This window comes from Sphaerodactylus townsendi, linkage group LG09 (genome assembly GCF_021028975.2).
Source record: "Sphaerodactylus townsendi isolate TG3544 linkage group LG09, MPM_Stown_v2.3, whole genome shotgun sequence".
NCBI lineage: Eukaryota > Metazoa > Chordata > Lepidosauria > Squamata > Sphaerodactylidae > Sphaerodactylus > Sphaerodactylus townsendi.
Genome location: NC_059433.1, coordinates 47,823,032 through 47,895,120, shown reverse-complemented (window position 1 = coordinate 47,895,120; position 72,089 = coordinate 47,823,032). Strand labels below are relative to the sequence as shown.

Below are 72,089 nucleotides of genomic sequence, written 5' to 3'. Positions count from 1 at the left end.
GAGACGTTCGGCTGAAACCGTGTGTCGAGCCATCAGTGGGGCTTCCTCCATCTGCTCTTGTAGTTGGAGAAAGGCTATGCTTCGGCTGAGCCGAGGCCTGGAGAGGGTCACCAGGGAAACTGGTTCCGTTTCCTCCTCCACGGGGACCGTCGAGTGGATGGTAGAGAGGGAGCCCTCTATGGGGGCTACCGCAATCTCTTCGTACTCATCGTTCAACGGACCCTTGAATGGCAATCTCTGCATGTTGAAGGACACCAGAGATTCACAGAGTGGTTGAGTATGGAGGCTCAAACTCATACCAAACTTAGGTGGTGATTAGTGAGTTCTCGCATAATGTAAGGAACTTCAGAAGGACTTGAAACAAAGCAACTTAAATCAGTTCATTTATTCCATAAACTTCAACGGTCTCAATACACGCAATGCGAGAACTGACCCCCCTCGGCTAGAGCTGTCGTTTTTACAGACAAAGTCACTGCCCCTCCCCCTTGCACAGACCCAAGCAAAGGTTCACACAGGAAAGCAAAAGTAAGCTTCAAACATATATGATAAGCATAGCAAGGTCAGTACTCCGGGCAGTAAGCCCAGTACGAGGAATCTGCCAAGGTCGAGACGGCTGGGTGAGCGCACTAGCCCCCACCCTTACACTGCCATTACATGATTTTTCCCTTTTTTGGAGGTCTGTGTTGAATCAATGCTTCACAGTGCCAAATATCCGATGCTTCAAAGATTGGTCCCCCAAAAATAAAACAGAGAAATGCTGCAAATAAACAGAAGAGGGGGAACTGGGTGAGCTAAAAAAATAGTGCTGAGGAGGAAGTTCACAGAAGCAGAGAAATGTGGGAAACGTAGTCAATAGCTAGATCACACAACAACTGAAAATGTTTTCAACGTTTCAGAGAATTGTTCTAAAAAGAGATCCATTTAAAATGTTTTGAGACTGGAAATAAAACATTCGGGGATAAAAACAGTTTGGAACTTTATGGAGGAAACATTTTATTTCCTGCCTCAAAATGTTTTTAAAGGTTTGTGTGAAAAGGGCCACTCCCAATCTTTTGTTAAAAATATTTTTTATTGTTTTTTAGCAACTAGAGTTACATCAACCATAACAAAGACAAAAGTTATCCAGTCACTTTGATCTACTTACAAGGGGAAAGGACAACATAGGACCTACATACAACTATATGACTTCCTGCCCAATCCTTTTTATATTTATACCCTTTTTACATTGGGTTTTTTAAAAAAACATCAAGCCCGACATTGTTTCTTCTTTACTTCTAAACATTTGTCATTATATAATGTATAAACATGAACCAATATAAAAAAGGGGGTAAAACTATCTTTCTAACAGTTTCCCAAAGCTTAAGACATCTGTCAGAAATTTCACCCTCCAGCCCTTATCCCCCTTTCTTGATCTTGTATCAAACTTTCATCATCCTCTCTTTAATTATCATTAACCTATCTTAGAACAGTTAATTAAAAATCCTTAGCTGTGCTAACTGCCCATTTTTAAGTAAGCTCTTTCTTCATCTCCTTGAAGATCTCTTTGGTACTTGCTGCAGAAGTAATTCTTTGCTGTTGTCCGTTGTAGGTAAAAAAAAGATCCCTTCCCATTTCATCAAAGAAAATTTTACCTGGTTTTTCTTTAAAACGTCTACCACAAATGCATATTCTTTTATTTCCTGTTGAACTCTTAAAGGGGATCTCTTTCATCCCAATCATGTCTGTGTCTTCTGTCTTGATTGTTGACTTCCTGATTATTTCCAGAATTTGTTCTGTCATTTCTTTGGAATAAAAAAAATATGATAATGCACTCTTAGATAATCTTAGGGGGATTTTTAGTTTTTATTTATTTAAAAGATCTGTACTCCATTTCTCTCATAATTTCAGCTTTCAATAAATGATGTACATACTGAATTTCTGATATAAATTGCTGCTTTAATACTCTCATTGTTTGCTATGGATACTGACTTGTATCTTTTTGCTTATGCAGCTGTTCTTAGTTTTATTTGCTTTTATTTTAATGCCACCAGAGATTCACAGTGCAGTCCTGGGAGGTGGGGTGGGGGTAGTAGGGTAGTTGCAACACAACTAAGGATGGCACAACCATGTCACCTTTTAGGAGGCTTGCTGTGCCACAGCCAGCAAATGAACAAGAATGCTGCTCCTTTCCTTGTGCAAGCGATATATGCAGCTCAATGGGCTGTAGCACTGATTTTGCTGGCCTAAGCTGGCACCAGCAAATGGGGGCATTCCTGGCCCAAAAGGTACAGGAAGCTTAAATGCATAGCACCAGCATTTATGCCAGAGCCAGGATCACTCCCGAAGGGAGGTGGAGCATTTATGCCAGAGTCTAGTTGTATCATTTTGATTGATGTCAGGAATCATAATTAATCGCAATATAATTCTTCATATGGTTTCCCAAATGACCAATGCCTGAATACAGCATCTCACAAAGCACTGCTCTTTTTTATGGCCTTCTTCTGGCTCACTGAAAGTTTGGTAGAATCAGGTGAGAAGAGACCTACAATAGGTGGACAGATTCAGGCCAGTCTTTGCCCTTCTTCCACCACAAGCACGCACGCACACATGCCCCCATATGGAATTAGTTCCTAGCTTGATTTTTCTTTGCAATGTGAAAAGGAAGGCAGAGAGGATGATAATGTTGTAAATCTTCACGCAAGATTTCTGGTGTTCCAAATGCTGATGCTACTCCCTGATAAATCATGTACCTCTTATGACTTAAGTGTTTCTCTGACAGGCTGAGCACAGCTGCAAAAGATCTGTTGAACTGAGTTCAATAGTTCCAGTAAGCGTACACAATCTTATAAGTAGCTCATTAAAATATGCATAGAATCAGAATCAGTTAAGAGTTAGGAGTTGCTTTTAATGTTTTAACTACCTCTGATACACATACTGCCACTATGATGATAAGTAGAAAGATGCTATGATGAAATAGCTATCCTTCCTCACTGATAAGACACTACAGTCTTGGAATGCTCTGTCTGTCCCAAGCTAATCTCTCTCTGCCATTAAAATCTTTGTTCACAGTCAGGATTGGCTGCTGGTGTTGAGTCATTTCCAGCCTCCCCACCTTCTTAAAAAAGCCTTTTAATTACTTCTTATGTATTAGAAAAATGATAAAATCTTGCTGAAGTGTACTGCCATATTTTTACACAGCAGAAATAGTGACATTAACAGTTGCTACAAGTTTATGCAGTTTCCCAAATTAAGAGACAGAAGCTGAGCCATGCCTGAACCAAACAAGCTAGAGTCCTACCTTCCTCCTGGAGAGACAAAAATACATCAAGACATCTGTGTTGCCAGCAAAAGTGCTTAGCTTTTGTGTCTTTAACAGCAAGCGAAACGACAAGCTCATTTAGCCGTTCTGTCTGTAGGTCCTCTTCAAAATTGCAGGTAAAGCTGTCCAGGATTGAACCTCAAACTTTTTACATGCCATAGAACCTTTCTGGATGGCAAATATAGTGATGGAAACACCTACTGAATGTCTTAATCTCATTATGCTGTTACTGCACCACAAGAGCTCTGCCAGAAAAAGTTTTGCAACTCTAGTGTGTGTTGCAATATGATGCAGCCTTCTGCATGGCTAGAAGCAGAGGTGGGATCCAGCAGGTTCTCACAGGTTCCCGAGAGTAGGTTACTAATTATTTGTGGGTGCCGAGAGGGGGTTACTAATTGGTGATTTTGCCACGTGATTTTTGCCTTAGTTGCGCCCCTCCTCCGCTCCTCAGCAGTAGCGCGCAGAACTTGAAGCAGTCTAGCAGGAGGTGCACCGGCATGTGTGGCAGCCTGTGCCTGCGTGCATTCATTTCCCACCCAAGGACCGGCGCAGCGGCTGCATCCTTGCCACAGCCCCGCCCAGGAATGCCCCACCCCCGGAATGCCTGGCCACGCCCCCATCGTGCCCCGCCCAGCCCCATTGGCACTATGCCACAGTTTGAATCCCACCACCATGGGAACCTGTTACTAAAATTTTTGGATCCCACCACTGGCTAGAAGGACATACTGTTGGAATCCCTTTGGGTGGAAAGCTGCTCACAATCTATAAAAACAAAACTTTTTAACTTTTTAAGACAAGCTTGCATAACAACGCCACTCTGTGCCCCCCATATTACATGTTTAGTACTGATTGAAATATAGTACCGCTGAGCAATAGGCTGCATTGCATAGCTTATTTGCATGTTCTGTAAATTTGCCATTAAGCCTCATGCAGCCTCCTCTGCCAGCTTATTCTGTTTCACTTCCTACCTCCTGGTCTGGTCACAACACACCTGTGGGAGGCCAGCGTGACTCACTTTTGGGACCTGACTGACTTAGTGAGAACCACTGGACTCAATGCCTGTGATGGCTCAAAGAAAAGCTTGTCTGTGACCATTGTGTGCACTTGGTATTATTTAGCTAAGCTTATCTGTAAGTATTCCTTGAAAGATCAATTAGACTCATGTGTGGTCTGCTGTAATTTATACAGTGCTTTGTGCATCTGTGCCAACTTGGACTCTGTAGCTAATGCAGACAGGTGCTAGATGTTTCCTTAGAACCATAACATTTCTTTGGCTTGAAATAATATCAATTGTTGTAACTCAAGGATGAGGACAGCATATTTGCAAAGATCAGATTTCCCCAAATTATATGGATGATCTTTGACCCTTGTAACTGATTACATCTAGCCAAGGGTGAGTAGACATGCAAGTCCATGAAATACTAAATACATTAATACAAAAGGCACATTTGGCCATCCTAAAAGAAGAAGTCTTTCTTCAACCCTTACAGTATGTCTGAGTATCAACTTGTGGCCAATATCCTCTGTTTAGTCAAGATAACTGAAGGGGCAGTGGCGGTGGTATTTTTGCTTGATAGTGATTTTCTAGATCCAATTCAATCAGGCTTCTGGTCTGACAATCTTGGATTCTTTTAGTGGGTTTTAATACCATTCAACATGAAATCTTTCTTAATCTCATGGTGGGATTGAAAATGAGAGGCACAACACTCCAGCACTTCCACTTTTACTCGATAGATTCTATTGAACATCTACATGGATCTCCAGGAGAGGTCATCAGAAGTGTCACAAATATACAGATAGTTTCAGGTTCAGTAATACTGCAGAGACCAACAAGATATCTGATGAAGGGAGCTTTGTTGCTCACAAACTCATACCTGAAAATCTTGTTCTTTTGTAAGATGCTACTGTAGTTGGTTGGTTGTTCCACTGCACAGCAACGTGGCTACCCTTTGAAAATATATAGATGACACACAACATTGTTTCTTCTTCCCACCCAATCCAGGTATGTCTATGAATAGAATCACAAAATCATAGAATTGGAACAGACCACCCAATCAAAGCACTCCTGACAGATGGCCATCCAGCCTCTGTTTAAAAACTTCTTTGGAGGAGACTCCACCACTCTCCAAGGCAGCAAAAGCCACTGTGGAACAGTCCTTACCATCAGGAAGTTCTTCCTAATGTTTAGGTGGAATTTCTTTTCCTGTTCTCATTAGTCAGTCAGTAATGGGCTAGTAACAGTTTATAATAATACAGATAAGGGTGTGTGTGATTGAAACAGATGGTACTCAACTGGTTCTAGAGGAGATTGCACTCCTACTTAAATAGCAGGTTTATGGCTTGGGGATGCTTTCGGATCTGGTTTTGCATATGGATGCTTAAGTCATCTGATCTGCTAGAAGTATCTTTCATCAGCTTCAGTAGGTGAATCAGTTGCTGCCCTTTCTGAGCAAAGGCTGGCCACGGATTAGCCACATCTAGGCTTGATTACCTGGATGTATTATTCATGGGCGGCGCTTCGTTTTTTAAAAAAATTCCAACTGATCCCAGAGTGCAGAGATAAGCTTGTTTACCAGGACAGGAGGCAGTGCTGATACTGAAATACCCTTATGCTAGAAAAAATTCCGTCTAAATGGTCTGAGGCCAGCTTCCATAGGATGCTTCCTTCCATATGAATCTGATTGGAAACTGAGATTTTCAGCGTCTCTTTGCTATGTGTCTGGCCTTCTGGTGTTAGGCAAGGGAATTTGGCTGAAATGACTTACTTTGTGGTGACTCTTGTCTCCTGTACACACTCTGACCTTTATCTTTGCTGTCATTTAGATGCCCAGCTTTGTCTGGACTTTTTTTGCCCAAGCTATTGGATACAGCCTTCTACTGCTGAGATGTTTGCTAGTTATTATGTTGTTTTTCTTTCTTATTGCTTTATTGTTGCATACTTAAGTTTTAACTTCTATAAAAACCATGCTGAGGACTACTGATGACACCCAACTCTACTTCTCTTTTTCATCTGATCCAGGTGAGGTGGTCAAGATTTTGAACCATTGCCTGGAAGCTGTGATGGACTAGATGAGGGGGGATAAACTGAAATTCAGCCCAAGTAATGATGAATTGATTATAAAGAGTGACTCAACAGACAGGCTGGCTGGGGGAAAATGTCGTTGTATATGGAACTGTGTTTTCATTGAAAGATCAGTTTTGGCACTTGTTGAGCCAGCCTTGCATCTGGATGCCCAGTTAGCACCAAGACCAGGAGTGCCTTTTATCAGATTTGTCTGATTCATCAACTCCCCCATATACTGTTAGAACATAAGAGAGCCACTTGTCACCCAGGTTTTCTTCCAGATAAGACTATTGCAATAAATTATATATGGAATCGTCCTATAAGTGTATCTGGAAATTTGGATTGATCCAAAAGGCTGCCATCTTTTGATGGTTATGGGCAGAAAGGAGTACATTTAATCAATACTTGAATGTCATTTTTGATTACCAATCATTCTCACACATATCATTCTGCCTTTAAGATCTCCCAGTGAGATCTTGCTCTGAGTACCATCATAGGTAGATGGAAAACTGGCATCTGCTAGAAGCAAGGCATTATGGGTTATCACTGCAGCACCATACAACTACAATTGTGTTTTTTTAAGACAAGTGAAGATGTGATTCTTCTACAAGGCTTTTAATTACACATTTTATTTTGATTGATTTTATTGATGTCTGTTACAGTGCAACCTTAAACATTGTTAAGCCCTTCTAGGACTATTGTCTTCAATTCGATGGGCTGTTTTGTGATTATATGGATCTGCATCGTGTCTGTGAATTATGATTAATTTAAATTGGTGATTTTGTTTTATTTTTATACAACTTATTTTAAATACAAAATCAGCCTAGAAAACTAGCCTATAAACATCGTAATAATTACCTTTGAACTCTGGTGCCAGCAGTATTACCACAGGTCTCTCTTCCACTTAGGAAAGGAACTAAATCTAATGAAAATGATGACCCTTGAGCATTTTACTGGCTATATTAATATGCTATAAAGTATTACAGTATTACAAATGCTAGGATGAAGTGTTCCTCAATGGGTTAATTCTTTCTGTGGGTTGGAATAAACCACTTGACATAAACTGACACCTCCCAGGATGTGTTAATGGAGCACATGTGTACCTGCAAATTTTAATTGCAACACTGTGTTTTTCCAAGACTGAAATAGTGATAATTGTTTGCTTGTTTAACGATGTGCTTGCAACTCCTATGAACTCAAAAGTTGCAATCAAATAATTCTGTTACAGTTTCAGTCTAGGCATTTGTGAACCGATAGCAGTGAAGCAGACAAAATTAATTCTATGCAGCATGGTTACCAGATGATAATTTTTAAATGGACGATGATCAAAGAATGATGATGAGAGGATAAAATGGATAATGAATAATTTTGTTTTTTAAAAAATCATGATGAGCTTAACAGTGCAATCCTAAGAGGGCAGTAGTTGCACTGGGGGCGGCGCAGCAATGCCGCCTCTACAAAGGCTTGCTGCGCCGCAGCCAGTGAGCCAACAGGGACACTCCTTCAAACCCCCAGGGAACTGCTGTATTAGCTGCACCTACCTTTTTACTGAAGTATGTCTACACCAGCAAATGGGGTGTTCCCTGGCCAGAAAGACTAAGGAAGCCAACTATAGCTGGCCCCACCACCAGGAATGTCCCATTTGGCACCGGTGTGGACTCCTGCACTGGAGGAGTGCTGGTGTCATGGCACTATTGGTGTGTCACACTGCTGTGCAATTCCCCAGCACTGGTGTGAATGGACCTTACACTGGTGCAAATGGCATTGACACTGGCATCACACTGAGAGGTTTTGGCCACTCTGTCAGGTTCACACTGTAAATAATACAGGATTGCCAACATTTTCCTGGCCTCTTGAACTTTCAAGAATTGGGCTCAGGAATAGATCAATTGCTAGCAGTCTAGCCAAAGCGTTCTGCTCCGACCACTCTTCAAGTGTAGCCCCAAGTAGAGTGTATAGAAGTCGTTCAGTTTAAATGTAGCTATGGCATAGATCACTGTGGCTAGATCTGTCCCAAGAATGGACACATTTGATGCACCAGTCAAAGATGATCAAAAGCACTCTCAAGTTGTCAGGAGTGCATCTTTCCAATTTAGGTTGGTTCATCCACTGCAGCCTTTTCTAGAAAAGACCAACCTGCCTGCAACCACACCTTCCCGGGCAACATTTTGTGTGGACCACTGTAATGTACTCTGTGTGACCCTACTTTTAAAGATGGTTTGAACGTTTCAGTTGGTCCAGAAGGTGGCAGCCAGGATTCTTACAGGGACTGGGCTTGGTGAGCAAATAATTCCCATCTTGTGCTAGTATGCTTCCAGGTGCCAATATGAGAATCTCTAAATTGCTTGGCTGCAAGGTAGCTGGTGGACTGCCTGCCCTAGGATTGGGGGGGCGGGGTGTCCCATCCTATTAATAGAGGCTTATTATGCTATTGTTTACCAAGTAATATTACTTATCACCAAGCCATTACAAGATTCAGCTGCCCGTTTTTATACATTAAGCCTGTCTTAAAGGGACAGAATCTTTTTTTCAGGCATGTGGGTACCCCTACCTCCATTCATTCCTAGCAGTCCCCTGTGTTGTTTGGCACTCACTGTCCCTTGACCTGTGAATGGTTTCTTCTTAGAGGCCGTCAGCAATAGCTGAAAAGATTTTTTCCCCTCTATAATAAACAATGGCTTTATCATGGTTTTCCTGTTTTACAGGATTAGTGTCCCACGCCTCTCACTGGAGTGACCTTTCTAAGAACTCAGGACAGTCTTGTTAGACACGTGGACTCCTTAATAAGGGCTCTATAGTTAATGGAGAATTTCACTTTATGGGCAGGAGGGACTAGTCCACAGCACTGTAACGACAACGTTCCATTTTACCACCTTTGCTTCTCACAGCCTCATGAAGCTACTGGGAGAGGCGGTCTAGGTATCAGGAATTATCATCAGGAATTATGACCAGCCTTGCCTTTCCATCTAATTCTAGGAAGGCAGTGCAGACACCAAATCTATGTCTGTTTGCATGTTATGAACTGATTGGGATTATGTTCTGAATTTTCAGAACTGTGCATATAGGAAATATAGTGTCAGGGTTTTAATGTGAGAATCCTTTTTTCAAAATGTTATCCAAATCCCATTGAACCTCCTAGGAATTCTGAGGAAACATGAACCAATCTTAGGCATGTTTCACTGTAACGTATAGGGTTCTCCCCTGCCTCCTGCCAGCATATTTAGTATAATTGTGTTTCATTTCTTTTAGCATTAAAAGTTTGTTCCCAGAGATAGATTTCAGCTCTTTTGCCTTCATGGCATTACAAAAGTTATGGTGCTAATTTGACTTTAGAATATTACTGTTGGGTAATTTATTTGGACTTTTGAAGACTTCTGACATGAAGTTCTCTTTTTGAGCTGTCATATGGTTTTCCCAAAATGTCTCACATACTACCGTATGAGTTGTTGTCGGGGTTTTTTTAAAGGACATTTCTTTGATGTTAACCTCTCAACCATTTTAGGGATCAGGCCTGCAATAAACTATCATCTCTGGCCTTATCTGTGAATCATATCTGGGGTGTTGTGATTGCTAGTTAAGACTTGTCAGTAGCTTAACAGGATTTCCCCAGAATTTTGTTCCAGGTAAAAGTATAGTACTAAAGGGGGGGGGGGGGAGGTGTTGAGTGAACACTTATTTGTTCACTTAATATGAACTACAATGCAAAGAAATTGCTAGTTTAGCTTAACCAAATAGGAGAGGCAACTGCGTTTGGTGGATGGGGGTAAATTCACAGAAAATTCCCCAGTCAGGGGTTCTACTGCTGGGAATATGCACGGCTTGCTTCTGTTAACATCAATCTGCTTTTGTTGTGAATGGAATTGCCCCAGTACCCTATCCTCCTCTTGAAATAAAGGTGATAAAGCACTGGGAAGTGTTAAAAAGGAGCCGGTTGAAAGAACCAGTGTCTCAGCAGTAGCTTAAAGTTAAGGAAGCATTTGTGGCATCTGGAAATGTTTGTGGAAATGAACTTCAAAGGAGGGGGGGAGAGAGGAGGAAAATTGGTGATTCCAGTGGGTACTAACTTCAGGGCGGTTTTCAGCAGTGTGAGGGCTTGCAGAGTTCCGTATAGCCTAAGGGGGAGATGCTGTTTGAAAACCTAGAAATTGGTTTGAGACTGGGGAGAGGGTAAATGAGCCTGTGTATGTAAGAGAAAGACACACAGTGTGTGTGTGAGAGAGAATGTTGATGGCTGTGTTCTGCAGGGCTAGGGCTGTGCCTTGTGTGTGCCTGTGTGTGTGTGTGTGCGCGCGCGTTGCAGCTGCTTGTCCCCGCAGGCTGGGAATAGCTCCAGATTTGCCTGTTGGCTGCGGACTGTGTGGGTTTTACTAGCCCTAGCGGCTTCCAATGCTACTTGCTGCTATCTTCCTACGGTTTATTAACGCCAGACAGAAAACAAGCTGGCTTCCTTCTTTCGTACACAGTCTGCCTGGAGTACTCTAAGGCTCAGAATACTCCCATCGGAAGGGACAGCAAAGGAAACCTCTTTGGGGCACTGCTTTTCATCTCCTACTCTCGGAGGAGTCAGCTTGCAGTCTGGCCAGATTCGCTGCCTCTCGGTTCCAGCGACATCCCAGCGTGTCTGTCTTCCTTAAGGCTGCTCGATGCCTTTACCGTGAAGCCAAGGAGAAGCTCAATCGATGCGCCTGGTATGCAACCAGTGTGGCTTTTTTAAGGGGGGTGGTAGGTGGGACGGCCGGGTACTAAGAGACAAGGGAGGGGGCAATGAGTGAGCCACTCAAAAGTGCTGATAATCCAAGAAGTTTCTCCCCTGCCGGAGCGAACTAAGCATGGTGCCAGCTGCTGAGCGGGGCTGCGATGCTGCCTTTCCGCTTTCCGCTGCCAGAAGTCAGTGGGGAGGAGCTGCCTTGTGTGATAAACCGTCTGCCCCCTCACTCTCCCGGTGGATGTCTCCTGCTGCTGCTGTTACAGCTGCTGTCCCCCTAGTTCTCCTCCCCTATCCCGCTCCTTTTCCTTCAGTGGCCATCACCAGCGAGGGAGCAGAATCTCCCTTCCCTTCATTCCTTGAGCAATGAAAGATTGGGGGCTGGCGGGTCGCTCTTCGGGCATCACTTAGCGGACGGCAGCTGGCACCAAACTGGGGCTGGGTAAGTGAATCTGTCATGCTGAGCTGCCCTTTCTACCGGGTAGCATGCACGGGCCAATATAAACTAACCCATTGCATTGCATTAGCCTTGTGAGTAGTATTGCAACGGGAGGGGAAGTCTTCCAAGCTGCCGTGCCAGTCTGTGGTTCCGTATCTCCCCCCCCCCCCCGTTCATTGCACAGCAGCCACAGCCACTGGGAGCGCGGCCCCTTTAAGAGCCCAGCTTTGCCTCCCGGTAGCTGAAGGTCATTAAACACAAAAGCTCTCCAGCGCTGCGGTCCAATATAGCGCATGCGCCCTGCCCGAGGACTGGCAGGGAGACGGCAATATGGCGAGAATGCCTGGCAGCGGCGGCGGCGGAGAGTGGAGTACCGGGGGCGCAGGAAGCGGCGGCGGCGGCGGCGAGAACAATGCGGGGGACCGGCAGACCAGCCGGGGTGGCCCCCACCGGCCCCTCCACTATTGCAGTGCAGGGGAGGAAGAGGACGGGGAGGAGGAGGATGAGATCCAGGAGGTGCAGATAACGGGGGACGAGGGCGCAGCCGAGGGGGGGATCCTGTTGCTGGACGACGAGGAGCAGATGATGATGGGGCTGGAGTGGGACGAGCAGCCGGGCCATATGATCCGTATGGACCAGGGCGCCGGAGCGTTGCTGGACTCTTCCCCGGCCACCGGCTGCGGCGCCAGGGGCCGCCGCGGAGTCGTCAGGGGTGTCGGCGGCACGGGCGCCAGCCGCGGCGTCGGGGCTCCCACGGGTGGCGCCCCTTCGGGGCCCGCGAACGCCCGCGGCTCCGTGGCGGGCAACGTGGCGGCCGAGGACTCGGACCCGGAGGCGGAACTGCTGCTGCAGCGTCCCGAGCGGGCCCGGCTGAGCGAGAACACACGCTTGGCCACTCGCTACGCGGTGCGCATCTTCCGCGAGTACCTGAGCGAGAAGGCGCACAGCCCGGACTTCGAGACCATGGACAAGGGCGCTCTGTGCCGGGTGCTGCGTTCCTTTTACGCTGAAGCGCGCTCCAAGAGCGGCCAGCTCTACTCCAAATCGTCGCTCATCAGCATCCGCAGCTCCCTCAACCGCTACCTCAACGAGCCTCCCTACAGCCGCACCCTGGACCTCACCAAGGACCCGGAGCTTCGCGCTGCCAACCTCACGCTGGCCGCCGTCATCCGCAAGCTGGAGGAGCAAGGAGCCGGCCCCGTGGTGCAGAAGCAGGCCATCACGCGCGCAGACCTGCGCAAGCTCTACACCTGCAGCGTCTTCAGCGCGCAGAGCCCCTTCGGGCTGCTCAACAAGGTCTGGTTCGAGACGTGCATGTACTTCTGCACGCGGGGCCGCGAGAACCAGCGCGAGCTGGAGGAGGACTCCTTCGGGCTGGCCATGGACGAGGACGGGCGCAAGTTCGTCTACTTCAAGGCGCTGGGGCCCTACCACAAGTCGCGCTCGTCGGCGTGGAGCAAGAAGCGCGCCGAGAGCAGCGACGAGGAGAACCTGCCGCGCATGTACGAGACCGGCACCGAGTTCTGCCCTTACGCCAGCTTCGTCAAGTACCTGGCTAAGCGCAACCCGCTCTGCAAGGCCTTCTTCCAGCGCCCGCGGGACCACTGCAGCGAGGGCGACGTCACCTGGTACGAGAACAAGGCCATCGGCAAGAACCTGCTGGGCACCCGCATGCAGATGCTCTCCAAAGCCGCCAAGCTCTCCAAGACCTACACCAACCACTGCATCGGCGCCGTCTCCATCGCCACCCTCAACAGCATCGCCGGCATCGGCACCAAGTTGCCCGCCGGCGGAGGAGGCTGCTGCGCCCTCAACGGCAGGGCCCGCCCCTCGCCCCTGCCCGCCAACTCCTACGGCCTGCCCAAAGGCGGCGGCGGCGGCGGCAGCCCTTCGCGCGTCAAGGCCGAGGCAGCCGCCGCCGTCGTGCCGGTCAAGCGCTCCCTGTATGAGGCCCTGCACGCGGCCGGGGGAGACGCCTGCGGCCCCTCCTCGTCCCCCAAAAGACTTTGCCTGAGGCCCGCCGAGCCTTTGGACGCCGCTGCCTCTGTGGTGGTGGTCTCAGTGAAACACGACCCCTTGCCTCTCCTCCTCCCTGAAGCTAATGGCCACAGAAGCACCAGCTCTCCCACAGTCATTTCACCTGCTATTGTTTCCCCCACACAGGTAAAAAAAAAACCCTCCAACCCTTACTCCCTCCCCCTTTCTCTACACATAATTGTTTACCTTTTCCAGTTGCTCCACTCAACTAATGGAATCACCTACCTAAAAAAGGTTGATGCATGTTGCTGTCCTGACAAGCAAACAGCTGCTGATGCTGAGCCCTCAGTGGAGCTCAGATCAACTTTGGCTGCTCAGCAGGCATGAAGCTATCCTGATGCAGGCTTGGACACTGTTCTGGTTTCTCCCGCCCCTTCAGACAACAACTTCCTGCTTTCTGGTTTTAGTCTTGGGCTTTCTAGGAGAAAGTAAAATTTTGTCACAATCACCATCCCACCCCATGCAATTTGCAGAATTCCAGATGTCTGCTAGAGTGAGGCATGCACTTGTGTGTGTTTGCACATACTGGATTAATAGCTGTTGGAGAATGCTGGTTGCTTGCTTTCTTCAAGAAAGAGGCACTAATAATTTAAAAGTTGCTTAGATGAATATTTCAAGAGTCATATTATTGAGCTAGTGAGTTGTCAAATCTCAAAAAGTGCAGGAAACCAATCAGATCCACGTTAGCAATTTTAGCCCTTGAAAAAGTGCAGGTGTGTTTCTTTTTTGTTAAATGGTCCTGTTGTTTCCAGAGCTGTTTCAAGTTACTTGATTTTAATCACACACTGCCCTTGTCTAGCATGTCAACATCTACAGCAAGATGGGGTGCTTGCTGTGTCAATTCCCCAAAGTCTTAGGACTGTGGGGCAACAATTTTCATTTAAGCTACTTGCAGTTGACTCTGAAACCTGGTGTTCTGGTCTTCAGCATTAACAATGATTTCAGTCTAAACTCTGAAAGAGCTCTATTCTTTGAATACAAGTATATGACATGCCTGAGCAGTTTCCAAAGTGGAAATACGAGTTTTGTACAAACTGACCCTTTCGAAGGAGTTTGCCAGCTAATCAGCCAGCCTGAAGGCTATCTGAAGAAGTAGTCTTTTTGTGAATGACTGCATAAGCATCTGTCTTCTCTAAAATACTTATGACCTCTCTTTTACTGTTTGGAGTTTGAGGCCACTGGAGTAGAGAGAGTATTGTACTTTGGTCCCCTGCTGGTGTGTAGATAATGTCTTTATTCTGACTTGTTGACGACATTAACTATCCCTCAGTATATTTTTAGCATGAAATTCCCAAAGTTACGATGGGTGGTTAAAAACATATTTCAGAGTAGTGTGGACTTGCATTGCATGTCTGTGAGCAATATGAAATAGTCAGTCTACCTTAAATTGGTATGCATGCTTGGTTTGTTCGTGCCAGCAAGCAAGAAAATCTGCTCTTTCAACTGAGGATAATCTAATGTTTTCCCCAATAACCAATTAAACCCAATAATTTATCATTATATTCCCTGTACTGCATGGGAAGCTTACCTAAGATGAACTTCACTGACAAATGTTAATGACTGTTAAGTCAGACACTTCAGATAGGGGGGAAACAGACAGCTGATAAAATTACATATGCAGTAGATAGAATAAAGACATCTGTTGTTTCTTGCTGTTGACTATTTTTCCCTCCCTAAAATGAGCAGTCAGTGGCAGACTAGTAGATATTAAAGGTAGTTTAATACTAATGTATTTCAGTTGTAATATGGTTCTTGATTAGATGATATAATTTGACTATCAACTTATGCCGGGGAGAGAAAAAGTGTTCTTTGGTTGGGTATAAAAGTGTACATGTTTTTATTTAGAAGAAGAAACATTTTTCTCCTTTGACCAGCAATCTAAACAGCAATTAATTTTACTCCATTATGTGCAACATTCTTTATTCACAGACAGTATTGTGTAAATTACAATAAAGTTTTTTAAAGTGGGGAAAATATTGGGCATGTATTTAAAAAGAGTATCATAAGAATGATAAAATTTCAGCATATTCAGAAAAATGAATGATTGTTCTGCTTAATAGCAAAAAAGTGTTGACTTGGGCAATATACTCTTACAGCTGTTCACTAATTCTTAGGAAGTGACCTGACCCACAATAGTTACTGCTTAATTATAAGCATAGACTTTCAAGACCTTGTTACCCAGTAGACTTCATGAAGTGATACGTCCTTGAATTCTGTGGTTGACAAATACTGCTGCTTTCAAGATTATTTTGAGATCTTGAAGGTCACACAATCTACACTGAGTTGTATTGGCTGCTGGTGTTAACAAGGATGTACATGATGTTCCCCATAAATATCTAAAAATAAGTAGTGCATTCAGGTTTTTGGTAAAGATCAAGAATGAAATATTAACCTCACCTCAGATTAGGAAGATTGCTTACTGAATCTATTCTGTCTCACCTTATATTGTAACATTGGCATCTTATGTTTATGGTGTTTTAAAATGGGCCCCACAATGATCCCAAATACAATGGTCACAATCCCAATATTTCCTGCATGAAATTTAAATGAATTATGTCTGCATTTCCAATGGCTTGCATAGTACATTCTTCTGCTCAAGAAAAATAATTTGTTTCCATTAACATGCATACTGGTCATTCTAGCAAAGCTTTCAAAGTAGCATGTTTTGTTTCCGAAATAATTTCCCATCCATGTTCTGCCCAGGTTCAGACCTGTTTAGCTTTTGCAATGAAACTACATTGTGCATGTTTAGCTCATTCTCTGAGAACAGAAACCATTGGAGATCAGCTACTGCATGTAAGCAAGGGCACTTCCATACTATATACAACAGCCTACTTGCTATAGGGATAGCAGTGCTAACACTAGTATTCTCCACAACAACCATTCAAATATATTATCCCTATTTCACAGCTTTAAAAGATCTTTATACATATGGTGTTATAGCTGGATGAAAGAAATACTGACACAACACCAGGCTATGTTCTGTTGCCCTTCATAGTAAGAAGTTGTCTTAAGCAAGATATCCTTGGAATTTATGGTTTATTTTTTGGAGCTTATGTTTTCTAGAATTGAGGTACTATTATGCATAGTGGGAGATGGAAGTGTATAGTTAGAATATTTTAAGCATTTTGGAATTTCAGGAATGCTGCGTTGTGGATCTCTGTTGCTGTTACTGTGTCCATCTTTTTTTCTTTTCTTTTGTTTAAAGATATATACTGTAAGAGAGTAGGAATGAGATAAGGTATATTAAATGTTTATTTGATTCAGGTATTGCTTTAGGTAGCAGATCCTGGAGGCACAACAGTATTTTAATCATACAGTGATGACCCTGCATGACCTTGACTTCAGTTCTTATGACTGGTTTTCTTGCAGTGGTATAGTGGTTACTGCTGAGGCTAAAGAGGGAGATATGGGCTGGCTATTTGTCCCTTGTACTGTTTTAATGTATTTATTAAAATATTGTACCCCACTTTGTCTGCCATCCACAGTGGCTCAAAACAGCTCGTGTATTAATTTCCTAAAAATATTCAGGATCAAATATGGCAGTGTAGTAACTTGGCATGATTTCTAAAATCATTTTTTGAGACTGCACACTCTGGCCCTAAATTATAAAATGGACTTAACATGGACTTAAAATTAATGTACTTCTATGGGTCTTTTGTTAACTTTTATGTTCTTGTAATAGTCTGTTTTTTCTAGCTCTTAAAAATAGGCATTTAATAGCCCAGAGAAGTCCAGAATTATTTGCTGAAAACTGTGAAACAGGCTATAAATAAGATGGTGCTATAGTTGCTCGAAGGATCCTGAAAGACTGATACTCTTGTTTGGAATTGTATTATGTAATTTTGTTTAATATCACAGCTGCCAGTGCTTTAGCTAGTTGTTAGCTTTTCATTACAATTCGAGCCTCACCCAGAGGCTTAGGATGATGATGTTATTGTTGTTGTTATTATTAAATTTTGTTCACTATCACAGCTGTCACTTCTTTAGCTGGTTGTTGGTCTTTCACTACAATTCGAACCCCACCCAGAGGTCTAGGACATTGTAATGTGTCGTCATAGTGTTTGTACAGAACCCAGCAGGGCTGCCTTTTGAATCTGACAGATGTTGGCTTTGTCAATTTGAAGGTGTTTCAAGTGTGGCAGTTGTGTTTTTGGAATGGTGCCCATGGTGCCGATTACCACCGGGGCGACCTCAACTGGTTTGTGCCATAGTCGCTGAATTTCTATCTTCAAATCATAATATTTAGTGATCTTCTCAGGTTGTTGTTGTTTTGAATTGCGAACGTTGTATTGATGGGTTGAACCTGGCCTCTGGCTGGGATAGGGCAGGGTAGAATTCAAATAAAGGAAAAGTCAAGTTATTATTATGATTTGAATGTATAGGCCTCCCATTTCCATTAATATTTCAGCATACAAATACAAATATAAAAACAATATATATGATTTACAAATTTAAAAGTACAATTCCATTCCTGGCACCATAAATCAACAGAGGGGGGATAAAAATGAAAGCAGAAAAAGGGAGGGGGGGAGGGGGAAGGACAGACAAAATGGATAATTGTTGCTACCCTCAACCATAGGCCTGGTGAAACAACTCAGATTTGCAGGTCCTGCGGAATTGATGCAGATACAACAGCACCCTGGTATTAGTTGAAAGAGTGTGCCACCGGGCCAGCGGCAGAGCTGGAAAGGCTCTGTTTCTAGTTGAGGACAACTGGACACTTTTCGGACCAGGGACCACCAGTAGGTTGTTCTTTGCTGAGTGAAATGCTCTTTAGGGGTTCTAGTGGAAGAGGAGGTCGGCATTCCCATTATAAAGTGGTACAGTAGCATCCCAGCACCTAGTAGGTTATGGACAGGCCAGCTGTGGGATTGAATTTGTATTGATTTGTTTGTTAAACTTTTCCAGATTGTCTATGAAGGTGTTTTAGATATGTCTATGAGTTTTAGAAAGTGACAAAGTACAGCAAGAACAGCCATTTTGTTATTACTATCCCTTGGCCCTGTATTACCTTGTTTTCCATAATATATCTCAACTTCTTCCCAGTAAAATAATGGATTTGCTACTCATTACCTGTTGGAATTGGGGTGGGGATATGGTGTGCAAAGATAAGGGAAAGATTTGCACACCACCCTGTTTACATCATTTATAGGAGAAGGCGTATGTTTCAAGATTCTCATCCACAAATTGTACGTTAATTGAAAGTAGGAAGCCACCAGATTGTTGGTGGCAATGACGCTGAAATATAAAATCTGCTACCTAATTAATCTTTTGCCTTCTTTCATTGGTGTGATCCTTTTCTTAAGCCCATTTCTTACTGATTTCCAATGCATCATTTCATCTGTAACACTTTCTTCTGTCTTCAATGGTCCTTTTAAGAAGAAGGAGAGGAAGTTTAAATTTTTTTCTGTCTATCAGAATTGAGTGAACTTTATGTTACCATCAGGAAAGGAAATTATGAGTGCTGAAGCGACACCTCACAAATCCCCTCTCTTCAAATAGTTAAATAATTCACTGTCCTTAGTATATGAACATCAAAGCCCTAATGCACAGACTAGAGTGGTAGGTGCCTGAAAGCATTTTCTTTATTAAATGAAGCTTTTTCTATGAAAAAGGCTTCTCTTTGCTTACTGTTCTTCTTGCAGAGACCCAGAGACCAGAAAATACTCAGTTTTAATTGATGAATCTATATGACAGTGAGATGTCTTATTTTATGTATGGTCTAGAAATAAATGAGCGGTTAAACCCTTTGAAATACACCACTGCTGCAAAAGCCATGGGCTGTAATTAAATTGAATGTAGGGTTGTATTGTCTGCCGCCTTTAGCTATAAACTTGATAATAGACCTTAGTGTACCAACTATTGTGTTAGAAGTTGGGTCCTAATTAGTTACATTGGAGATTTTTCATCCATGTTGGTACACTCCTCCTTTTCCTTTTTGTTGTGTTAGAAGCATGTGTAATTTTTTTTCCTTTTCAAAAGTAGTAAGAAAGGGGTGTGGTTTTGAAATCTCAGTGTGCCAGTTACCACTTATGTGCCATAAGCTGTAGATTCTACAGGGGTGATTTCAGAACGTTTTGGATTCAGCATCATTTGCAAAACCCTGTAAAGTATCTGCCTGAAGGAAGGCTGTTATAAGTTCTGACTTTGGGGCACAAATTTTCTAAAAGAAAAGGGTAGCTGTTCATCATACTTAATGTTGCCCAGTTGTAACCTTGTAGGTTTTAGTAAAAGTATAATAAAAAAACAAAGCTTAAATATGAGCTTCTTTCTTCAGCCACTACATTTATATTTTGAAAAGGAAGGTCAAATTAATATTTTGAAAGAAGTACCAGTCATTGGAATTCTGGCATTGGAATTAAATGAACACGTCTGTTAATTTAATTTTTATTTAATTCTAATTCATGCAGAGATGACACTCTGGATTTAGAAGAATGCAGATGGTCATTTACCACCTGGTGACTTACCGGTACCACTGGAGCATATGAGAGCAGTTTTCTGAAGTATCTGCTAAAAATTAAAGCTTTCAAGCAAGCCTTTATTGGGATAGACAACAGTACAACAATAGTAAAAAAATTGATTAAAAAACATATACAGTACAGGAAATAAATGTTAAGTGGAGGGAAATCTACTGGCATTTAGTAATTTCCAGGAGAAAGTCTGCCACTATCATACAGAGAGAAGGATCAGGATTGTCCAGCAAGTAGTGTCATCTAAATAAATCAGGGAGATCGGGTAAATGTAAAGGAGTAAGATTCACATACTTGGATCTGATTTCCTTAAATCTGAAACAGAGTAGTAACTGGTGGGCCAGAGAGTCAACTGAGCCATCATGGGCACAATCTTTTAGCCTTTTCTTGCTTGTTAAATCTACCATGTAACAAGGCAGAAGGCATAACATTAAACCTGGCGAGCATTATGGCTCTCCTTTGAGCAGGGTTTATTAAGCAATACAGGTAGTGTCCAAGTGGCCCTGTTCAAATGGGAGAGAAAAATACAGGGGGGAGCACGTTTTCTTGGCTGCGATGATTAGGGTAGAGAACTCTCTATCCAATAATTGACCTTTTAATTTTCTATAGGCTTCTGAATAGGACAAAGGGCAAAGTGAATCAACTGACAGTCCAATAGAAGCCATTTTTTCTTTGATTATAAAAAACCAGACCAGGGGTTGGAATGGGTGTCAGAGAGCAGACGGTGGACCAGGGAATTACAGTCTGAGAGAAAATGGATTCACAGCCAGAATCTAAAAGCCCTCGGCCAAGCGGCTGATTCCAAGGAGTTTTGACCTAACTCCAGACAAAGGGCTGCATAGGGCATGCAATTTGGGAGTCCAGTTATCTTATGAAAAAATTTGGATTGAAGGGAATTCAAGGAGTGGTTAATAGCTTGAATCCAAATTGGGAGTGCTAAAAATTGAACAGAATTTTTAAGCACTATGTTCCCACATCCCAGGGAACCAAGGGAGTGGTAAATTTGGTAGTGTAAGAGGATGCTTAAAGGTGACCAACTTCCCATGAAACCTTATGTTTACTTTGATAAGTAATTGCTACACACACAAAAAATCACCATCAGATTGTGAAGTTATGTGATGATTTTGAAAGAGTTAACATTTGGCCTTATGCTGTGCTGAGATTTTATGATACACTGTTTCTTCAGTTCATTAAAAAAACCAAGTACACTATGCAGCACTGGGACCAAGATCCCATACTAGCACAACTGCACAAAATAGGACAAGCTTTGACTAATAGTGCAAATAGCAAGTAGTGCGACACTGTTAATAAATTGGCCTCATTAGCCTTTGAGTACCTGACCTTTGTTTCAGTTGCAAGCCAAATATTAATAAGATTGCTCGTTTCTCAAGAATTAACTAACAGTACAAACTGGGGGGAAGGAATCCCATAGAAGGCAATGTGGCCCCAATGCCAGTGTAAATGCTACTTGTGCTGCTATAAGGGACATTTATGTCAGTGCAGAAACACTTACTCTGGTACTGGGAAACCATGCAGCAGTGCAGTACTTGGACACCAGCACTGCTGCAGCATCAGCACTCCTTTAATGCAGAAACCCACACGGATTGAGTGGGGCATTCCCAGGGATGGGATACGCTTTAATCGACTTCCTGAGCTCTTGTGGTTTAGGAATGCCCCCACTTGCCGGTACAGACTTACACTGGCGAAAAGCTAATGGAGCTACAAAGAGAAGTTCTACGGGGTTTCGAGGAGCGTCCCTTTTAGCTTTCTTGCCACAGTGTAGCAAGCTTATTTGAAGGCAGCATGGCTGCACCATCCCTGGCCGCACCCCAGCCCCCCCTCCAGGATTGCACTCCAGCAATTTAAAATAGTGCAGTGACACCTAAAATTTATTTCCACATAATAAGTTGTTGTGAGTTAGAACTCACATCGTCATAAATTGTTTGCATGTGATACAGTGATATAGGGATCTCTGACTAATAAAATATTATGTTGGAATAAATATTTTTAGTCTTTTAGGAGCTACTGAACACTTGTCATATTTTGCAGCTATAGACTAATTTTACATCAATACATTAAAAAGATTTACCCCTTTGATTTGAAATTCCTGTTTTTGTTGTACATAATTTCAAATGGGTAATCCTATTAGTTATCCATATGAAATTAAATACAACAAAAACAGGAAATTCCAATTTAGGGAGAATTCTTTAAAATATATTAGTTTGAAGGTAGGGTGTAGCGCTAGAGATTAACCTTTTTGTAATAGTTGGTAATTAACTGGTAAGCCATTTTTACTCTACTCCAAGCTTCTTTTCATCTGTCTCTTCTGAGAAGCCTCTGGCTTTTAGCCTTTAATCGATTAAATCCTCCATTGTAATCATGCTAACATTAAATCTAATATAGCCAGCTAAGAAATATTCTGAAGATCCATTATGCCATATTATGTTTCATTATGCAAGTGTAATTGAGACAAGGTTTTTATTTATTGTTTACAGTAAATTATACAGTGCATATTAGGTAGTAGCTAGCTATGAATGATCTGAATGATTTTGTAAAAATAACACCACTATGTTCTAGGAAGGAACAAGATTGTCAATAGGGAAAAGATTCTACTTGGTCTCCATTGAAAACAAGTTCTATTTAATGCAATCCAGAACAGAGTTATTCCAGTCTAAGTCCATTATGGGTTTAGACTGGAGTAACTCCATTCTGGATTGTACTGTAACACATTTGGAAAAACTGGAAACTAAAAGCAAGATGGCGACAGGCAGATTTCATCTGGCTCTGGCTACCTTATTTCCAGCCTCCACTTTTTGGCAAAATGTCCGGATAGTCTGCATGTACGATATTTTGAGCTGTAAACTTCTCACATTATCAAATGGGCCAGAACCGCTGTACATATGCACCATTAAAATATTGTCAGATGACCAGATTCTTAAATGAGAGGAGGGTGACAGGCATGATTTCCCACCCGACTTCTGGATGCAGACTGGGCCTAAGTTTCTCAAATATGTTGAGCATTCAAAAGAAAATAGGGCAATTTTGTACACTAGTTCATATTTCCATGTTCTTCTGGTGCAAGCCCACTGTGTGAGAATAAAAGCATTAGTTTTAATTATTATGCATCACATAACATTCCTTGAGGCAATGGGCCACTCCCTGAGCTCTTCTGTAATCCTCAGGACAATTTTTATCATCTCCAAAGCTGATGTGCAGGTTAGGAGCTGTAAGGATTTGCCCCGCTTTCCTTTCTATTTTAACAGGGGCTCTTTCATGCATTAGTGGGAGGGTTCATACTGTTCTCAGAACATAGGTCAGTCCACCATTTTTGTTGAGATGGTCTGTGAAATCATTTGCTTGACATTATTGAATGGAGCAGAGGTGCCCCCGTATAACGTTATTACTGCAGCTCTTAGGATCTGATTAGCAATAAGCCAGCTGAATAACTTATCTGCCTTCAAACAAATATTGTCTGTTTGCTGTCTATTTTATTGCAAAATTAGTCTAAATTCATACCACGATCCACGAAATAACTGTTGTTAGTCTTTACATTGTTGGAGAGTATTCTACATGCCAACTTTTTGGAGAGGACCCATCATGTATGTAGTGCAGAGGCGTAGCTGGGCCATACTGCCCCGGTGCCCACTCTGTGTTTTCTGCCCTCCCTCCATGGTGCTTTGCCCCCCCAACCCCACACTTACCTTAATGAAACAGTGCAGGCTGGAGAAGCAGCCTGTTCCCTTCAGGCTGAAAACGGCCTGGTGGGAACTACACTTCCCACAAGGCCTTGGGGCTCACAAAGTCTCCTGGGAAGTGTAGTTCCCACCAGGCCGTTTTCAGCCTGAAGGGAACAGGCTGTTTCTCCAGCCTGCACTGTTTCATTAAGGTAAGTGGGGGGGAGGTGCCGCGGGAGGCAATTTCCCTCTCCCGCCTTCTGTCCCCTGGTAGCTCCACCTCTAATGTTAATTATGGAGCCACTAAAGTATTCTTTTAGTCTTGTGGATCTCTCATGGAGTAGACTAGCTTTAAAAGATAGCATAGCTTGATATTGTTTAAATGTTGCGCTGTTGCACTATTTAAACTATTTGTGTATGTGTGTGCGTGCACAACACCTTCAGTAAAGCTTTACTTATAACACTTTTCTAGCAGGATAAATTAAACTTGTTTAATTGCTTAGGCAAAAATAGTTGGTTTTGAAACTCTGTTCCATTATTGCAGATTAGCTACATTCACAATTCTCTGAAGCAAGGAAACTCCACTAATATCTTCACAAGTCTTTGTGCCTTGTTTTATGTCTGATTAATATTTCAAATTTTACAATATCTTAACTCACCCTCTGAACATCTCAAAATACCGCTTTGTATTTAGGTGAAAGCTATGAAGCAGGCTGGCACAAGTTGGATCCATCAAGTCCAATACAGCCTATTAGCTAAGTAAAGTGGATGTACATTTTTTGTTGTCCGCCTGGACTGCAGAAATAGGGAGGCTGTCAAGCTGATAGCTCAGAGCATGGCTGATGGGCAGTTCCAGCTTGGTAAGACGCAAAAGCCCTTCTATAAATCCGGTTCCCTGTCTTTAGAGCTATCTTAAGAAATATTAAACCATCCCTTGTAAAGCGTTTTTGGCTTACTTGTGTTAGTCATCTGGAGTCATTTGCTGTGCATAAAGTCCCAAGGGTACTTGTAAAATACCTTTAATATAAGTTGTCTTTAAATGTTCAGTGTATTTCAAGCGCTCATAGGCTTCCTCAGGGAATTCCAAAAATGCTACAAGGGTTGCTAGTATACTGTTTCTTTTAAACCTCTAAATGGCGCTGCATGTTTACAAAACACCTCTGAGGTTTTCCTGTTTGCCTTTTGTAAGATATGGGTGCATCTTTCCTTGTCTTTGTGTTGTTTGCTAGGTAAGCAACTTTGGTGCTCTTGTAGCCTATAGGATAATATAACTGGAGGGTCCTTTCTTTGATGGGGACAGTTCTAGAAGAACTCTTGACTTGTCTCAATTTTGTGAGTCTTCATGAAATGATTTCATGTTAACTAAAATATGATGGTGAATCCTTGTGCTGTGCCACAACAGTTGGTGCAGCAGGACATTTGTAGTCAGAGGAAGATGTATTATTGAGACAAAAATCAGGTATTTCAAAGTAATGGATCTTCAGGCTGGCTGCCAACGATTAGTACTGCTGCTTTACCTAGGAATTTCTTTTTCTGAGGTTAGGACTGATACACACGAATTTTATAGTAAAGTATTTGCAAAGCATTGTTTTAAATAATGGTTATAGGACTGTTAATATTTCCCTGTATAAAGGTATTTATGCATAATTTTTTTCTTCCATGCAGAATTTACTAGACTAAGATGACAGAGATAGATTAGTCATCTGAACATCTACTAAATATAAACACTCCTTTGTACTAGAGATGTGTGCCTAACTGCAAGATAGGAACTATTTTTAAAGTAAAGAAAACTGAGAAAAATTGCAAATATACACCATCCTTGAAAAACATTTGCAGACCGCTGCACCATATGTTAACATAGCACATTTATCTCCCTATATGATATCTGAGAAGTAAGGAAAAAATAACAGTGGAAGGTAGAAAACAAATGCTATAGTAAACAAAATAAACTATTATTTGAAAGAAACACTCTTAAGTAGGATTACTAGTATATTGGGATATCCAATAAAACTTTGTAACCTTGAAATCACTGAACTCTTTAAAATGTATTATTATTAAACATGCTATATAGCATATTAATTGTTGCCAGATTATTCACATTATAACAATAAACCTTCTTGAAAATATATGTATGATATACATAGAAATTATCTTACATTCTAGTAGCAAATTTAGCCAAACCTTTGGATACTTACATCTGGTGATAGGGGCTGTGAATGGGCTAGGCAGATTTTTTCCACAAACCAGTGTGAAATCTAAAAAACAAAAAAACATTGGCCATTTTTAAAAACCCAAAAATGATAAAAGGAGCTTCTGTAGATTTAAGCAACAATTTCCCTCTGTGGCTCTTGCTGAGCAACCACAGCTTTCCAAGACTCAGGGAGGAGACAGAGCCTCTTCCAGACCTGTTTTGGTTTTTGTGGGAGGACTGATTGGGACCAGGCCTTTCTAGGATTGGTGGTGGAGTCTGCGGAGGGCAGTATTTGGGGAGAGAAGCACCCTCAGCAGGACATAGTGTCATAGAATTCTCCCTCCAAACCAACCCTTTTCTCCAGGTGGACAAATATCTGTTGTCTGGAGTTCAGTTGTAATTCTAAAGGATCTCTATGTCTCACCTGGAGATCAGCAAACCTAAGCCGGCCAGCAGCCTCTGGGAATTTTGATACCACCTGACTTGCCTGACTCAACGAGGCCTTGCTGCTTGTTACTGTTCAACCACAGCCATCCTATGAAAGCCAGTGGGGTGCAGCAGTTAGAGATTTTGAATTGGGTCTGGGAGGTTCGCATTTGTTATGGAATCTCACTGGGTAATTATGGATTGGTCACACATTTTCACCTTGACCTACCTCACAGGGTTGTTGTGCAGATAAATATGAGGAGAGGAAACTAATGTAAGCTGCTTTGACTCCCACTGTGGAGGAAGCCTACAGTTTTTAAAGGTAGAGACTGCAAGTGGGGAGGAGACAGTAAAGTAGTCAGAAGAGTAGATAAGACAGAGTAGTAGATAAAGTAGGTTGGCTGTCGGGTGGAAAGGAAATAAGGTTACCAACTTCAAGTTGGAAAATTCCTGGAGATTTGAGGAGTTGGGCCTGGGGAGGGCAGGTTTAAAGAGGGGAGGGATCTCAGATCGTTATAATGCCATAGACCAGGGGTGGCCAATGTATGGCACTCCAGATGTTCATGGACTACAATTCCCATTAGTCCCTGCCAGCATGGCCAATTGGATATGCCGGCAGGGGATGATGGGAATTGTAGTCCATGAGCATCTGGAGTGCCATTAGTTGGCCACCTCTGCCGTAGACTCTGACCTCCAAAGAAGCCATTTCTTCCAGGGTAACTGCCGTAGTGTTGCTGATCTACCAATTAGGGCTAGAGATCACCCACTCTTATAACTGATCTCCAGGTGACAGAGATCAGTTCTGCCAAATCTCCAGTAATTTCCAATTCTGAAGTTGGCAAACCTAAGAGGAACTGATCTCTGTAGTTGGGAGATCCACTTTGATTCTGGGAGAGCTGCCGCCACCACTGCTACTGTGGGGGAGAGGGTGAAGAAGCAGATTTTCATATGATATATTGAGTAAAATCTTCTCTTTGAAGCATTTTACTCATTCTGAAGAGAAATATTTCATAGGGGTTTTTTAGTTCCCTCAAAATTTACCAAGTTTCCCATTGTAAAAATTGAAAATTCCCTCATAGATTTTCATGCTATATATTTTGAGTGTGAAAACATTATCTTTCATTCCAAAGGAGGATATATGTCATAGGAATTTTCATTGAAGTTTTTTCCCAGTTCTCCCAAATTTTCCATTCCCCCCCCCCCCCCCGGTTTTTACATCACTAGAGTGACAGCAAAATCAGGGCCTATCTGACATGATTTAATTTATAGCCCATATTTTCTTATTGAAACTTAAGGCAGATTACACAGTGCAAAGACAACGCAGTCTGAATAGGATCTTTAAAATTGACAAAAATTAAAAGCCCCAGAGTACCATGGATAAGCCAGCTTGACAATATTCACTTGACAATATTTCTGGACCCAATATAAGGTTTCTTGAATGTTTGTTTTTTACCATTAAAACCTTCAATTGCCTAGGCCCAGAATACGTGAAGGACTGCCTCCACCTGTAGTGGAGTCAGTGTGGGGAAGAGAATGTCAGCAAGATCTGTGCCTTTAAGGCTATTGATGGGCAGAATTATGAGAAGCAGCAAAAGGAGAGGCTGGTTGAGACTTCTGTGGGGTAGGCACTGGGCTGCCTCCTTGTGTGTAAACAGAAATTCAAGGAGAGTCCTCTGCAAGCCCACTGCCCAGAGAAGAGTCCTGAGGTAAGCATTCCCTGCGTAATCAGCCCTGCTGTTGTTTAATATTCATACATTAACTAGCATGCAATGTGATACAGTTTTTACATGACACAGGTCTTCAATCTGCTAAATTAAAAAAAAACCTCAGTGCTTCTGAAATGCCCTTTAATATGGACACACAAATATACTTCTGTTATAATGGGGGCTCAGGAATTCAGCTGGAGGTCACTGTTTGGTAGTATTGAGTTCACTGACTAAATTTTGCTTCAGGCAGTCCCAGCTGTGGCCCCTTTACGCAGGTCATTCCCATGCCAATTCCACTCATTACCATTCCTCAGTTAGTTTAACATAGTTCAAAATGAGAACCCAAACCAAAAAATATCTAATTATTAGAGCATCAACAAACCTCAGAGCAAAGCTCATTTGAAAAAGATTGGTTTTAAAAAGTGCCCCCAAATTTCAGATTAATGTACTCATGTGTTGTGAGTACTTCTTCATATATCAAGTAAGGTAGTAACTTTATAAGGTGTGCTATATTCTGTGGGGCACAATCTATTTGGAAGTGTTTCTGGTTAAGCCTTATTGAAAGTTTTCATCTCATTGGGATTTGTGCACAAAAGTGTTTAGGATGAGTTGGGCTCTGGGCCTTCTTAGTTTCAAACTGAAGAAGCTTACATGTGCATTGTATTATTTACTGTAGGCTCAGAACAATGCCATTGGTTATTGCACTTAAGGATAATTTATTTTCTACTTTTAAAATTTGTGTGTTTTTATTGATAAATGCTGAAGTTACCCTTTCAGAATAGCTTGTAATGCCAGATTGTTCTCATAGATGGAACTCTAACAAGATTTAAAGGGTTGAAAGTAAAGAAATTATTCAGACTTGAATTTCTGGGAGTTGGCAACCTTCTTGTCAGGCATAAATGAACTCTGCCTCCATTGCCTACTTACCAGTGATTGATGGAATACAGCAGGCTGGTTTGGATAGGTGGAAGGCTTATGACAGTGCAACACTGCCTCTTATTCTTTGCTGGAGAAGGACAATGGGGCTATGGCAGTTGTGGGAAGGAAGAGGACTGAGCTCCTTCTCTCCAGCATAACTGTTGCTTCTTTCATCTTGCAGTGTAGTTTGCCAAGGAATAGCTGTGTGCCAGTGGTGATGATTTCTGGAGCAGACCATGGCTACTCTGTACCCTTTTCTCCTGATTCTAGCAGAAGCTGAGGGATCTTCTGCTTGCTCTCCTTGTGGCCTTGTTATTAGTTATCTCCTTGCTGTCCTGGGTGTGTGCTGCCCTCTTGCTATTGTGGCTTTACATTTTGAGGGAAGAAAGGGCCTTTCTGCCCCTCCTGTTTTTATGCACAGGTAAGTTGGGTAAATCTCTCTGGTTTTCTTCTTTGCATCTCTTTGTGTGCTTTTAAAACTATATAATGATGTTGAAAAAATAATTTACTTTTAGTAGTGTTTGTGGACGATAAAAAGAGATTATTTCTGTACCATTGTATGCAAGGTTCTGACACCTTTATGTATGCACTTAGCAGAATTATTTTAAAATATTTTAAATACATGTTTAGTACTCTATCACTACTATCCTAAACAGAGGTGTACCCTTCTAAGCCCATTAACTGCAATGGACCTAGAAGGGGTGTAATTCTGCTTAACCTTGCCATTTTCTACTTGTATGCTTTTTTCTATTGTTTGGGAAAGTACATGTGAAGCATATAATAATGCATTACTGTATGTACGAGATCGCTAGTAGGAAGCACTTGCAGTGGGCGTCAGAAATGTAGTTGCTTGCCAAATCCAATCTTTATTTACTAGTACTTGGTACTATGTGTATGCTGTGCATGTCATTTCAGAAAGCTGCTGCTAAACAATATTTTTGCTGTTGAGAACATGTAAATTAGTAAGAGCCAAGAAAAGAAGAGTCTGGTTGTATCAAAGGAACAGGCTTAAAAAAATACTCTTTTCATGTCTGTGATTTAAAAGAGCCAGTGAATTGCAAAGGCAAGGCCTCTGTCACCCAGAAGCTTCCAAATCAGCAACTTTCTCAAGATGAAATTATCTCTTGATGCTTTCTCAGCAGAGATGGCAACAGGCAATGTTTGTTCCACTTCTGAGGGTGAAATTGCCGGGAGGGAAATAAACATCTAATATGCCTCTGGAAGTTTTATGTTGGGTGTTAACTTTTTTGCTATTAGGTAGATTATCTGGAACAATCTCAACGGGTTGTGCTTATGAAGATCCCAAATGAATCATCTTGGGTATTCATACTTGTAGACAGATAACACTTTTTTGACAGTTTGGGAGTGTTAGCTGCTTGTTACAAGACAACAGGTAGGCCTCTTGTCATAAGGCCCACCTGTATTTTCTAGAGCAGAGCAAGAGGGACTCAAGATTCACAAACAGATAATTTATTTTTCGCCTCTTGAAAAGTACTCCCTATTTTCACAGAGTTTGTGGCACGTTCAAAAGAACATGAAAGTGTTCTGGGGAAAAGGTAGATGTTCACCAGTTGCGATAACTGGGAGGAAACTTCTTGTGTTTGTCATTTGACATCAATAAAAACTTTTGCAACTTTGTTAAATAGGAATATTGACCAAGAGCCATAGCAGAATGCACACTCAAGCCTCATATTATTCCTCTTCATTGAGTGCGTACTTAGAATGTACATTCCGGAATGACATATTGAGTTATGGCTCAGAGTGAGTATGATGATGCTTTGACCTTACTGATGTTGATGTATAGGACAAGCTGTGAAAGATAAAGTAAGCACTTTTTTTTAAAGCAAGCTCAATAATATTTATGTGTGGACATATAAGCACAATTTTGTTTTCAGCAGCAGCATTTTCTAAGGTTATTACTAATTTCTATCTGACTAGTTCCACATGACATGTGTTAAGGTTTGCACTATTTATTTATGTCAAGTATGTTCCATTGATGATAGCAGTTAAACTTTATTTTGCCATCAAATCACAGCTGACTTATGGGGCCCCCCATATTGTTTTCAAGGCAAGGGATATTCAGAAGTGGTTTGCCAGTGCCTGATTCTATGTCAAGCCACCTGTATTCATTGGAGATCTCCCATCCAAATACTTGCCAGGGTTGAGACTGAAAATGTGTGATTGACCCAAGGTCATCCAGGAAGTTTCCATGGCATAGTGGGGATTCAAACCTGGGTTTCTCAGATCCTAGTCGGTTACCTTAACCACTATACCATGCTGGCTCTCAAGTTAAATTTACTTCCATACAAATCAAAAGACTGATTACAACTTAGTTCATATGTCTAGGACATTGAATAGAAGAAGAGGCAGCACTAGACATAAAGGCAAAGGCTCAGAATTTGCGCTTCTGGGGGTAGTCATTTTTGCCTTCCCCCTAGTAGCCTCTTGTGCTAATTGAAAAGGGGATGAAAAAGAGGGACCCTCATGCCAGAATGCCATACAACACTGGACGGCTGCATCAAGGAGGGAGAGTCTAGAAAACTGTGCCCTTCTCTTCTACCATTGGAGACATTGGAGAAAGGCCTATTCTACTGCAACATGGAAAGGAACAATTATGCCCAATTCCTACACTTTACTACAGAGCGCCCCCACCCTGGTGCTGCATGGCACTTGTCTGTAAGAGTTTCCTGGAGCTGCTGGGTGAAGGGAAAGTAGCACTGGGGACTGGGATCCATCCAGGCATTCACACTTCCTAGCATCCAATTTGTATTTCTTTGGTGAATTCTTGGTGAAATATTGTAATTATATTGTTATATTCTAGGCCAGGGGTTTGTAACCTGCGGCTCTCCAGATGTTCATGGACTACAAATCCCATCGGGTTGATGGGAATTGTAGTCCATGAAGATCTGGAGAGCAGCAGGTTGCAGATCCCTGTTCTAGGCTGAGGTTTGGTATTGAAACTACTATGGTTGCCCTGACTCAGAATCTCAATCAGAAAATAGACAGGAGGTGTCCTGATTATTCTACTTCTTTTGATTCTGCTTGATCTTTCAGCAAATTTTTTTTACCTTGGTACCCCATGGGTAAAACATCTATTTAGTAATTAGATTCAGTGTGTTAATGGTGGTTCCTTTCCTATCATTGCAAGGTCTATAAGTACATTTGTGGGAATATTAGTCCTCCAGAGGAAAGCTCACTTTTGAAGACTTTTGAAGAGATTGTTATTCTCCCATGACTTATAACATCTGCTCAGATCTGCTGAGTGTGGTCATCACAACTGATGTTTTGAAATAGACTGTGTCTGTCACGCAGATAATAGCTTTATTTCTGTTTTGTGTTGAAACCAAGTGAGGTTTATAGTGGCTCAGAAAAACTGTTTGAAGGCATTAATGGACTAGATGAGGGTAAAAAGACGTTTAATTCAAACCACGCAGAGTTGCCTGTATTAAGTAGTGCTAGTTTGGCAAGATAGTTTAGAATGTCTATTGTAAGTTTAGCCATATTTCCCATAGCATAGAAGATCTAGTTCAAAGTTTCAACATGTTCTTGTATTTGGGTCATCCGCTAGATTTCAGGGTCAAGGCCATGACCATTCAATATTCATCTGAATTATCAATTATGCCCTTTTTTAGAACAGAAGGATTTATCCACTTAGGCATGCATTAATAATTTCCTGGTTGGAATACTGTAATGTACTGTATACAGGGATACCCTTTGAGGGCTGTTTGGAAGTTGTAGTTCTTATAAAGTGTTCTTGCCATTGTGATATCTGGTAGGAGTTGCAGGACATAACACTGGTTTTATGTAAAGCAATGTTATATTATTGCCTCTGTAGTTAATATTGAAACAAGTTTGATTTTCATCATAAAATTTTAAGCTTAGCACTTTGTAAATAATTCTCAGAATTTAGGAAGCAATTCCTGATTTTGTAGAGATTCAGAATTATATGGGAAGTTGCTCTGGAATTTCATTTCAGGGGATGTGTTTATGTACTCATTTGTTTGAATCTATGTGTTTTTCCAGATATGTGTATTCCTCCTTTCTCTCTAACTTGTATCTGTGGTTTTCTTTCTCCTCTATGCTAGCCTTGTTGCATGGTTGTACAGTGATTAAAATTTCTACTGGCATGCATGTTAGAGAATTCAGCTGCTAGAATGCTAGTGGTATCACATACTACAATTTTATTATCAATATGCTCAGTTTGTGTTTCAGTTTTATCTCTTCCGGGAAAAACCTTACACTAAACAAAAGCACATTGAATGTATAAGAGATGAAGACTGAGTAGGCAGCATTATTGTGCAATGGGAGTCTAATAATAATTGTGAAAGTATGTAGAACGTCCCATATGAAGTTTGGATCCTAAACTTTGGGTTGGATCTCACAGTGTGCAAGCAGAAAAAAGAAATCTACTGAACATCATTCCACTTGTCAAAGGTTGAAGCACAAGCAAAACCAAGGTATAGGATCCTAGCCAGAGGTGGGATCCAACCACTTCTCACCACTTCTCTAGAAGTGGTTACTAATTTTTTCTGAGTTCCGAGAAGGGGTTACTAAAGCAATCTCCCTGCCCAATAGGGACTGGAGGTGCGTGTGTGCGGTGGCGCCACTGTTTGAATCCCACCACCATCGGAACCTGTTATTAAAATTTTTGGATCCCACCACTGATCCTAGCCCAAGGAAACAACAAAATGGTTTTGAGCACCATATTATACCTGCAGCATTGAGTTGAACTGGAGGAAGAAGCATGTTAACAGTTGAGAAATTGTGCTGAAATTTTGTGAGGTACGGGCAGGGAGCCTTAAAGATTAAATTGGAAACTATAGAATCTGTAACAAAATAATTGTATTTCTTATATGGTGTACCAGATAAGTTCGTTAAAAACATAGGGCCTGGAATACAGGCTACATATTACAGAGAACTCAAAGTTGATGATACATACATTACAAATGACCAATGCTGGACCATGAGAGGGATCCACTCAGTTCACAAGACCTGAGCAAGGCTGTTAACAATAAAATGTTATGGAGGTCGTTAATTCATATAATCCATAATTTGATGCCCCCGCACCACTTGTTATGCCATCTCCAGCACTGCTAATGTAATCTTATCTGGCACTGCCAGCCCCCTCCCGGCCTTGGGATCGGGCGTGGTCAACAAAATTGGGGTCAATTAATGGAGGTTATGTTAATGCTGCTGTGTTTTAAGGGTTTTAATATCACGAGTACTTTTTGTCTTATTTATTATGTATTGTAGTTTTATTCACTGTTTTTTATACACTGCCCAGAGCCCTCCAGGAGTGGGCAGTTTATTTAATGTAGTAGTAGTAGTAGTAGTAGTAGTAATAATTGTTATTATTAATATTATTATTTGCAAGGGACTTTTCAGCACTTCGCACACATGCATTGGTTAATTTATTTATTGGTTTAATGACATGACATGACACCAGCATTCAGGCTTAATGACTGCATCAGGGTTTGATGAAACCATGGTTCATCTTAATGTTGTATACTGACTTCCTTGAAGTTTTTCCTCTCTCCTTTATAGCTGAAGTGATTGTAAGTAGATTTTTTCCCTCATGGGAATCATAGACGGATTCCGCATGGGCCAAAAGCAGCGATGTGAAAATGGTGTAAACCCTTGTACACTGTTTCAACCCCTTTTACACTGTTTTCACACCACTGTTTTTGGCCCATGCGGAATCCGCCATAGTGAAATTCACTTAGAAATGGTACATCAAATTGATTAAAAAATAATCCTTTGGTTAGACCAATGATTCTGCCTTCTTTTGTGTGTGGAAAAAAACCCTTCTCATTCAGGAATAGGAACAGAATTTCCCACTGTGGTTGTAAAATTAGTTCATTTTTATATTCTTGCATTTTTTTTCTTATTTTGATATCAAGGTATGGTTGCATTCAGGGTCTTCATTTATAGTTTGTGAAATAATCCGTATTATTTGTACCAATGTAGTGAAGTAGCTTTGGCAATTGCTTTGCCTTCTAAGATCATGTAAATCCAGAAATTTCTATTAAGTATTATATTAAATATTATCTATTAATATAAACCATGAACATCTTAATAATCAACCTGCTTGTTTTTGTAAAAACTATTTGAATATAGAAATTGAATTGTCCAGTTAATAGTTTTCATTCCTCCTGTGGATTTTTGAAGCGTTGGGGGCTTTTGTACTAGTTATACCATAAAAAATATATCTGTCAATAATTTTATGTCAGGTAATAGTATATTTGGTTTTACCAGAAGGATGATAGTAATTAAAAAAAATTCTCCAAAGAAAGCAAGTTTAAAAAAAAAATTGAGGTGGTGATCTTATCTTAACTCTACACTGAAAGAAGTATTTATATGTTCTCTTTTAAAATGACAGCAGCAAAAGGGACTCTTTTAAGAATATCCAACCCTATTTTTAAATGAATGTCTTCAGATATAATAAATTACAGACTGTTTTCAATGTAATTTGAGATCAGAATCTTGGTTTGGGTCCCAGTCATATACACAATACACCATTGTTTGAACTACCTACCTCCTTTTCTACCTCCTCTTCATATGCCATCCTATTCTGCTAAAACATGCTCCTCCTTTTCACATTGTCTGTGTTCTCCCAGTAAAGGTTTTTGAGGATTTTCTTAACATGAAGGATGAAACATGCATGCTATTGCAGGTTACTGATCAAATCTTCATTAGTCGGGTAGGATACAAGTGTGTAGCCAGGCTGAAGTTAGTAGAGAAATTTTTTTAGAAACTAATAATGGTTTCATTTTCTGTTTGTTCTAAACTATCTTCTCTGTGGTTAAACATCTTCAAAGGATGGAACAATATATCAAATCATTCTTTGATTTAGTTGTAACAAAAAACACAGTTGGTCCATTTTTTTGATAATTGTTGACAAACCCCAATTTGTCCAACCTGTGGTTTGCAAACTATCATTAGACCAAATTTAAAACATAGTCTGACAGTGATAAAATATGATCAGTACCATGGCTTTCAAATAATGGTTTGTTCTCAAATTTGAGCCAAGCCATAGTTACAAGTACAAACATATGTTATTGTATCTTATATTTATCCTTTTTCCTCCATTTAACCTGCCTGCCCTTTTAATCTTTTTGAAAATTGTGAAGTAGGTTCAGCTGAGAAAGGATTTGGACCTTAGTTTTACTGATCTTAAATCTATCACTTTGCCTGCTGTACCATATTTTTAAATTAAACCAGGGGTAGGGAACCTGCGACTCTCCAGATGTTCAGGAACTACAATTCCCATCAGCCCCTACCAGCATGGCCAATTGGCCATGCTGACAGAGGCTGATGGGAATTGTAGTTCCTGAACATCTGGAGAGCCGCAGGTTCCCTACCCCTGAATTAAACCAAGTGTCCAGGTAATTGATACTGTAAATTCCAAGGTTAACAATGAATCAGGAGTTAGTGTTGTAGTTAAGCTGTGAGCCTCAGCATTTCTCCACACTTGAATTCAATGGAAAGTCTTTATGAAGTCCCTATGCCAGGAAATACCCTCCCCATCTAAGTAACATAGAAGGCAAACCCCAGAAATGTTGTTGGCATTAATGAGAATTTATAATATGTATTTAGGGAAAGTGACAAGTACAACATAAAGTATTACATGAGGAATTGGAAAGTCCATGACAAGATTTTAAATACTAAAATAGAAGCATGGTAGATGTCTAGAAACTAGTTTCTGCCGAGAAAAAAACTAGTTTCTGCCAAGAAAGAAATATTAGGCTACACTTGCACATGAGAGTGAATGGTTACTTCCTGGGTGGTAGGTACTTATCCTTGTTAGAGCAGCAGAGACTTCACACTGTTTCAAAACTCTTCTGATAAAATCATTTAATCCATTCACTCAGCAATGAACAGATTTCTCTGAGATTCAGCAAAGTGATGAAATTCATCAGAACTTGTCTACATTACATAATATTTGCATGTAGTCACTAGAACATGTGTATATGTGGATATTTGCCTGAGGGTGCAGAACAGCAAGGGATTTGTCATACTTTAAGAGGCGGAGACATAGTTTTTAAGCTGTTCAAATCATTGTTGCATAGAGACATGTAATAAGGAATCTGGAAATAGAATTGATATGGTTTGGCAAGGAGAATGTGTTGGAGAAAGAATAGACAAGTGTGTAGAATCAAACAGAAGGAAACTCCATGTATCTGAATGAAAAGTGAGCTTGGTGATACAGCCCAGTAAACTCTTTGTCTTTAAAGAAGTGGAATAATCAGAACATCTCAGTAATCCACCTTAATTTTGCTACCTGTGAATTTTGGCTTAAGCACCAGTTTTGTGTTAGGAGCTTTTTAAAAATGCAGCTAGTTCCATATAGAATGATTTTGCACTTGAGAATTGACATAAGATTGACTTATCAGGCTGAAAGAGTCAACCTATGTCAATCCCCTCATAACTTCCCACAGCAGCCAAGGTTGTCCTGCCGGAGCCAAGTTCAGAGGGCGGGATCACCTCGGTGCATCATTTACTCGTCGTGCCTGATTGGCTGCTGCATTCGGGCATGAATGCGAACGTGAGTCCCTTTTTTCCCAATTTTTTTTAGTTACAGCTACGTAGCGTTGACGTTGCAACGTAATTTGCGTAGATTCTTACGCTCGTAGCTTTCATTTCCATTTCGCGTGGGAAATGCATCTTTTGATCCTCTTGTCAGAATTGTCTGTTATGGATCCCGAAGTGGAGCAACTGCTGGCCATGACTCAGCTGTGCTCAGCTGTCAGCAGTCAGATCAAAATGGCAACTTTCCCTCCAAAATGACAAACGTTTATAACATGCCACCTGAAAGGAGGGAGGGATGAGGTGCGATTGATTGGGCGAAACAGTGCTGTGAAGGAAAAATGTTGATGTTTCGTTGCTATGAGCGGCATGCAATCTGCCTTTCGTTACTGCGCATGGTCATCAGTGTTATACGGAAGCGGGGGGGAAAGGCGTGCTTTGTGCCTGCGCGAGTCTTCCGTTCTGTGATTGGCTGAACGGGTGAATCAACCCGACGAAGATTCCCCACTCCCGTCAGCTTCGCTTGAGTTCAACCTAGCTTTGCCGGTTTACCCCACCTCAGAGGTGGAGTTGAAAATTTAATGGCAGAACAGAGCAGAGCAGGACGAACCCATGTCGGATTCACCGGATGTGGGGAGCACTTGGGTTGAACATAGGTCGAACTTGAGTTCACACGGTGAGTGCGAAATCACCCATACAGAAAGCCAGGTACAGTTTTTAGATTCCACTGACTTCTGACCATTCAGACGTGACAATTATGTTTCTCTTTGTAAATGGTGTATCACTTGTATGGTGCACTACTTTATAAGATTTCTAACATGAGGAGATACTTGTACATCTCAAAAATTCTATAAAGATGGGTTGCCACTAATGTGCACGTTCAAGTAAAATTGTCATTATTTGGGGGAAAACATCTCCTGTTGCTGTTGTATATGTTTGTAAACTTCTCTTTTGATGGTAGTGGAAGCAGGAGTTACAAGGTACATAAATGTGGATTGTGTATCTCAAAAGAAGGCATTCATGCTTTTTGCCCAGCTGCACTTATGGGAGATGGAATTTTTGTTTGGCTTTGACTGGGCTATCATAGCTAAAGCAGGACGTCCAATATATTAACATAGGCAACCATCTAGATACTGCCCTCTTTAATATGCACCATCTCATATGCACCATCTAGATACTGCCCTCTTTAATCAGAGTGATGCTGCTGAGGTGGCATCCCATAGTATTTATAGTATTGTTGCTGAGTGTAGTTATAATCTTATGGTTGTTTTAAAGTTGTGGGGATGAAATGGGCAAGGTCTTTTGTGTGTTTGGAGAATGATTGTTTGCTTGTGAGAGATATCTCCACCTGGGTCTATGGATATCAACAGCATCAGAATAGTAAAAGAGCATATGAAGTATGATAGTAGGAAGAAAGTTAGTAGAGGGAGACACGCAAAAAAGTATACTTGCTCACTGCTAATCCAGTCTCCATTCCATCTCTGAGACGAGGGAGTGGTAACTGCCTAAGATTCCCACACTTCAGCCTGGATGTTATGTAATGCCATGTCTGTAAGGAATAAGATCTCATTTGCATATAATCTCCTACAGGTAAACGGCATAGGCTTTGCATGATTACTAGAGACCTGCTGAATGAGATGATAATGTGATTTTAATTCAGTTAACTCCAGCAGTGTATGCTATCCATCAATCCCAAATTATGGAACTACAGTGGGGTTGTCATAGTCCTTTGAGTTTCTTTGCCTTCTGCAGAATCCCAATACAATGTATTACCAGGCTTGATTGTGCATACTTTTAGCCGTGTTCCAGAGACAGATTGGGTATCATGCTGGTGTACCACTTGAATAAACTCCTCAATTTGTTCTTTGTCTGAAGTTGTAAAGGCTATGTCTTCTATGGTGGTTGGAGACTACAGGAATGGAATGGTGGCTCTTGAGTACTTCAGTTATCCATGTGGAAACAGCCTTGTCAGAGCAAGCTCTGGACTTTTGGCCATCATGGCTGAGGAGGTTCTGAGATGCAAATAACAGTGGTCATTGGATCTTCTTTTGTAGTGGACTGGTATTAGATAGCATAGACAGGTGATTGTACAACCGGTGTCATGGTCTGACCATTTTCTGCTAAGAGCACATGTGACTCTTGTTGAATTAGTTAAGTTGATCCATTGCTGGACAACTGGATCAGGTTGGCTTCCAGAATGTTCTGGGGGTTTGGAATATCTACCTCAAGACTTGCTTGATGTCTTTATGTGGGCTTGGATAGATGTTTCCAGTGCAGATTATAGGAGCATGGCTGATAACAAGAGTTAGCCACCTTGGTTACATAACCTTAAGTTTGAAATATTTACTTTGAAATATTTACAGTTTGCTTCTGTGTTTTGTTCAAGACATTGGTATTAACCTGTGGTATTAACTTCATGACCTAGGACCCTCATATCTGAGAGGCTTTCTCTACGTGTACACTATAGCTTCTCCAATTGTCATCTCAAAACGTGCTTCTAATTCCAGCCATTAGGACAGTTTTGGCTCATACTCAGGCATTTTAAGTGGCTGCTCCTGTTGTATGGAGTAGATTCCCTGAAGTGAAGTCATGTGGAGGCACCTGCGCTTCAGAGACTCTGAATATTATGTAAAGCTGAACTGCTTACCTGTAACTTAGCTATTCTATAGTAGACGGGCTGATTTTTATTGTGTATTTTTGTGCATCCAGGTTTTAAATTATAACTAGGTCTGACTTTGAGAATACTGTAGAAAAACATATTCCTACCATTGGGCCTATCCTGTAGTTTTTAAAGTAAATACAGTGAAATGTAGTGGTTAGAGTATTGGACTAGGATCTTGGGATACCCAGGTTTAAATCCCCATTCTGCTATGGAAGCTTTATGGGTGCCTTAGGCCACTCACACAGTCCTAGTCTAACCTTCCTCACAGGGTTGTTATCAGGATAAAATGGAGAAGAGAATTATGAAAGCTGCCTTGGGTCTCCATTGGGAAGAACGGTGAGATATTAATGAAATAAATGATAGTCTGGGACCACAGAGCACACCTGCACCGCTATGCCCAGCAGATTTTTACATTTTGTAGTGAGAAATCTGTGGAGAATGTGTCCAAAGGAAACGTTTTGCCATGGTTCTAAATTATGATAGAGTTGCATATATTGAGGAAGAAAATCCTTCTGCTAAGCAAATAATGCAGAATGTTTCTAGAACAACAGAACTGTCATTTGATTTTTGTTCTGATTTTCCTACTGTGTAATAAATTGACCTTTTGAACAACAAGAAAAGATTCATGGTAGTTTTAAGCTTTTCTTCTTATCAATAGCATCCTCTTACTGTTTCGTTGTTCCTCTCCTTTACCAAGCATTATATTAAGCATAGTGACATGTCTTTTTATTACCTTACAATTATCCCAATCAGATGGTTGTGGGATACAGACCTGTTTTTGTTGATTTCCAAGTAGATACTCAAGTATGTCCATATCATAAGATTATAATATCTTGTCAGAACGAACAGATTTTTCCTTTGTTGTCTTATCAGAAACTATTAACTCAGCTTTGCATTTGGAAACACTCAATACATGGTACATTTATGGTTCCAGACATCATTTTGATTTCAAACCCTCTTGTATTTTTGTTTAAGCCACCATCTTATAAGAGGGTAGTATCATTCAGTATTTTTTCCTTTTAACTATTCTTTTATCTCTGGTGTAGCATAACTGGACAGTTATGGTGCATGGTTTGTCCAGTATGTCTGCTGTCTTTTGTTCAGGGGGCTAGAGCAAGAGAAGCTGGCCTGTGTTAAATGCTTAGAGCTATTTAACATAGAAAAAAGGTGAGTTAGGAAGACTTGATAGAGATTTATAAAAATTATGTGTGGCATTGAGAGAGTGGCTAGGGAGTTCCTCCATCTCCCAAAATACTAGAACCTGGGATCACCCACTGAAGTTGAAGAGTGGGAGATTCAGAGCAGACAAAATGAAATATTTATTCACATAGTGTATAGTTAATTTGTGGAACTTGCTGCCGCAGGATGTGGTTGTAGCCGTCAACTTAGATAACTTTAAAAGGGGAGTGAAAGAGGACTGGGCTATCAGTGATTACTAATCATTATGTGTATCTGCTCCCTACAGAACCAGAGGAAGCATGCCTCCTTTTAAATCAGTTGCTTTGGGGCAGGATAATGTTGTTGCAGTCTTCCTGTTTAGGAGCAGCTGATTGGCTACTGTGTAAATACAATGCTGGACTAGAAGCCCCTTTGATCTGATCCACTATGGCTATTCTTACATAGCCATGGATTATCCAAATAGTGCATACTTGCTGGAAATACAGGCAATTTCTAATTCTTTATTAACACTGCATAATTCTGGTGCAAGAATATTGTACATGGTGAGTTTACAAGAAGGAATTCATCTTTTAAAGTATTTATTATACAAAATTAAGTAATTTTAGATACTTCATAAGTAATGTTTAATGATTTTAGGAGATAAAAATAAGGCCAAAGCCAATGGTGCAAACTAGGTAAAAATATATTTTATTACAAAGATAAAATTCCCTATATATTTCATCCGAAAGGCTTCTTCAGAGGAATCTGTTAGTCTTGCCATGGTTTTTAAAAGACGAGTATAAGTTTAATGTGACTGGTGCAGCCCTTTTATTTCTTCTTGATATGGTTTTATTCATTTCGTAGTACCCATCGTATACACAGTGCTGTACAATCCTTACCTCATTCACAGTGAAATCTTATGCATAGTTACTCCGGACTAAGCCCGTTGATTAGACTTAGACCAGAGTAATTAAATAGGATGGTAGCTTCATTTTCATAACTCGGTGAGGTGTTTTCATTTTACAGTTGAAGAATAGAGAGGCCATATTTGTAAAGATTTGAACCCAACTGCATGGACCACATGTTCGTGTATTAAATCTTTTTATTAAATGGATTACATGGTGAACAGTGCATATGTGATGGGTAGACACATTTAAATTTATTTTTTGCTTGCAGCCTATTTGGGAAATTTAGAAAGAGGCTGATATCATAAGAGCATATTTTGGGAGGAAGTATGAATTAGAATTCTGGTCAGGTTTTGTTTACATTCCAGAACGTTGAAACTGGTCTGCCTTGCTGGCTTCAGCAAAGTGCTTCGCTTCGCTCTGCCCCACCCTAACTTTGTGCACAGTTCTAGAGCTTGCAGTTTACTGACATTGCATTTCCAGTTTGACTGAAGAGTTTCTTTCACCTGCATCTGCTTGTGTTGCTCCCTTTTGGAGTTTGCTTTCCTTGAGAAACTGCTGGGAATCGCAGCCTAGTTGGGTGCAGAGGGGCATCTGTCGCAACTTGAATTATACTTACATGGAAAATGTCTTTCTCAAAGGCTCTCGGTGCCCCGTGTTTTACAGTACATGAACAGTTGGCTAGTCCAGGTGTTTCCTCTTCTGTTTGCGTGATATGTGAATTGGAAATTCAAGAGAAGAGTTGGCAGGATGGAAGAGCCGAGGGTTTGTATTTACCTATTCTAACTGCATAGCAAATATGAGGGTTTGGGGCATGGCAAAATCTTGTCTTTTCCCATCCCCTGTTAATAAATGTATTTGATTTCAGACTTAAAATAACCAGAACCTTAATAATTTAACAAGCTCTAAAAATAAGTGTTACTCATTTTTTTGCCATGAAAACATGAAAATACTGTCTTCGTATAGCATAGATTGAAGTGACGCTTTATACTATAAGAGGAAAATTCAGTGACTACATGTCTTAAAACCTTAACTTATAGTTGTAATGAAACAGTATTTAAAGAAAGAGACTGAATTTTGTGATGGAGATATTTTATTTATTCTGTGTCCATTTCCCTGTTCTTGATGTTGTAGATTTTGTATATAAAGTCAAATTCCTAACAGTGTTTGTGTCTTTTCGCAGGACAGTCGGCCCAATATGTCAAGACCTCTGATCACTAGGTCCCCTGCGTCTCCTTTGAACAATCAAGGCATTCCCACGCCAGCACAGCTAACAAAATCCAATGCACCAGTACATATTGATGTGGGTGGGCACATGTACACCAGCAGCTTGGCTACTCTTACTAAGTACCCCGATTCAAGGTAATTCTAAGGACTGTGTTGCATGTTTCTGATAGCTCTGTTATTTTAGCCACTTGTCTCCTCTATAATATACTTTTTATACAGTGTAAAGTCTATTTCTTTAAAGTGAGCACCCCATTTCTAGGTGCCTTGAAATAGGAATTTGAAAACATTTTGTTAAATGAAGCACAGTGACCAAATTCTTTGTTCAGTGCTATGCACTCTGGTCCAGGTAATCAGTTCCTCTTGTTTTTGCTTTTTGGCTAGTAGCTGGAGAGTCCCTCCACATGGCATGCAGCAGCTTGTCCTACATACCCGTGCCCTGGAGACTCTGGTGAAAGGACTTTTTGGAACCGGCAAGTGGAAGAGAGAGGGCATAAGAACAGCTTTGTGTAGGGCAAAAAGCAAAGAATTAAACAATTTGCCTAAACTCAGAGAATACAATATAATTGTTTTGGAAATTCCAAATATTATATACTTATAGTCATGTACTGGAGATTCAGGTGCATCCTGAATAACAAATTACTTAGGATCCAAATTATTTTTATCCGAAGCCAATATAAAAAATCCACAGAGATGTGCATCCCTGCAGGTTATATTGTCAGCACTAATAACCTGTTCAGTGAGATGGAGGCTAGCAAAACAAGTGTGGATTCAGACTCTCACCACCCACCGCAGGTGATTTGGAAAGTGGTGACTGAAGCTATATGTATGGTATCTCTTTGCATTCCACTTGCAGTTGGAGATCTGCGTGCAGAAGCCAACTTCTGCACAGTGGCATAATCAGAAAGATTCATGTAGTCTGAGGAGAAGGAGAATCCAATTAAAATACGAAAGAGATGTCATATTCTTACTGATCATAAAGGGCATCGTGTAACCATTTTAAGTTGTTTGGTACTGAATGGGCATCTAGAGGGACTAATACAAAACTTCAGATGAGAAAAAACTTTGGAGGCCTACATTTAAGAGATATTTAGGATGACACATTTAGTATAGCATCCCTTGCTCTTGTTTTTGTTTACATCACAGTGAATATCAGTTGTGCTTGCTTGAAATATGCAGTAATTGAATTTGTGTAAGTAATTAAATTGACCAGTGAGATATTTTGCTCTTTGGTTTTGTACTGGTGAACAATTATTAGATTCAGACCACTTGAATAGGTCATTGAATTATTTTCTCCTGAACATGTCACCTTCTGATGTCATGGAATCCCTCCAAGTCCTGATTCCCACTTTCTTCTTCCCTAAAGCATCTGTACCTCAAACCAAAAAGCCAAACCTGACTTTCCTCCATCTCATTGGAGTCATAGGGGCTTCAGAAGACTCAGTAGGAATCACTTTTGTGTCTTCAGGGAACACCTATTTTGAAATAGCTAATTCATTATAATAAGGCACTTAGCCTGGAATTTCCCATTGTTCTGTGATTGGTCCCATGGCAGCCATTTTGGGATCCACTGCCTATTTTTCAAAATCCAGTAGTGTTCACAGGCTCAACAAAGTGGGAACTCCCTAGTGTAAACAGAAGATTTTAAAGAAAATTTTATATATGTCAGAACTGTGCAGTTTTTGATTTCAGGAACTGCCCTCAGAATTAGACAGGCATATATTAAAAAATTGCACAGGCACAGACCAGCTAATCGGAAAAATTTCCAGCAATTTCTAGGCCTAAAGGCACTGAGGGGGGACCCCCGCCCATTTGGAGTACACAAATGACCATTTTCTCACCCAAATGGTCATATACTCCCAGGAGGTGCTCCCTCATCCCCTCAGTTTTTTGCTGCCACATCAGAACGATCATTCTTCTAGTGTTCATGAGTTCTCTGCTCAGTTTTTTGACCATTTTTCATTGTTCCTGTTCGTACCTCTTCTGAGATATTTCCTAATTTGAAATTGCTTTTTAAGAAACATTCCTCCTGTGGAACCAATATGACCTGGACTGATGAGCATGCCCAATGTCTTATCTGCCTTGGGGAAGGGCATACCATTGCAACTTGTAAGCTTTGCTAGCAGTTTACCCCCAAGACCCCCAGTGACCATGCATCCCAAGTAAAAGCTGCCTACCTGTGGGAGCGGGTTATTTTGAAGTTTTGAGTGCCAGGCAGCAAAGAAATTTGCCTTGGTTGGACAAAGTTTAACTTCGGTCCAAAGTTGGTTCTTCAGGTGGTTCATTCATTGTGGCCACTGTCTACCATCTCTGTTCCATCAGTACCAGTATCGGATCCATCCCATAGATAATCTAGGACTCTCAAACCACAGCCGTCAAGGTCATAATTGTAAACACCCCTGGAAAAGGCCAAACATAACACTTGGCACAAGGGGAGACAATGTTCCATTCTGGCACAGCTCAAGAGAACTTCAGAACTGGCTCTGCCACTGGGACTGGAGGAACTTCCTCTACCATGGATGCCGTCCTTACATTCTTGTTCTCCCATGCTTTCACTGCTTACATATGACATTAGGTCTGAAGCGGGGGATCCTGCTTACCTATTTCTAGGCTGTTGGATCCAGTGACCCAAACTTCATGGCCTCCATTCTGGTTGTGGCATCAATATCACTTTTGCTATCCCAACCCCTTCCCTCAAGAATGGGGAAGTTATGCAAGGCCTCCTTGCTAGGAAACGAGACAGGCCTCATTGAAACCTAGGGTGCGTCCACCAGTTTCACCCCAGTGGGCTCTGCCACACACAACACTTGTACCTTTAGCTGTCCACTCCCAATCTGAAGAGGATGAAGGTTCCCATTTCTGCACCGGCTCCAGACTACCATCCAAGATACTATGGGAGACCTGGACCCCATTTTTCCAAGTGAAGATTTGTGTTGCTACTCAAATCACCTGGTGAGGATGGCTCAGTTTCTGGACATCACTTCTACAGATCACTTCTGCAGATTCGAGGCCTAGACATAAAATACTGGGCAGATTGTTCTCCAACTCATTTGGGTCTGAAGCCTTTCCTCAAGAAGGTGTCTTGGATATTTCTAAAGCTGTATGAGAGAAGTCTTCATCTATTCTCCCTACCTCTAGAAAGGTCAACAATATGCACAAAAGATTTCCTATATATAAACCTCTAATTGATATTATTTGTATATGAGTAACAGCTTTCTGGAATTTGCACATCAACATTCAGATCCACTGAAATCAACATGTCCAGACCTCCACTTCCTCGGCCTTTGGAGTGGATTTTAATTGCAGGGATATCATAAACCTCATATCCTTTAACATTCAAAGAAGCTGATTTCTGTACCCAAGTCTCCTGTAAAAATAAAATCTCACGAGAGTACAGAAATGTTTGAAAGTCTGGATCATACATTTTGTTAAACCAACCTCTCAGGTTCCAGGATAGTATCTTTAATTGTCAATCCGAGGTTGTTATTTGGTCCAACTCTCCTTTAGAGTCAGAATAGATACAAGCATTTTTAAATACGGGTTCCAGGTTTTGTGTCTGTGGTTCTGGGAACATCTAACACCTTGCTTCCTTTTTGGGGGCCTGTGGATGGTTGATGTAAGTCCCTTTTTTATGTTGACTCCTTGTTGGCTTTAGGATAGAACAGTGGTGGCAAACCTTTGGCACTCCAGATGTTATGGACTGCAATTCCCATCAGCCCCAGCCAGCATGGCCAATTGGCCATGCTGGCTGGGGCTGATGGGAATTGCAGTCCATAACATCTGGAGTGCCAAAGGTTCGCCACCACGGGGATAGAGGCTGGAACTGGGCAAACGTGGTTATCAATTGGATTGTTGTCTTGTGTTTGCCTCAATGATGAAAGCGGAGTATAGGTTGGAGGAACTTCCTTGATTTGTAAAAGTTTATTTTTCAAATGGTCCAGTCTGTCTGTAATAGGGGCTTTTTGATCTGTAAATGGGAGAAGTGGAAAGGAGTTTATTAAGTTCTCTTCAACTGAGTTCTCAAGGCATATATGTTCAGAATCAATGGGAATCAGATCTGCAGGGTCTGACCAATTAATTAGGACTTGTTGAAATTATTCTGATGCAGTTTTCTTGATTCTACCACCTGTACTTCCATGGATCCAAATAGGTCTTGTTTTGAAAACAAAGGGGTTATTACCAATACATTATTTGCAAAAACTTGAGCTGGAAAACCCCCCATGCTGCAATATACATTTTTCTGCAGTAATAATGAGAGAAATCTTGGATTTTTAAATGTAAGCATGACTTTCTGTAAATGATTTGAGTTGTTAAGCAGCTCTATTGAACTAATATCAATTGCAGGATAAGTTCCCACTAGCAGAGCCCTTAAGTGGTTTTGTACCAGTCTCTTTGTATTCCATCGAGGTAAATGCCCCTTGTATCTGCATGTTGATAAACAGATCTTCTGTGGTTGCAAGACCAGGTTGTGGTTTTTCCTTTGATTTTCAGTTGTTGGATTCACACCAATAGTATTGGTGGCCTTCTTATTAGTAAGGGTGCTGGTGTAACAAGGGAGTTGATAATGATATGAGGCTCTTCCCAAAGTTTCCTTAGCCAATTTTGAGACTGTTATTCCTTGTCGAGCAACTGCTTGAGATATATTTTCCAGTTGCTTATTAATCTGTTGGAGGGAGTTGAAAATTAGCTCTACTGTCAGTGTGGAGAGCTTTCTCACCAAGTTCCTATTATTCTCAAACCTATCTTCTCCTTGTTGAGTTGTATCCAAGTCTCCCTTAATTAGCTCCTGTGCACCTTCCTCTTCATCTTCTGCCAAGGGGCTAAACCGATTTGAGATAGGAACTGTATAGGCAGTGGAATTATAATTAGTAAAAAAATCTTCTATTTTAGTTTGCTTACTTGTCGGTGGAGGCGATAAATCCTCTAATTCACGCAAACACTTTCTTGATTTCATCTCAGCGTCCCTGACAGGCTTTAATTGGTTCTTCGGTACTTTGATTATTCACCGGAGCTAAACTATTCAACAGGTTAGGTCTTATGCTGCTTATTTCTCTTTAATTATTTAATCCTGTAGATACTGCTTATTCTGCATAGTGGCTGAAAAGTTTTCAGTTTTTGGTTTTCACTAAAATATCTGTAGACCAAACATATATGCTGCCAAAGTCATTGCTATCAGCTCCTGGCTTCTGCTAAGTATTGGTTCTCAGTGACTTCGCCTCTTTAGCTTTGTAGTAGATAATTTTTTTAAAATCACTCCTCCATACAAAGAGGAAGAAACTGCATTGCCTCCCTCTAATCCTTTAGGACCTAGAGTACAGCTGGTTCCAAAGAAGTCATTAGCCCAGGAAGGGGAGTCCATTAGACTTTGTTAGCAAAATATGTGAATATGAAGTGATCCTTAAAATAAACAGGTAGAACAGTCTGTAAACTCCCAACAGTGAGCAAAGCAAACTCCACATTCCCGACCAAACATTAAAAAAAACTGCATAGAATTAAAACCGCCTTTATTTGCGGAGTGAGAACAACTCCCTCAGCGCCATCTTCCAATATTGTTATGAGGCTCCTCAACAATATGCATTGGGTGCAATAGGATGGGTTCAATTCTTCTTCACATACTCCTCTAGCTGACACAGAAAGAAGAAAAAAACTGATGCCATTAGCCATAAATCTTATTCTTCTTCAGCTTTAAACCTGAGAATTGCTAGCTACCAAGCAATACTGGGAAGCTATGACGTTGTGAGGAAAGCTTTCTGCATTCCTAGATATTGTCAGAGTATAAAAAGTCTTTAGCAGACTTGATCCATACTCAGACTACCAGATTATCTAAGAAGCAGATTGATGTAGGGCAACACTCTGCAGATACATCTTCTTCCACTCTACAGCAGTTCTAGCTCAGACATGTAGTACAGTGGAAGGTCTCTCCTTCGAAGGGTCTTCATTGCTTTCTTCACAAACTAATGACATTTTTCACAAATTAAGAACTGCTGAACAGCACGTTCTTTTGGCATTACTTGGGGACAAACACAACAATATAAAACCACTCCCAATGCAGACATCAACCTCACCACAGATACCAAAGACCTTACCCGCTTCAGCACTCTCAACAGTACTCTTCTCAAAGGGCTTTTCCCCAGAATCCTCAGCAGACCAGGTGGATAGGCAGGAATCACCCCAAATCTGCTGCAGAGAAGCAGTTGTCTAAGGGACAAAAATCTTTTTTTTTCCTATCTCAGTTATGGGCATCAGTCCCAACTCCCTTTCTGGATATGCTGTCTGCTTTCCATTCAGAGTGGATGTGTATCACCTTGGACTCATGAAAACTCCCAATTATCAAGGAAGATTACCAGTTACAACTCCATGAGATGCCTCCCTTACCAGGGTGGAACGCTTTTTCTGCTGGATACAATTTTTTTTTAAATTGTACTCAGAAATACGGTCATTACTGGACAAGACTAGAGTTCAAAAAGTACAGACATTCTCTGTCTTATAGGTTCTTGTCCAGATTTTTTTCTGGTAGATAAAAAGGATGGGGGGGGGCAGTATCCCATTTTGGATCTTAGACGGTTGAATTTTTCCTTACACTTAAAAAAGTTTTGAAGGGTTATGTTGTCTAGTTTTAAAGTTTCTTAAATTAAATGATTAATTAACAGTTTTAGATACGCAAGATGCCAACTTTCATGAGTCCATCCATCTACATCACAGCAAGTGATTCATTTTTCAATAACAGTTCTCCCTCTCATATTTGACACTGCCCCTTGTATACTCACAAAATGTCTGGCAATGGTAGCTGCTTTTTAAAGATCCCCAGGTTTGTTCCATCTACTCCTGCTTAGATGATTGGCTCCTTGTGGCCCATTCCAGAGAAGACTTACAACAGAAGTTATACTTAACTGTTTCCACCTGTCAAAGGCTAAATTTAATGATTAATTGGACAAAATTAAAAACCCTTATCTGCTAATAAACAATTTACGCACCATATAATAAGAGCAGCATTATTAAAAACTTGGAAAAAATACGACTGTAAATTATATTCAGGTATGCCTTTATGGGTCTCTCCACATGAAGTATACACAACCCAAGTAAGAACTGGTTGAGATATTCAGTTGTTGTTGTTGTTGTTGTTTATTAGTTTTATATACCGCCTTCCCGCAGAGGGCTCTGGGTGGTGTACAACATGGAAAATGTAGACACATATAAACAGAGCACATAACAACATACAAATATAAATATATATCAACACGACTCTATTAACATTAAAATAACTAAAAACCCATTAAAATACAGCGTTTCAATATATAATAACAACAATTTATATAAAAGAAAAATATGAATATAACCATATACCTATATGTGGTATATAATTTTGCATTTGCATTTGTATTTTGTTTTCTTTTTATTGTGTTGTTTCTTTTAATATTATTTTACTACTGTTTTCTCTTTATTTTACTTTTTTACTTTTTACTGTTATTTATTTTTCTTTTTACTTCTTTATTTAATCGCTTGTCTTTACATATATTTATTTTTAAATGATGCAGTAGCTGGACGTGCCTTTAGTTATTATGTAAATAGTAGACTGAAATTTTTGTATGCATTGTATTTTATGAATGTTGAAATAAAAACTTATTGCCAAAAAAAATGTGCTCAGCAGAATTGAGAGTTGCACTCATGATTGGTCACTAAATCTAGAATACATTACTCCAGTTTTTGCTCAGTAGGGTTACCCTTCAGTGGATTTGTTTATCACAAGTCTCCATGTTAATGTCCCTTGGTTTCATTCCAGGGCAGGCATCAACCCCCTTTCTATAGGAGACTCATTCCAAATACTATAGGTGGTCTCCTTTTTCTGAGCTTTTCAGCTAATAGAGAGGGTGGTGGCCAATATTTGCAAGGAGTGTACAACCAGTATTCTTTTTACCCATTTTTGTTTGCCCTGGCAAGTGTGGTTTCAGATGCTTTTGCAACTGTCCAAGGGCAGGTTCTCTTACCTGCCAATGACACCTGTTACATATAGGGACTGTAGTGCACCATGTTGTCAATTGCCTTTACTAGAGATACATGTACAGTCGACCCAGCACCTAGCTTTTTCCAAGCGTGTACCTGAGGTGCTTTGCGCGCATAAACCCTCCACTAAACTTTCCAATGGACACAAGTGGAAGCGTTTTACATCCTGGGCAAATCCTAAAAGGGATATTAGCTACCATCTGCTCATTGTGTTTGGTTCTATGGGGCAGCATCCTCACAAACTCTATTAAGGTGGATTGTGCCCCTTAATGTAAGGGCACATTCCACTAGATCACAGCTGTCTTTGGCAGTTTTCTTCTGTGGTATATGCTAAAGGATATTTGCAAGGCTGCAACTTGGTTGTCAACAGACGCCTTTTAAAGTCACTATGCTGTGGATATAGATACCAGATGAGACACATCAGTGGGGAAAGGAGTCCCACATTCTCTCTGACAATGAAAGCTTTGCCCCACCTCTAAAGTGAGTTAACTTACTAGTCTCCCAGTGTGAGACTTTACAGAAGACTGAAGAAGAAAATAGTGTTGCATTTACTTGTAACTGTCGTTCATTGACCTGACTTCAGTACAGGCACACATTCCCTCTCTCCTGCCCCACTGTGAGCTTTTTATAGGTCTTATTTTGTGGGCAGCTTGGTGCACAGTAGCACAGGAGGGGATGAGAGAGCACCACCCCAAAGCATGTGACTGTTTGAGCGGGAAAACAGTCTTGTGCATGCTTCAAATGGGAGAGGCTCCTCCTCAATGCTTGTAGGCCTAAAAATTGCTAGAAAATTTTCTTATCACCTGACCTGCACCTGTGCAATCCCAATATATGTCTGGACAGAAGACAAAATGTTGAACAACATTTACAAATAAGTGCAACTCTGTTTTTCTTTTTGATTTGATTTTGATTTGACTTTTAATTTATATACTGCCTTCCCCCAAAGGGCTCAGGGCGGTGTACAACATAGTAAATAACAACAGTAAATACAATAGGCATAAAGCAACGTCAGTTACAACAATTTTTGCATATTTCCACTGAGTGATATACTTCTTGCTGCGAGTGTATTCCCTAGAGCAGGGGTCTACAACCTGCGGATGTCCAGATGTTCATGGACTACAATTCCCATCAGCCCCTGCCAGCATCATTTTGGCAGTGCGGCCACATGTTACTCCAACAACTGGAAATTACCCTTTAAATCTCCAGCTGACATAGTAGAAGAGGTCTTGGATTCTCTTACCCATTTGCATCCACAGTACTCACACTAGGTAGAGTGGACAAAAGGGTAGGATGCCTTTTTTTCTTCAACAGGAGATTTGAAGGATACTGTCCAGTATGGGTAGAAGTAGTAACTATTCAGAAGTGCACAACATTTGCTTGCAAGACCAGTGTCTGGCTTGGAGCTCTGGGTTCCTATGTGGTTTGTCTTGGAACCATGGGAGAGGAAAGAGACTTCTTGAAGAGGCAGAGGTAAGGATGAATACAGACCAGGAGCTGCTAATAAGTTATCTCTTATAGAGAGCGTTTAAGAAAGTAAAAATTATCACCAACAGACCTAAGACTGTCTTCTGCCTATAAGACCTCCAATTGTTTGTGGGGTGTGGGGGGACCATCTTTACCAGAGAACTCTGAAAGAAGGAAATTAAACATTATTTTGAATAAGTGAAGGTTAACAAATCTTATCAGTCGATCCCAAGTGCTGAAGATGCTAAGTTTTCAGAATTCTTAGTACAATGGTATGGACACTTTCGTTATTGTTAAATGTGAGGTTATCTTTTTTGCCTTGAGTTAGGAAGCAAATTAACTGGAGCATAATGGCAATTGTTCAGTGTGGGAAACTAGGTTTTCCTATGGATTATAAATATTTTGGAAATGACTTGCATTAATTTGTATCCTGTTAAAACTTTTTGTAGATTGTTTGTAGATGCTGTGGTTTTTTATATTGAAGAAACATAAAATCCACATATTAAATGTTATGAGAAATTAGCCCCACTACCTACATTTGCTTCCAAGTGAAATGGCTTCTACTATGTTGGTATCTTCTAAACTGCTTTATAGTTGCTAAGGAGTTCATTATACTGCACGTGTATAATTGCAGGACTTAGCAGACTCTGCTTTTAGCTTTTCAGCCAACACCCATGGCCACCCACAGGGCATGTTTGAAGCTTCAGAGTTTAGCTGCCAAGTTCTAGAATATTTGTTGCTGGCTGTGCTCCACTTTTTTTTAGCTGGCTTTGCATTTGGAAAGGTTTGTCATTTGCGGGATTCCTTTTCCAGTGACTTGTTAAAAGGGAAGGAATGAAGTGAGGAAGATCCTTTTGGTTCACATAGTATATTGCCTTCAAACTCACGTTTTTATGTAAGAGTTCTTGAGAAGCCAACAAACCCAATGCATTCATGGCATGCGGACATCATAAGGTTGCCCATTTGTTGCCTAGTACAATTATATGCCATCCCTTATCTCTATTTTTGCATCCAGTATTTGCATCCTAGTCTTATTTCCCATTGTATTCATATCTGTGCCTGTGTTTTTTCATTATCTCTGTACATACAGACTATCTTGGTTTTTGTCCAAGATTTTTTTGTAACTCTATAAGTATAATCCTGAGAGAAACACGAGCATATTATCATTCTAAGTCCCTTCAATTATGTGGTGGTGGTTAGATTTGAATTTTGATTCATATGTGAAAGCCACAAACTGGTTCATCTCAATTTATTTATTTACTTCCATACTTACTTGATATTTGCCATAATTAGTGGCCCTTCCTGTCCTGTCATGTGCAAAGCTGAACATGGCTGGGATGGGCTCAGAGTAGAGAGGAGGCAGGGATCATTCATCTAGTTATGTTACAATGTAGAGATGTTCTGGGTTCTTATGAAAATCTATGTGACATGGCAGACAGGACTATATCAGTAGAACATGCAAATATTGTCTGGCAATCAAACCCAAGTGAAAACTGTAGACCTTTCATCACTGACTAATGTTTTGTGAGAGTCCATCAGGTGATTTATTCGTCATGAGTCAGTGTTTGTGGCTGATATTTTAAAACAGTAACTTTATTGCATCAATTAGTTAACTTAAAGAATCAGTTTCTTCCACCTCCTGTAAAAATCTATTAATTTCCTTTCCACTCCCACAGTTCTAATCATGACACCTTCCTGTGCCTTTCTTGCCTTTTTTTACTATATGTAGCCACTTCTTGTTCTTGATTACTTTTGTCTGTTCTTCCCTACTGCCTCACCCCCAGTTTTATTCTAATCACTTTTCACTTTTAATTATTCCCCCATATTTCAGAATAAAGGTAGTGTTTTGATAAATGAGAGCAGATTTTAGTAATGTTAAGCCCATAGATTTTAAATGTTAATAATCTTACACTATTGGTATATTTATATTGGAAGCCATTTAAGGTGCATATTTTATTGTCTGTTAAAAAGCCAGAATAAAAGTATGTATTCCTCATGTTTCTTTTATGATTATTCTTTTTTAATGACCTAATCAAGTTCTGTTAACATTCTCCGGAAATCTGAAATCAGAAAAACACACTCCTTAGGGATTTGGTGTAATTTGAGAAATTGGTAACCTAAAAGATTTTTATTTTTTTAATTGTCAGAGTTCTTCCTTTATGATGGGAGATGATATTCCAACAACTGTATAAACATATATAACCCAACTTATTCTGACAACATAGGATGAGTTTGTTTTATTTATTAAATACTAGCAGTAAGGCCCATTGTGTGAGAAAATACAACGGGCTCTAGAAAACTGTTGCTGGTTATTTCTTTTCATTGTTCACTGAAATTATTTTTATCCCCCCTCCCTTTTGTGGCTACCATTTGGGATGCCAGAAAAATGGGCACAACCGAGATAGAATTATGTTCTTTTTTTATAGACTTCAATAGAAGCCTGCGTGTAAAATCCAGTGTCAGCCACTGATGTGGCTGTGAGTTAAGGTGGTAGATCACATGATGGATAGATCACACAGATTACACACATAGATGGTTGCTATACCTGTCTGACGCATTCTCCCTTCCCCCCAACAACAATTTTGTTTTTTTTAATTAGTTTATATATTGTTGTGATTTTTATAGTCTCTTTCTGCTCCTCTACCCCAGCTACATCTTTCTCTGTCTTTCCCCCCAGTTCTTTCTTTCTACGAACTTATTCCAACTCTCTCTTTCTCTCTAAACCAACTCTCTCTTGTGTATATTTCTACCAGACTAGCCCAGTTTTTCTGGCCACTTACCCTAGCTCTCTCTTTCTATTTCTTCCCCTGCCCCATCTCTCTCTTCTCCACCTGTACAGTTCTTGGTAGCTTGCTTGAACTGTGCTGAGTGGACTTGCTGAGGCCTCCTCCCCCCATAGCCCTGCTCTCATTGCCAGAGCCGTTCTGAGTGTAGTGAGGCCTTTCTCCTGTGCCCCCCCTCCCCCAAACATCTTGGAGTGGGGTGGCCACACTCAATAGGGGAGGTGGCAGCAGCAGCTGTCACAGCCAAGCTCTTCCTCTCTCTGTTTTGGCCTTGTTACTCCAACTGTTTTCCCCCCCATTCAAGCTATTTCTTTCTGCTCACTTATTCCAGCTCTCTTTCTGTGTCCCTACCCCATCTTTTGGTGGCAGGATCTACTTTGGCACCTTCTGTCAAGCTGGTGGTGGTGGATGTGTCATGGGGTGAGAAGGCAAAGCATATTGGTGAGGATTCTGGTGGTAAAGTGAAGGATTGGGAGTTGTAGTGCAGTCAATCCCTCATTGCTCCAGTTGGCACACTCTGGACAACATCTTGCAGAGTCCTTTTCTGTAAGAAATGAGTCATCACCAATACAGCTAGGCTTTTATATAGTAGGATATTTACTTCCTTTTTATTAGAAATAGCCAATATGTTTACAACAGTGCCTAGTGAAGTGTACAAAAGAGGCCAAGCTGGCCAGGCGCTGCCCTTTATAGGCATGCCTGTCTCCCATGCCACATGACGGTTCCTTGTCATGTGACCTTGCAGCCAGTTAGCACCAGGAAGGAGGGTGGCTGCTCACTCCTCCCCTGCCACAACGGCGGCCCAAGGTAAGTCTTTTAGCAAAACACAATTGAAGAGAGTTGCCTGTTCACTGCTGTTAGGTAGATACAAGAAGGCAGAGCAGAGAGCTATCTGTGCAAAAAGTGCAACATACCATAGAGCAGACCTTAACATTATATTTGGCTTTATGAAACACCCCAAAAAATTTAAGAGCCAGACTTACTTTTCAGCCTGCAGGGTTTTATATTTTAATGGCCATACTCTCAAATTATTGCTAGTGCAGAACCTAATCCTAAACTCTTCAGTTTGACATTTTTCAAAAAGCTGTGACAAAAATGTAAATTTGGGAGTCGTGCTGGTTGCCATCATAACAAAAGGCTAACAGCAGTCCTTCACCTAAATAAGTTTGTACTTCTGTTGAGAATCACCAAAAGACACTTATAATTCATGACTGCAGAAAATACTAGCACTCTGGTGCCTGAAATTTGTCGAGCCCTGATGTAGAGGTTGTACAGTAATTGTAGTAGTTATAGCAGTTGCACACATTCTATTCCCTCCTGTGGAAAGAAGGTGTCTTTTAGAAGAAGCAGCCTGAGTATCTTGCATTGATGCACATCTTGAACAAGTTGATCCTTGGGCAGTCCCTGTTCTTATTTTATTTACGTTATTTATAGTCCGCCTTTCTCACTGGGACTCAAGGGACTCTTATCTGTCTTGGCTTCCACCATGACATCTGAAAGCAGTTGGCACTCCAGAAAGATGGTACTGGAATACTTTGTTAGAAGTTGCCTGCAGTCATAGATATTGGGCAGAATGTCCTGTCAGATTTCCATCTCAGGAATAGGAGAAGCTCTCGGTTTTCTGCGCATCCTCATAACATGCATCCAGCTTTACTTTTATAGCAGAATTTAGTTTCTAAGAGGTATTTTATCCACTAGAGAGCTTTGGCTTCTCTGTGGAATAACTTGAGTAGAACTGTTACAGTCTAGTAGATTATGTAACATGTTCACAAGTTAATGATTTCCTCCCTTATACATAACCATCAAATCTGGTTTGCATAGTAACTATCTTTCCCTTTATCCTCATTAGTGGTAACAATTAATTTGCACTCTTGTGCAACTAGATATTATGTCTCAAGTACACAGACATTAATTTATGGTTTTCCTCAAGGAGCCATAACCGCAAATTCTAAACAGTAGCAACATACATTTCCAGTCCACATAGTTTCTTAGGCTGAAAAGGAGGTTCTCAACTTGCCTGGCCTTGTTGAGATTCAAATTGAATGAAGCCTAGAACTCCCTATTCAAGTTCATTAAGACTCTTCTGGGCGCCTTTTACACATCTGAAGAATTGATTTCTTTTTAAACTGTTTAAGAGGAAGCCCCAGGGCTTTGCAGCTTATATTAAAAAATGAAATTTCTTCCTGTCTCGGAGCAGCACAAATAGTCAATACAGAATTGACAAATGATCCTTTAAGTACATCCATTGAATCCATTCTCTTCAGGCCCCTGTATAAGGCACTTCATCAAAAACACCATCATCTTGATGATACATTGTAGGAAAAACAAGCTGAAAATCAGGTAACCCAGTTTATCCGCTCTCAAGTAATTACTTTTACAGATTGGGGTAAGCTGATAAAAGCAAAATATGTTAAGAAGAAAAGGTTAGGATTTCTTTTTCTTGCTGCTAATACCATTACATTTAACATATTTAAAATAGAAAGAAACACATGGAGCAAATCCAACATTTGGTTTCTGTGATGGAAGGCGCTTCCTCAAGTCAAATGGACATTTCCTGGTTCCCCACTCCTTCTGCAAACTCTGGAACTCACTTAAATGCTTTCTTATGGGGAAAGGGGACCTTCAGATCAGCAGAGAGACAGATCACAGGGAGTTTAACTATTTAACACTCTCCAGAAATCTAATTGGGAAATGAATATTTTCCCCTTCTGGTGATAGATATCAACCTTGGATTCAGCTAAGAGTTTGGTACTACAAGGGTATGTAAAAGTCAGGCATAAGGAAAGATAGCTTAATTTTTTTTAACATTTCTATTTGCATGTCTCCTTTATAAAGCACCGAATGAAAATAATTTGCAGGAAGATCAAATATATTATATTTTTGCTATCAAGATGTGATGGATACAGATTATTACCTTGGTTAGTTTTCTGCCTTTGAATTTTTTAGTTATTGTTCAAGTAAATCCACCTTCAAAAAAAGAAAATTACATTAAAGACTATTAAACATTGTATTCTGCATAACATTGGCATGATAGTATGATAAACAGTCTTTAAAAAATCCTTTCCTACTTCCTTTTGCCTTGTAGTCTGGGTTGTTGACAATTCTTGAAATGTAAAACAGTGTTTTCATACCAGTTTTTCAAAAGGAAGGTAAAAACCAGAAGTGCTTTACTGTAGGTTCATATGTCAGATTTAAACTTCTGGACAATAATGAGGAAGGATGTTTAGGGATTATTAATATAAAATCCCTTGATATATTACGAAATTCAAGAACAGAGTAATTGTTAATTAAACCTTACCATAGGAGAGACTAGCAGAGAAGGGGGCTCAGGTGGGGAATTCTACTGACATACTTGATTTGGATAAAAACATGGAGCCTAGCGTGGAACATCATTGGAGGCTAGAAGACAGAGAATGTAGGTTCTAACACCAGCAAGCCAGGCAACCTCTTCCCATCTTGCCTTCAAGTTAAGGTCCTGATGAAACCTGCTTTCTCATCCTGAATTCTGACACAAAGGAAAGGAACTACTCTTGTAAAATAAATAGTGTGGTATCAACCACTTATTTCTTCAAAATGCCCTCTTACAGGTTCAAACCCAGCTGGCAATAAAACTGAAAATGACATGCATTGTGATAGACAAATGGTATTTGAAGAGCACTAACAGTCCTCAGCCAAGTACAGATTTGTGAGATCCTCGCTATGGGATTTTCTACATGGCCGGGGGGGGGGGGGGGGGGGGGGGAGGGGCATTTCTGGCTTTATCCTCTGATTTCCACATATATTTTTATGTCTTTAGTTTTCACTTTGGTTTTTTTTTGTCCCACCCCTTTTTTCCAGCTCTTTTGGGACCACTTTTACACCGATCTTTTTCTAGAAACCAATTTTGAGTTGTTGTTTTCCTAGTGGATAATATTTCTATCAGTTTTCTTTATCCTGCCTACTCTCACCCACCTCCAGTCCACTCTTCAGTGATTGAACAGTTGCTATTAAACAACTCCCTCTCCTCACCCCCTTACAGCAATTTCAGCTTTTTAAAGGGCCCTATAATGTTGACATAATGCTGCAATGTTTTGATGATAGCTTCAGTAGGTTCTCTGAATTCTCAGATTTCATGTACAAAAAAAGTAAGTCCCTAGTGCCATCCTTGCAGAGATATGCCTTTTTCCATAGGTTCACCACCATGGGTATAGAGGCTTGTGCTTTGTCCCATTTTTCATGCCTTCAGTGCATTTTATGTTAAATGAACAAAACTGGGGGTGGGGATCAGGGTGGAGGATACTGTTTTTAGAAAATCTTGGCAGCTGACGGATTTCTAGGAGTTCTACGCAGCTTACTTAATTTTGAAGTGTTTCCTACCCCTTATTTATTATTTGTTCATTTATTTATTGGCATTCTTAAAGATACCCTTCCCAATATAAATCTTTGATCTTGTTAAATCTGCGAGCAGTCATTTGCCTCTTGGGCTGCATTTTCAGTCTGTCACAGCTATTTTCTGCCTTGAGCCACAGTAAGTCTGACAAAAAATATCAGTTTCATTGTGCTATTACTTGGAAATTCAGAAGCAGATATTAAATGGGGTCAGACACATGTGAGAAAGTGACCTCTGGTGTAGAAGGATGGAGTACAGAAAGAAGTAGAATGGAGGAAGATGGCATGAGCAACTAGCTAAGGGTAACTGATCCCGCTACTGTGATAGGGATGAGTAAACAGAGTAGATCTTCACAGAAATAACAGAAGATCATTGAAACTGACATAAAAGTAAGAGGCCTTTTCCACAAAAGAAAGTATTTTTTAAGAATCCCCCTTAGACCCAAAGTTAATGTTGGCTCATTCCCTACTGCATTCCTTAACAGGCCCAGCTATATGCTTAATAGTAAAGCAAATCACAACCCTTTTGCAGCCAGTGTTATCCACAAAGCTGGGATATTGTTGAGTTGAATGGTTTTTGTCTTTCAAACTTTAGACCAGGGGTAGGGAACCTGCGGCTCTCCAGATGTTCAGGAACTACAATTCCCATCAGCCCCTACCAGCATGGCCAATTGGCCATGCTGGTAGGGGCCCACCCCCCCCCCCCCCCACCCCCCCCCCCCCCCACCCCCCCCCCCCCCCACCCCCCCCCCCCCCCACCCCCCCCCCCCCCCACCCCCTCCCCCCACCACCCCCCCCCCCCCCCACCCCCCCCCCCCCCCACCCCCCCCCCCCCCCACCCCCCCCCCCCCCCAACCCCCTCCCCCCCCACCCACCCCCCCCCCCCCACCACCCCCCCCCCCCCCACCCCCCCCCCCCCCCACCCCCCCCCCCCCCCACCCCTCCCCCCCACAACCCCCCCCCCCCCCCACCCCCCCCCCCCCCCAAACCCCCCCCCCCCCCCACCCCCACCCCCCCCCACCCCCCCCCCCCCCCAACCCCCCCTTCCCCCACACCCCCCCCCCCCCCCACCCCCCCCCCCCCCCAATACCCCCCCCCCCCAAATGGCCAATTGGCCATGCTGGTAGGGGCTGATGGGAATTGTAGTTCCTGAACATCTGGAGAGCCGCAGGTTCCCTACCCCTGGTGTAGATGATTGGGGACCACAATGGCAAATCACCCGTAAGCATCATCTGCCTAGTAAATGCTGTGATATAACATCACTGCATGAGTCAGTAGAACCCTGGTGCTTGCACATAAGATTGCCGGTATCTTTTTAGAGGGCCATATTTTCAAAAAAAGCTTTATGTGAGCAGTCTCAAAAACCCAGCCTAGGGTAATTTGAAACATCTGGCTCTACTTATCTACACAATCGGGAAGCCTAAGTGCATGTGACTGATGAAATGTGCTCAAGCTCCAGTTGCAAAACGAAACTGAAGCCTTTACCAAACTCAGTAGTACCAACTTGCCTTTCACAAGCATTCTTAGGGCGGACTCTTCGGAATGGCACTGTTTCTAAAAATAGCTTGTAAGCACATATGTCTACATGAGACTCAGCATCTGTTTCTCCACTGACCCTAACAATTTTATTTTCTGGAGGTAGGTCAGTCATCTTTTTTCCCCCCAAGGGTCCCTCTGTGTTTATCCAATCATGCTTGGTTTTGATGCAGGTAAAACAGAAGGGAATCTTACCGCTTTAATTTTTGGAATTGTTCTGTAATGGTCAGAACTATTTTGACAAAAGGTATTAGTATTTGATCATCAAGTCAGCTCTTGGAAAAGGTCTATAGAATGATATTCTGTAATGTTTTCTAAGCAGTACATTCCATAGCCAGTCTTTTTTAAAGCAGTTAAAGGCAGTGTCAGGCAGCTTCTATTTTTGTGGGAACAGCAGTTTATTCCACCACTGCATTCATCTTGCTTCTTAAAGCTGTGTTTTCCTGTTTCCTTTCATCATAAATATTGGGTTGAGTCCAGTGGAGAGAGGACAAGTTTGGTGGGTTTTTTCACCATTTACCTCTTCAACTGCAGTCCCCTAAGTCTTATCTCACACTTCTCCTAAGATCCCCCTGTACCCAAGGACCACCATTTGGGGGAACACAATGAGCTTTAGTGGGGGTGAGAAGCAGGAAAGTTCTAATCTAACCTATGTGCCTTCCATGAGGCAATTACAGTTAGATCCATTCTTGTTTGTTCTAGCATTTCTGTGCCACTTTTCCAGAGACCCTGTTCAAGGGAGCTTGCAAACATACTGTAGTAAAAATACCATAAAAGTTGTAACTATTAAAAACTAGCATTAAAAACCCAGCAAGAGGAAGAAACAACCTATTATTATTATTATTTATTAGGTTTATAAACCGCCCTCCCCCGAAGGGCTCAGGGCGGTGAACAGTATAAAGAGCACCATCAATTAAAATACAATGTAATATAAATAAGGATGGCTAGAACATATAGAACCTAGAACATATAGAACTTAAAGCAGGTCTCATAAAATACTTCTCAGGCTAGAAACAGACTATATTTTAAGCCCTTTTTCTTTTGGCTGTTTTTAATTTTTCTCCAGTTTGTGTTTATCCTCATTAAACGTAAACTAGATATTTTCTACAATTCACAAATGTGTTGACATTAGATCCCTCCTTTTCTCCAATGAGTTCAGGACAGCCTGCATGGTATCCTCAAGATGAGGATGAATCCCTCGAGGTCATCCAGTGAGCTTCTTGAGAGAGAAGGGGTTTAAACTCAATTCTTCCTTCTCCTAGTCTGACACTAGACCCAGGTCATAATCAGAGGCAGATAATGGTACTGCCTAACTGAAGCTAAGTGGAGAGTCTGGTTGGTACCTGGATGGGAAAGCATCCCCCTTGGCTTCTGTGGTAGAAGAAACACAGAATGTAAATGCAATAAATAATCATCAAACCTTACTAGCTCTCATGTCCAGCAGTTTTATTCACAGATCTCTAAACAGAAGAATGTATAGATTTACTTGGAACTTATCTGGATGTGTGCATGTCTCAATGTGGCTGTTGGGGGTGTGTGTGTGTGTGTGTGTGTGTATGAGAGAGAGAGAGAGAGAGAGAGAGAGAGAGAGAATGGGTTTTAGCCTAGTGCTGAAATATTTATTGATAAGACTGTAACTGTGCTGCATAGTGACAGTTTGTACTTTGAATTGCATGTTTTTCAGGATTACAGTTTGTTATATGAAGAAGCAAAATATTTTCAGCTTCAGCCCATGCTAGGGGAAATGGAAAGGTGGAAACAGGATCGGGAAACGGGCCGATTTTCAAAGTCTTGTGAGTGCTTGGTAGTGCGAGTTGCTCCAGATCTTGGAGAAAGGATAACAATGAGTGGAGACAAGTCCTTGATAGAAGAAGTTTTCCCAGAAATTGGTGATGTGATGTGCAATTCTGTCAATGCAGGGTGGAATCATGATTCAACACATGTCATCAGATTTCCTTTAAATGGATATTGTCATCTTAATTCAGTTCAGGTAGGTAGTATATATCAATATATGGGTAGATTGGTAATTTTTTGAATTGGAATTTTTTTCCTTAGTTTGTGTAATTTGTTGGTAAAATCTTTTTAATTACCCATTTACAGTGTTGTAACACAGGCTTTTGAAATACCGGCTGAAGGACTGTGTTTCCCCCAAATATTTCAGTGGCTCCTGAACTCTGACTTTGGGTGTGCATTTCAAAATTATTTAACTGATTTGAACCAGAAGTTGAATTCAGGTTTTCTGGTCACCAGGCCCATGTCCGAATTGAGGATTTACTCCCTGCCAACTCTCTGTTTAAAAAGAAAAAAATTAAGTGATTAACAAACAGAGTTATTTGAGGACAGTCTGTACCAGCTCACTTTTTGAGAAAAGAACAGGAAGGAAGGCATTTACAAATATTGTCATCTTAGAAACTACTTTTCCTTCTCATTGATGTTTAAATATAAGTGATGATGCCCAGATTGTATTTCTCCCTTCATTATCTTATTATTTGAGCCCTTAGAGGGTGGGGAGGTATGTCAAAACTAATAAATAAATAAATTTAATTATGTGTTTTATACCCATTCAGTGGACAACTGACTATGCAGATAATTCTGAAAACCTTAGCTGTTTCTGGAGCTTCTGGGAAATGTACCAATTTATTTTAATTTAATTTTATTCATTGTATATTCTCCCCTCCCCCCAGTAAAGTTAGCCTCAAGGCTGTTTCCAGCCTATTACTGCAGTTAGCATTTACAGTTAATAATAATAAAACCACTTTTATGTAACTAATATAATCAGTTCCATTAAAATTCTAGGATTTTGTTTGAATGTGGATTATGGGTGGGATAAGAATGGGAGACCCAAAAATGAATGAATAGGGTTATATTTGTTTGTTAGTGGGATCTATCAAGGGGAAAAAAGGGAGGGGATAGGAAGGGAAGGGAGAAAAGGAAAGAGGGAAGGGAGTGGAAGAGATGAGAAAGGAAAGCAGAGAAAAGAGAGGGAGGCCAACTTGTGTATGGACCATTGTTATTCTCAGTCATAGGCCTAGTGGAACATCTCTGCCTTACAGGCCCCATAGAAATTGCCAGCAGGGCCTAGGTCTTATTAGATAGAGAATTCCACTAGGCCAGGGCCAGACTTGAAAGATCCCTACCTTGTTGAGGATAGTTGGATGACTCTGGGGCCAAGGACTCCCAGGAGATGGATTTCCCTTGGAGCATAATGCCCTCTGGGGGGTATACCAGGAGAGGCAGTCCTGCAGACACAAAGGTCCCAGACGATAAAGGTTAATACTAAAACCTTCAACTTGATCCAGTACTCAACTTGAAGCCAATGCAACTGATGGAGCACTGATTATATATGTGCTTGCTATGGGGTCCCCATAAGGACCCATGCGGTCGTATCATAAACCAACTGTAGTTTCCAGAGCAGATCACATGGAAGCCGTGGGTAGAGAGAGTTCCAGTAATCTAACCTGGAAGCGACAGTTGTGTGGACCACTGTAGTTAGATTAGAGCAGTCCAAACAGGGGGCCAACTGCTGGACCTGGTGAAGATGGGAAAATGCTATCCTGGCAGCGTGTGGGCCCTGGGTCTCCAACGGCAGGGAGGCATCCAGAGTCTCTCTACAAAGGAAGCTGGTATTAGTTCCACTCCATGAAGAGTGGGGAGTTGGACTCCCTGATCTGGACCACCCTAACTTAACCACCATTTTTGCTGAATTTAATTTTATCTTTTATTCTTCCTGGATAATGTTTCTATTTTATAGCATAATAAGAAACTACCATGGTAGAGATAAAAAAAACCATTATTTCTATTTTAACAACTGAATCCGATGATAGGATAACTCTAAATATGGCCAAGTTTGTTGTGTTCGCAGGAGGATTTTAAATTTTTCAATTAGTGGTTATTTTAATTCAGTATGGATTTTAACGTAACTATCTTAACTTAACTATGTATGTTTCTATTTTGTATATTTGCCAATTTCATTTTTACATGATGGCTGGTCAATGACTGTAATAAACTAACTTGCTTACATAATAATACCATATCTTGACTTAAATAAATCTGTTACAAATAATCACTTGTCGAGTATACGTAAATAGTGAGGTGTTAAAGGGGCATTAGACATTTAGGAAGTTAATTATTTATGAAGTGACTTGTAGTGATGTGTTTCATTTGGCTACTGGATCCAGAACCACAATTGACAACCCAGTAGGTGTGTCAGTTGATACCTGTGTTCCTGCACCCTACAAGCCTGGGGAAAGAAGTGAATCTTCCATACTATGCCTTGAAGGTCAACTAGATATTATAAAACTGCATATGTAGCTTTGTGGTTAAAGAATCTTAAATGAGATTTAGTCATGTCTGGGTAATGCTCACCAAATGTATTTTAAGCAGTTTCATCTTGAATTGAGTTTTTTTTTTTGGGGGGGGGGGAGCCTTTCTTTTCATTCTGTTTTTATCAATGTATTTTTATTACAGTGAATTCAAAACATTAAATATTTAACAAACCTATAGGCCTCCCAGCCACAATTAAAACTTGCCCTGGACCATTTAACCTTGGCCACTAACATTCCTCCAAACAAAAGAAATGCAGAGCATAGATGGCTAGGGTCTCATGCTCCAAAGAATCTTTTTGCGCCCACAGCAAAGGGTATGAGAATAGTCTAGCTTTAATTGAAGCATTATGTTTATCTGTACTACATTTCACAGTATTAAAGTAAGAACTGACCAGTAAGGAAAGGAATTGTTAGGCGGTCTGGAAACAGAAAAAGGAAATAGTAAGTAGCCAGCCCTTGAAAACGTGTTCTTCATTTTCTGCCTTGTGTTAGGCAAAAAAAAAAGATGAGGCGGGCTTCAGTAACTTCAGCCACTGAATCAAGACCACTGTTCATATGTTATTGCAGTCTAGTAGTGACTACTGGAGAGAGGTCAACCAGGTTTTTTTATTTATGAAACTAAAATGAGGAAGTAGAAAACATAGTAGAAATTAGTACATGAAATTAAATGTTACTATACAGCACATGGCAAACAATTTTCTGTGTGGAATGTGCCATTGTGCAATTTTTTTAAAAAAATGCTTCTGTTGAACGTGGTTTGAAGAACCATTTTCCCATTCCACTGATCTCCTGTTAAAATCCAGAAGTGTGGATACTGCATTGTATATATGGCTGGTAGACCACTCTACCTCTCTGTTCTAAAGATGGTGTTTTCCTTGTCTGGTTTGCAGGTACTTGAGAGGTTGCAACAGAGGGGGTTTGAAATTGTTGGCTCGTGTGGAGGAGGAGTGGACTCTTCCCAGTTCAGTGAATATGTACTTAGACGAGAACTCAGAAGGACATCTCGCTCATCTTCTGTCATTCGAATAAAACAAGAGCCTCTGGATTAAGGAAATTTTTGTTTTCTTATGCAACCATGAAAAGGAGGGACCTTCATGTGCATTGGGACACCAAAGGAGCCCTGGAGTGAAAAATTGAATAAAGACCTGTATTCATATGGAGCATTTGGAATAGTAATAATAACCTCAAGGTGTAAAATATGTATATGTGAAAAGTTAGATAATGAAAAAAATAAAAAAACCCTAATGGTAGAGGAGGTTGGTGCTGTGATGGCCATTAAGTGTCCTAGGCCTTAGCTAGGCCTGATTTAACAGTAAACAAGCCATTTCTGTTGGGGAAGAGTCACAACTCCTTTTCATTTTCCTTTGCCAGCTGGCAATCTGTGTTTCAGTGTATACACCTTGAATCAAGTTTGTTTGCAGATATTTGTCATAAAGGTGACTGGGCACAACTTCAATCCATCCATGACATAACAGAGTTTATCAATGGGAATTTTAAATGTAGCTTGTACAGAAGTCATATTCTTCTGTTGACCTCACAGATGTGAACATTATTCTTGTTGGTTTTTTTCCCCAAAAGGAGACAGAATTTATAACTACTTGGTAGAGTTGCTCTGGTTTGAGTCCAGTGCTTTTGTAAGTTTATTCAAACTTTATAATACATAAAATACAATAATTTCTGTTACAATGTTCTGTTTAAGCCAACACTAGCCAAAAAAATGTAAAATAAAAAAGATCAAAATTAGCTTTTAACTTGCTCTGTTATGCATTTTATATGTTCAGTGGACAATAAGTGATGTTGAGTTCTGTGTGCAACAAAAATAAGAAGGCATAAGGAAGTGAGTTTCAGAAAAATGATGTACTTTATCTTTAATATGTCATAGAAACAGTTTTGACGCACCTTATACTTTCTCTCCATCAGTGATTATTCCAGCCTTTTTAAATAATTCGACAAGTATTCATTTTAGAGGAGCTTTTGAGTTCTGTACAGTATTTTATAAGTGATTAAATTGCAATCTGTACAATTAATATTCAGCTACTTCAAACACTAACATCCTTGCCTAAGATATTCTCAGCACTATTCATAAAGTCATGCCCTAAAGTTTACACTTAAACTCCTCCCCCTGCCCCTCATTTTTTCCAACCTATTCCACAATGCACAGTTTCACCTCAGTTATTGTTTGGGTCAAACTAGATGTGATACTCAGTCTCATATACTTCCTGTCCTTACTACAGCCTCTTTTCCATTTGGCTTTTGTCAACACACATCCCATGATCCTGAGCATAAATTTCTTTGGAGGGCATGGGGGGATCCCGTCTTCACCTTTTCAACAGTAGAAAAGCTAGCTGAATCTAATCCATGTTTTTCAGCAGCTAGGTGGTAATATCCAGTTTGGCTTCTATTGTTTCTGCATCTAGGGCACCATCTGAGATAATCTTCCAGTTGTGCTAACATAAGGACTAGCACCTCTTCAGCTGCCCTACCCCTTCTGCTCTCTGCCTTAACAAGGGACTTATGTGTTCAATTACTGCTACAGAGATGTTTGAATAACAGCTGGATTTTATATTTTGGAAGGAAAAGCAGCCATTACATGTCCCAGTACACAGTGTAGCCTGCAATTTGATTTGATTTTGCACTAGTTACAATCTATTCTTCAGGAAGTTTCCTGAATTACCATCTAAAGACTATAGCATGTTTTAGATAGTTTTTCACCATCTCTCTCTCCTCTCTCTCTCTCCTCTCTCTCTCTCTCATATGTTGCCTAGCATGCTGGATTGGATCCCATGAATCTGTTCTGGTAGTAGAGGTACCGTATATACTCATGTATAAGTCTAGTTTTTCAGCACATTTTTTGTGCTGAAAAAGTCCCCCTCGACTTATATACGAGTCAGCTGTATTTTAAAAAATATTTTAGGACCCAAGGGGTGCAGTTTTTAGGATAGTGGCACCAAAATTTCAGGATATCATCAGGTGATACTCCTGATGATACCAGCCAAGTTTGGTAAAGTTTGGTTCAGGGGTTCCAAAGTTATGGGCCCCCAAAAGGGGTGCCCCATCCCCCATTGTTTCCAATGGGAGCTAACAGTAGATGGAGCTACATTTTGAGGGTCCATAACTTTGGACCCTTTGAACCAAACTTCACTAAAACTGGGTGGTATCATCAGAATAATCTCTTGCTGATACCAGCCAGGTTTGGTGATGTTTGGTTCAGGGGGTCCAAAGTTATGGACCCCCAAAGGGGGTTCTCCCATCCCTCATTGTTTCCAATGGAAGCTAATAGTAGATGAGGCTACCCTTTTGAGGGTCCGTAAGTTTGGACCTCCTCAACCAAACTTCACCAAACCTGGGTGGTATCATCAGGAGGATCTCCTAAAGATACTCTGAAATGTTGGTACTGCTAACATAAACATTCCTCCCCTGACAGGTTGTGTGAATGTCCCTTCTAAAATGACACCTGCCATGTGCAATTTTAAAAATATGTACAATAAAATAATGAACTATTCTTTTTAAAAGCAGGGTAGTTTTGAGTCATAGTGAACAGGCATGTTCATTCCAGTTTTTATTGTAAGATCCATTGTTTAAAACCCTTCCTTACAAAAAAAGCTAAGGTTTTTGTACTTTTACAGTTATTGTTGATACCATATTGTTCTTGTTGACCTTCTTTTCCACTTAAAGAGCTAGTTTACTGTTTTTCTTTGAAATAAATATTCAAAAACATTTAACCTACTGATGCCTCAATTAATGTAATTTTATTGGTATCTATTTTTATTTTTGAAATTTACTAGGAGCTGCTGCATTTCCCACCCTCGACTTATACACGAGTCAATAAGTTTTCCCAGTTTTTTGTGGTAAAATTAGGTGCCTCGACTTATATGCGGGTCGACTTATACATGAGTATATACGGTACTTTCATCCACTAGCCTTCTGCTAACACAAAAATACCTTACTTGACAAAAGTTATCATCTGAAAAATATTCTGCTAGCAGAACGGATCTATGGAATCCAACCTTCTAATTTACTATTTTAGTTATCAGGAAGTCACACCAAAAAGTTTGGATTCAGTTCTGATCTTCTCCCCACCCCCCATTTTTTAAAACTCTCCAGGTTAATTCTGGTCAGATACTAAATTTCAAAAATGGGTTGGTTTAAAAACTTTGGACCAGTTAGTTACATCTTGGAAAGATCATCACATCGTTGGCTCGCAATATTAGTCTATAAAATGGACAGGGAAGGGAGCCCAGTTTCAACCAGGGGTGGGAGGATTAGATCATGTTGAGCAGTTTCAACCTGATTGTTTTATTAATCATATGTAATTTTTCCTGAGGTTCTCCTGAGTGACTTGGACTAAATTTTTCACCTCTGGCTACTAACAGAGAAGACTTTCCACACAGGAGAGAATAATTACATAGTGTTGGTTCAGCTTCACACAAGAAATTTTAGGTTCAGTTTTATTTTACTGAAAAATCTTTCTGGACCATTTTTGTGTTCTGCTCCATGGTTGTTTTTGTTCCATGGTCCTAACAGCATCACTGTGTTGTCTCTCCCCCCCCCCCCCCCCCGTTCAGGATCAGCAGGGTCGCTTATATCCCTTTTGCCTAAATTATTCCATTTGACCCAACTTTAATTTATCTCACCAAGCAATTAGAGATTAAATGTTATACAGGAGGCCTAAATTGTTTGTGGAAAGATGTTTTGATGCATAATATTTAGTAACCCCTCCCCTTATTTGGCATCTTTCAGGTACCTTTTATATGCAATATCGTATTCTTTGATTACACCATTTTTCTTTATGGAACACTCCATTGAAACAATGGTGCAAACATTTCATTCAATTCAATAAGATTTTATTTGGGAAAAGTTGCATATAGAGCTCCATGTCAAATAATACTCATCTAACCACAACAAGTTAAAGGTTAAACTGTGTTAGGTTAGTTATGTATTTTTACAGAAAGTACATGATAAAAAGCAAACTGGAGAATAAACCCCACATAGAACTATTCAGTGTGTTGATAGCAAAAGAGCTTAATTTGATGTTGTCCCACAAGGCTGTGCTTATAAAATAAATGCGGTTTTGTTTATCCAATGTGGTGTTCACACAACATGGGTAACATTAAAAAACTGGATAAATTTGCAGTGACAATTTAGAATTACCCTGAGAAAGAGGCTTAAGTCAATTTGGTCACTGACAGTTCTATTGAACTGACATTTAGCTCACTCTTAGCTGCTTTGGGTTTTCAGTAATGGCAACTAGTCCTGATGAAATAAATGTATGTGCATTTTATTTTTATTTTGCACTGAGGTGAAATGGAAGGAATCTAAATACTCAAAAATCAGCTTTTAAAAATTGTTCTTAGCCAATGGGAAAATCTGAAAAATGTTATTTTAATATTTTCTTTTGAAACTAACATTGAGAGTTACACTCTTATCCCATTTGTGTTTTTCTAAATGGTACAGAGCTAAAATTGAAGAATGACTGACAGTGTAATCCTAAAGAGAGTTACTCCAGTGTAAATGCTTGATTTCAATAGGCTGAAATAACTCTGCATGGAATTGCACTGGGAGGCTCCTTGCCACTGTAGCATTTTTGTTGGGAGCCAGTAGGCTATGCCCAATTTTGAACTCTGCATTGGGAGGAGCAATGTGGCACAAATGTTGACATTATCATTGCTTTTTATGTGATCTTTGATGAAGCCTTGAGGTCCTTGTTGGGTCATTTATTATATGATATATACCTGTTCAGTTCCTGGAAGCAAAATTTACATCTTGCTCTTTTCCACAACTCTAAATAGATAATCATATCACTGAATGTTCTTCTATGAATTAAATCAAAAATTGTGGAGGTCTGGAATGTTAACTGTGCTGTACCCTGGGTCACTGTCAATGGAATCTGAAGTCATGAACTGAATAAAACTGATGATGCAGGAGGTAAACAAGATGTAGACTTGCAGGTGAAACAAATTAGCCCTATTCAGATAAAGCAAAATTTTAACTATGTGTTAAATGTCATTTATTAAACCCGATCATTAGATTTGAGCAATAAATATATTGAATAAGAAAAATGCAAAATGCAAACAGGTCTCTTTTTACAGATTAATAATATTGTGGTGCACAACAGTAATTAAAGGTTTTAAGAACACGTTGCATTTTATATAATCAGTGGCTGGTGTATTTTGCTGTGACACATGGAAACATGGGAAAGAACATTG

At 40.6% G+C, this 72,089-nt stretch overlaps 1 protein-coding gene across 1 annotated transcript; it reads left to right on the top strand.

Moving 5' to 3' along the window:
- Positions 1-11,767: 11,767 nt before the first annotated feature.
- On the top strand, positions 11,768-68,378 carry KCTD1 (potassium channel tetramerization domain containing 1). Its single transcript, XM_048508539.1, has 4 exons — positions 11,768-13,669; positions 43,366-43,544; positions 63,167-63,548; positions 66,774-68,378. The coding sequence occupies exons 1-4, from the start codon at positions 11,837-11,839 to the stop codon at positions 66,930-66,932; spliced, it is 2,553 nt and encodes an 850-aa protein (XP_048364496.1). The 5' UTR covers positions 11,768-11,836; the 3' UTR covers positions 66,933-68,378.
- Positions 68,379-72,089: the final 3,711 nt, after the last annotated feature.

What these genes read in the sequence shown, in the direction of transcription:
- KCTD1 (XM_048508539.1), top strand. Translation starts at nt 11,837, where the DNA reads ATGGCGAGAATGCCTGGCAGCGGCGGCGGCGGAGAGTGGAGTACCGGG. An exon ending in CTATTGTTTCCCCCACACAG is followed by an intron (nt 13,670 to 43,365) that starts GTAAAAAAAAAA and finishes GTCTTTTCGCAG; the next exon opens with GACAGTCGGCCCAATATGTC. An exon ending in ACTAAGTACCCCGATTCAAG is followed by an intron (nt 43,545 to 63,166) that starts GTAATTCTAAGG and finishes GTTTTAGCCTAG; the next exon opens with TGCTGAAATATTTATTGATA.